The sequence below is a fragment of the Microtus pennsylvanicus genome, chromosome 12, assembly GCF_037038515.1.
Source record: "Microtus pennsylvanicus isolate mMicPen1 chromosome 12, mMicPen1.hap1, whole genome shotgun sequence".
NCBI lineage: Eukaryota > Metazoa > Chordata > Mammalia > Rodentia > Cricetidae > Microtus > Microtus pennsylvanicus.
The window spans coordinates 5,057,553-5,109,532 of record NC_134590.1 but is presented as its reverse complement, the minus strand read 5'-3'; the positions used below and the strand labels follow the sequence as shown (position 1 = coordinate 5,109,532).

General features: G+C 46.0%; 2 protein-coding genes across 2 annotated transcripts; both read right to left on the bottom strand.

Annotated features, from left to right (window-relative positions):
• Positions 1-5,545: 5,545 nt before the first annotated feature.
• Positions 5,546-26,570, bottom strand: Slc10a6 (solute carrier family 10 member 6). Its single transcript, XM_075943330.1, has 6 exons — positions 25,932-26,570; positions 17,098-17,216; positions 16,431-16,519; positions 12,110-12,282; positions 8,474-8,631; positions 5,546-6,870 (listed from the first exon to the last, which is right to left on the bottom strand). The coding sequence occupies exons 1-6, from the start codon at positions 26,306-26,308 to the stop codon at positions 6,695-6,697; spliced, it is 1,092 nt and encodes a 363-aa protein (XP_075799445.1). The 5' UTR covers positions 26,309-26,570; the 3' UTR covers positions 5,546-6,694.
• Positions 26,571-44,420: 17,850 nt separating this feature from the next.
• On the bottom strand, positions 44,421-50,157 carry C12H4orf36 (chromosome 12 C4orf36 homolog). Its single transcript, XM_075942993.1, has 4 exons — positions 50,035-50,157; positions 49,446-49,573; positions 45,587-45,741; positions 44,421-45,320 (listed from the first exon to the last, which is right to left on the bottom strand). Exons 2-4 carry the CDS (start codon positions 49,508-49,510, stop codon positions 45,187-45,189), a joined length of 354 nt encoding a protein of 117 aa, XP_075799108.1. The 5' UTR covers positions 49,511-49,573; positions 50,035-50,157; the 3' UTR covers positions 44,421-45,186.
• Positions 50,158-51,980: the final 1,823 nt, after the last annotated feature.

Genomic DNA, 51,980 nt, shown 5'->3' with positions numbered 1-51,980 from the left:
CCAGGGTTTGCCGCTGCTCTGCGAGCCCGCCAGGGACTCGCTACCACTCCCTGCCTCTAGCTACTTGGGGAACCCCCTGGGGAATAGGAACAGTTTTTTTCTTCTTTCTGCCTTTTTACAAGCGTAAATCTTACCTGCTCAGACCCAGCTCTCCAAGCAGATTCTATACTGCAGTTATACCTAATAGACAGCCCTCAACTGCTCAGAGATCTGGGGAATGTGATATTTAAACATTTAATTATTAAAAAAACTTTTCATAACAAAAGAGACAGGTTGGCTCCTAGCAGCAGACTCTTACTTCCTCCGAAGAAGACAGAAGACAAATTGACACACAGAACAACATTCTTCTGCAGTTCACTTCGACTGCCCAGCGCTGGCCATTGGGCAAAACTGCCTTTCGTCTAAACTAAAGACCCCTAGACGTGGATGGAATTGCTGGAATCGACAGCCTAGCTGCTCAAGTCAAGGTAGGCCTGTCTTCCTACAGATTTCTAGGTTTTTTCCTGTTGGCAGAGTTTGGCCACCTTCCAAATAACCACATGGAGACTTCTTATTAATTATAAATGCTCAAACGTAGCTTAGGCTTGATGTTAGCTACCTCATAACTTTTAACCCATTTTTATTCACCTGTGCTATCCCAAGGCTCGCTTACCTCATGTCTGTATTTCCCATCCTGCTCACTCTGCATCTCCTGGCGTCTCCTCAGACTCCTCAGACTTTGCCCTTTTCCTTCTCAGAGTCCTCCTACTCTGGCTCTCCCGCCCAGTCTCTTTCTGACCAGCTACTGGCCAATCCGCTCTTATTAAACCAATAAGAAGGTGCCTTGGCAAAGACACATCTTCACAGTGCACTAAATATTATCCCATAACAGTTTCCAGGTCCTGGCTATTACAAATAAAGCTGCTATGAACTCATTGAACAAGTGTCCTGGCTCTACGGTGGAATGTCCTTTAGGTATATACCTAGGAGTGGTATAGCTGGGTCTTACGGTAGATCGATTCTCAAATTTATAAGAAACCACCATATTGATTTCCAAAGTGGCTACAAGTTTGCGTTCCCAGCAGCAATGTAGGAGTGTTCCCTTTGCTTCACATCCACTGCAGTGTGGGCTGTCACTTGTGTTTTGGATCTTAACGATTCTGGCAGGTATAAGATGGAATCTCAGAGTTGTTTTGATTGTGTTTCCCTGATGGCTAAGGATGGTGAACATTTTATATTCCTCTCTTAAGAATTCTATTTAGATGTTTGTTTTGAGATTTCTATGTTGCCAATTCTGTTTAGATCTTGCTGTAGGTCCCCATAAAATTATCAGTGCCCCAATCAGCAGGAAGTAGCCAGGAAAACTATGCCCACATTCCAAAAAAATGGATTATGGATATTTATCTTTGTTTAGAGTGTTGGTTACAAGTTGTTATAGATAATGGTCTGGGAAAAAAAGCTAAACAAAGCACATTAAGTTCCGAGTTCTTGCTTTGAAGAAAAGGTGGGGAGAATTGCTATAGGACAATGGTCTTGTGTTGTTTTAATAAAACACTGATTGGCTAATAGCCAGGCAGGAAGTATAGGTGGGGTGACCAGGCAGGAAGTGGAGGCGAGGCGATGAGAACAGGAGAATTCTGGGAAGAGGAAAGACTCTTTCTGCAGTCATCACCCAGACACAGAGGAATCAAGATCAGAATGCCTGGCTGATAAAAAATACCAAGCCCTCCTCTCTCTCTCATTTCCTGCCCTCTCGCTTCCTGCCCCTCGCTTCCTGCTCCCCTCAACCAAGGGCACTCCAGTAAAGCGTGATCTGAGAAGAAAAAAAAAAAAAATACCAAGCCCATGGCTAACACAGACAAAAATTATGGGCTAATTAAAGATGTAAGAATTAGTTAATAAGAAGCCTGAGCTAATAGGCCAGTCAGTTTATAATTAGCGTAAACCTCTGGATATTTCTTTGGGACTAAATGGCTGCGGGACTGAACAGGACAGAAACCTCAGCCAACAAGACCTTGTTTTTTGAGAAATGGTTTCTCTGTATGACCATGGCTATCGTGAAACTCACTTTGTAGACTAGGCTGGCCTCCAACTCAGAGATCTGCCTGCCTCTGCCTCCCAAGTGCTAGGATTAAATGCATGAGCTACCACTGACCAGCTTCAAGGTACCTTCTTATGATTGAGATATTTTTGACAAACTACTTGTTAACCTGCAGAAAATTTGAAGACCAATTAAGTTTTAATGTACCAGTTTCAGCTTGTATTTGAATACAGGTAATGAAAAAGCACCTGACTGTGCTGGCCCATATGGGACATCTGTTTTCTTCCCTTAAGAAAAAAAGTTCAAATGTGAAGGTGATTGCTATGCAATAATCCTTTTGTACACTGAAGATTTTTCCATTGGATTGATTCAATAAAAAGCTGGCCAGTAGACAGGCAGGACAACCAAACTAGGAGAATGATGGGAAGTAGAGCAGGGTCAGAAGAGATGCCAGATAGTCACTGAGGAAGCAGGATGTGCAGAAAATGAGGTAACAAGTCATAAGTCACATGGCAAAGCATAAATATAAATATGGGTTAAGTGTCAGAACTAGCTAATAAGAAGCCTGAGCTCTTGACCAAGCATTAATAAATAATATTTAGTCTCTGTGTGGTCATTTGGAAGCAGCTTCCAGGATGGGAAGCAAGTGGTCAGGACAGGAAAACTGCACTCTACAGGTGATCTGTGACATGTCACCCATGGGCCATGGGGGCGAATTTGGCTGATTTAGCTGACTAGACACATGTCCCCTTCCTCCCTTGCTGCTCCATCTATGTCCCTTTGGAAGCTGTCTGCTTGGTTGGTCAAAGAGAATGACCTCACTGATAGAGGCCAAGCATGTATGGGGAGATGAGGCCAAGCATGTATGGGGAGATGAGAATCTCCAACAGGCTCTCATAGGCCTCTCTAGGATTGTCTCTATAGCTTCATAATTACCATAGCCGCTTTCATGGTCTGGAAATCCCGGCTCACAGTATCCTCCATCTGCATGGGAAACCACCACTGCTGGGCAAGCCATGTTCTTCCCACCCGCTGCCTGGACCATGCAGTGCCGCATCCACACCGTGCAGCATTAGCCTACCAGCCCCACTTCTGAAGAGAGTCGTGTGAGGGCCAGCTTTTAATAGCTTGTAATTCATTGCATCACCTATAATGCAATGCATTTAGTTAAGCTTTTTTTTTCTTTTGTCTTTTTGTTTGTTTGTTTGTTTTGAGACAGATTTTTTTGTGTAATAATCCTGGCTGTCCTGGAACTTACTTTGTAGACAAGACTGGCTTTGAACTCACAGAGATTCTCCTGCCTCTGCCTCACAAATGCTGGGATTAAAGGTGTGAGCTACCACCGCCTGACTTAGTCACACTTTTGAAGGGTCATTTGTTTTCTGTTGCCGTGAAAAAGACCATGACCAAAAGCAACTTGGGGAAAGGGCTGATTTGGCTTACATGTAACCAGGTCACACTCCATCACTGAGGAAAGCCGGGGCAGGAACTGAAGCAGAGACCATGGAGGAACACTGCTTACTACCTGCTCCCCGTTGTCTACGCAGTTTGCTTCAATACAACTCTGGCACAGCCCCCAGAGTCAGCTAGGCCCTCTCATATCAATTACTGAATCAAGAAAACACCGCCCCACACACAGACTTGCCTGCTAGACAGTCTAAGGAAGTAATTTTCTCAGCGGTTCTTTCCTCTTCCCAAATGACTCTTATTTCAAGTTGGAAAGTCAAAGCTGAGCAGTCCACTAGGCTTTATGCTCTGTTCTAGGAACCCTGACCGTCCCTGCAAGCAGGCTGCCGTGGCTCAGAGTCAGCAGCAGTGACAGTGTTTCTGTCCTTACAAAACAGCCTTTCACCACAGGTCCCCTTCCTGGGAATGCCCTAAGGGGCTAATTCTGACCCTATTGCTAACTCAGAGCCGAGTACTTTTTCCATCCTTGCTCACATAGAGAAACATCCAGAAACGTCTTTCTTCCACACCTCTCAGTGATGCTCCTTTTGGGTCTTAACTCACGTTCTCCCACTCATGTCCCTCGGTGGTCTGTCTACTTCCTCTAGACTATCGACTCCCAAGGGAAAGAATCCTTTCTACTCTGATTTGCTTGTCCTATGAGGCCAAGTGTGGTGTAAACTAGCTTCCCTTTATCAAGTGGAGAAGCCGTCCAAAGAAACCAAAACCTTAGCCTATCAAAACTGCACTGGTATAACTGCTGCCTGCTTGTTTTTGCATACTCTTCATGTTTGGGGCCTTCCTCAGCATTTCTCAGACCCTTACAGTATAATATTGTGGAGATGGATGGCTCAGTGGTTAGAAGCATTTGTTGCTTTTCCAGTGGACCCCAAATAAAAAAAAAAAAACTAGAATCAGGACTGTAGAGATGGCTCAGTGGTTAGGAGTGTTTGACTTGCTGCTCTTGCAAGGGACCTGGGTTTGGTTCCCAGCACTCATCTGGAGGTTTACAGTGATCCACAGCTTCAGTTCCAGAGAATTCCACTCCCTCTTCTGACCTCTGCAAGCACAGACATACATATGGGGCACATATATTCATACAAGGCAAAACACTCATGCTTGTGAGGTAAATAAAATCTAAAAACAAATATTTAAATAAAATTCTTGGGCTGGACCGATGGCTCAGTGAGTAAAGCGCTTTCCTCGCTAGCCTGAATGTGTGTGCAGAACCCACATACAACTAGATGCCAGAGTGAGTACATCTATAATCTCAGGCTCCTGGGTGAGATGGGCAGAGACAGAGTCCCCAGAGGCACACCAGACAGCTAGCCGGGCACGTAGTGACTAGCATGAACCTCATCTCCTACCAGGCAGAAGACAAGGACCAACGCCTGAAGCTGTCCTCTGACCCCCACGTGGCATGCCGGGCCATGCGTTGCCCCTCACATACATGCACAAAACAAAAGTAAATAGGGACATATTTTAAAACAGAATTTTAACACCCTGCACTGAGAATAAGGGATAGGCAAGTATTACACCCAGAGAGGCAATAGAAAAGTGTATAGGAAAATATTTTCAATAATGTCAGGGTAGGGAGGTGTGGACTTTACTCGTGGCCAGGCACCACCTACTGTGTGAGCAAATGCCCTCTGCAGAGAGCAGATAAACAACTGAACGGCGCCACATGCATTCTCCACGGGGGACATACGATAGCTCATCATCTACATAAAAGGCTAACATTCCAACTTCTGGCCTCTACAGCAATTTTAAGAAACTGATAAAGCTAAAATGTAAGTCTCTGCAACAACAGACATCATAAGGAACAAAAGCTAAGCCCTTGGCCACACACAGGACAAATGCACAGCCGCCTGTCCTTTGGTAAGACTAGCAGGCACGGAGGCTCACACTGCAATTTCGAGCACTCAAGAGGCTGAGGCAGGAGGGTTTTTGGAGGCTGAACACTACCCTGGGCAGACACCATGTGAAGTTCTGTCTTCAAAAAAAGGCAAAAAAAAATATCACGGGGATAAAAGCTGGTCAAACACACAGGAAGGAAATGAGTATAAAAATGTCCTAGTTCATGTTTTGATGTCATAATTTAATGAGATGTTTTCACAAATCAAAGCAATGGAAAAATCATTTCTTAAACTCGTGAGACCGAACAGCAGAGCCCTTCCAAGACAGAGCAGTCGAACCTTCTGAGGAGCAGTGGCCCTGCCCCCCAGACTGCAGGAAGGGTCCTACAAGGACATGGGCACGAGGGCCAGGGGCTCACAGCCACTCCACACTGGGAGGCATCTGAATACCGGCTAATCCAGAAGAGCTAAATAAATTACTGTCCTATATGACACACACTTGGACGTAGCACTTTTTTTTTTCGAGACAGGGTTTCTCTGTGGTTTTGGAGCCTGTCCTGGAACTAGCTCTGTAGACCAGGCTGGTCTCGAACTCACAGAGATCCGCCTGCCTCTGCCTCCCAAGTGCTGGGATTAAAGGTGTGCGCCACCACTGCCCGGCTGACATAGCACTTTTTTAAAGAATGAGGTAGGTAACACAGACAGATGTATACAGATGTTCTGAGATCATTGCCAGCCTATGTCAGAGTACAAACTGGACATTTTAGGCCACTTTGCACACAGGATACCCAAGGTTTGCACATGAATCTCTGTTGTTTTGGAGATTCAGGGCAAGTGCCACATGTCTGTTTTGGAGGTTCCAGGCACATGTCTGTTCCTCTTTGGAGAAAGAACTAACTCAGATATTCACTTTTTAGATTCTTCCCATGTTTCCTTTAGAGTGTCTCCAAGCTTGAATCACACACGTATCAAAATTACAAGATGCTTGATCCCCTAAAACTCATGTCCTTGAAGCTTATTTTCTCTGAGTGTCTCTTCCCTAAGCACTCCAGAGCACCTGCTCACAGCCAAGAAATCAGTGGATCTGGACTGGCTCCGTCCTGCAGTGTGAGTCTCCGCTACACCGGTGTTCTCTCTCTTCCGTTAAAATCCACATCGGAGGCCAGCTTCGCCAGGAGATGCCTGCTGACTGCCAGCCACCACTTGCTGTCCCACAGGAGACAGACAGGGACGGAAGAACCTAAGAAGTCAATCGTTTGCTGTTTGTTCTCACAGTCCCTCCAGCGACGTTCACACATCACATGGTCTTTACTGGTCATGAAGGAAGATGGAGGGCCAAGCTGGCCCTATTCCCCTGAAGGAATGTGGCTGATTACTCAGCAGCCCTATGCTGCTGCTCTGGTCCCAGTGGCCCCAGAGTTACAGTGACTTCATCACCTTCCTCCAAGAAAACACTGGTCTCTCTGGGCTTCTCGTAGCTGACCTCTGGGCAACCAGGGTGCTGCCTCCTGAGCTTGCTCTTCTGCCTCCTTTTGTATGCCTGATATGCTGGGTGGAGAAACAGAGTATTAGAGTATTAAAAACCCCTTTAGCAAAGAGCCTAGTTGGGAGGGGGGCCTGCATACTCAAAGGTTCTTTGGGAGAGTTGCTTGGTCAGCATGATGCATGTGTGGAAACATGGGGGAAGGGGTGAGAAAGGAACACTGTGGAACCGAAGGGTTGGGGATCAGAATGGTTCTTTCTCTCCAGAATTGGGGTTCATTTGTCAGGTCTCTCAGAGCTCATTCACTCAGTCAACCAACAAACCCTTAGGGGTGCTGGCTGAGCATCAGGCCCTATGCCCAAGTGCTAGGATAGAGCTAGACAGAAGCTCAACATGCTTCTCGAAAATTCTGGGTTTCAGAACCAGCAGTTTGTTCTAATAGAAGCATTTCCATCTTCCATGGGAACCTCCTGATCCCCAAGTGTTCCTTACATCAATGTTATCATGCCAATAGCATATAATAACCAGTATGTGTACTGGTTAGCATAAGAACATGCCCCAAGGGCTCATGGATTTCAATGCTTGGTCCCCAGTCTGGGTATTGTAAAATCTTAGGAGACAGAGCAGAGCCTTGCTGGAGTTCGCCCCACTGGGGACAGAGCTTGAGGGTCCTTAGAGCTTGGCTCTGCTTTCTGTGCTCTTTCTGCTTCCTGACTGGCCAGCCTCCTGCCGCCCTGCCTCCCTGCTGTTATTGTTACGCAGACACTCCCTCTCCCCCACACCTCCAGCCACTTCACTGTAAGCCAACCTGAAGAGCTCTCTTTTATAATCTGTTTGTGGGGAAGCGTTTCATCAGAGCAACAGCGAGTGTACAGTCGATTTTCTCAGTCACCACTAACCTTACTAGAGCCTATTCCAGGGACCAAGAGCAAAATAAATACATGTATGTGTACATATGTGTACTCACAAAATAAAGACATATATGTGTACTCACAAAATAAAGACATGTATGTGTACATATGTGTACTCACAAAATAAAGACATGTATGTGTACATATGTGTACTCACAAAATAAAGACGTGTATGTGTACATATGTGTACTCACAAAATAAAGACATGTATGTGTACATATGTGTATTCACAAAATAAAGACATGTATGTGTACATATGTGTATTCACAAAATAAAGACATGTATGTATACATATGTGTACTCACACCTTGCAGTTTACCTTCAGTGCTTAAAGATTTACCCCCAAAGTAATGCGTATTTGGCTGAGCAGGTCGGAGAATAAATAGCATGTGTAGGTACATGTGTGCATAAAATCCCACTGTGTCTACACTGGCATACATGTGTAGTTCATATCTGAAAAGTCCTTCGAGCCACTGAGCCCAGAAGTAGCTGAGCATTTGGGAAAACTCAAGGCTCTGAGGGAGACAGAACGTAAAAGCTAGGGGGCTGGTTTTATACAACGCCGTTATAAGATCTCACTCAAATGGCTTCTTAAGTATTTCCTGGGAAACACCCACTGCATCAGAGTAGCCTGGCTTTATACTTCCTAGTCCCCAAAAGTGTCAGGCTAAAATTAGATCACAAGAGCAAGACATGCAGAGCTGGCTTTGAGGATGTGAATAAGTTGGCGGCCGATGTGTGGAGGGAAATCATCCACCTGCAACAATGAGGAGCCCCAGCAGCACTTGGAAGAGTCCGTAGGCCAAGGCAAAGTTAAACAGCTGGGCCAGGTGCTCGGCAGCGAAGGACAGCTGGAGCATGGCGATGCACAGCTGGATGTTCTGCGCTCCGGTCTCTATGGAAATCGTCCTGCACCTGTCAGTGAACAGATTCAAGAGTTGTGAACCCACAAGAAGAACCACAGCCAGGGCTGTTACACAGAGAAACCCTGTCTCAAAAAAACAAAACAAAAAAAAAAAACCTGCCCTTTTCCCTTTGAGCAATGACAAGTATAAGCTATGGGCTCAGGCAACTAAAAGAATATATTCATGAACAGTTATTACTGGGATCCTCTTCTGTATATGGCAAGGATGTCCAGTGGAGTAGAACCTCAAAAACCCTGGCCCAGGAATCAGAGTAGAAGTACAAGATAGACAGCAGAAACTATGCATGAACAATTTGCAACAATGACCAGGGCCAGGAGATTCTGCAGAAACTCAGGGAACAATGACCAGGAGATGCAGTGAAACTCAGGGAACAATGACCAGGAGATGCTGTAGAAACTCAGAGAACAGTGACCAGGAGACGCTGTAGAAACTCAGGGAACAATGACCAGGAGATGCTGTAGAAACTCAGGGAACAATGACCAGGAGATGCTGTAGAAACTCAGGGAACAATGACCAGGAGATGCTGTAGAACTCAGCAAAGTAGCAGCAGTGGCTCCAGAAAGCTTTAAAGTGGTGAAGCCACAGAACCTGAAGAGGTGATGAGTATCAGGGGAGTGGCAGCAAGAAAAGCCGCAGACCCAGGTGTGAGCATGGCTTCTTCAGGAAGCCCCATGTACCACAAGCCAGTCAGCATGCAGAGGAGGACTGGAGGAGACGGGAATGGGAAACTGAGTCAGAGGTGTGAAACTAAACAAATTAAAAAGCATGCCAAAGCTCTAGATGAAAAATGAGTGTTGGGAAAGGTTGCTTTCGGTGAAAGATGCAATGATAACGTTCTCTCGTTTCCTTTTACATTTGTTGGTTTTCTGATCACAGAAAATGGGATAAGCCTTACTTGAAAATGAAAAGTGAGAGAAAAAGGAAGCAATGGCAGGAAGCAAACTTGGAGGGTGGATTGAGCCGTTACTTTTGTCTCCAGCTTGCGAGGAGCCTGCAGCCTTCGTATATGAGGGGAAGGTTACGAGTACTTCAGGGAGCCAGGACTCCAGGTAGACGCAGCAAGGGTGTGACATGGGGCAGGAATATTTTTTAGTGGCGAGTTCTGTGACACACTGTATTGCTCCTACCTTCATGCAAAGCGCACTTCCCTCAAACTTCCTAGCTCGACGTCATAAAACTCAAAAGCTGCAACTCACCGGGACCAGACTGTTCACAGTGCAAATGCAGTTATCTCTGGCCTCATCTTTGTCAGGCCAGGGGAGACAAGAAAGACTAGATAGCTGACGGCGCATGGCCATAAGAGTTCTTCATCTGTCCTCAGATTCAGCTGCCAGTCTCCTTCCCTCAGTAGTCAATGCTCCTGACTATTGACCTTGGAAGCAAACCCGATCACTCAGTAGTCTATGCTCCTGACTATTGACCTTGGAAGCAAACCCGGGTTCGAATCCCAACTGTACTTTCTGGCTATAGGAACTCGATTACATTCCTAATCTTCTCTGAAGAGCTTGCTCATCAGTGGGATAATCATAGCTCCCTGCTGTCAGGTTGCAACAAGAAGAAAGCAGGGTTTGACGAGGTGGGGCCTCACCCAGTGCGTGTGCAGGGCTCAGCAGTGTTCCCTGGTAGAGCGGGAGCAGCTTAAGACCCACCTGAGCCTTCCCCACCCAGCCTCTCGAATCCAGCCACTTTCCTGTAATTGCTCTCCTGACTTAAAAATGAATCCACTTACTGAAAAAGAGGAAATATTCCCAGGAGAACTAAAATCACCCTTAACTTTCCTGCTCTAAACTGCCTTTTCTTCCAGTATTTTTCCATATTCTTTTTGCCTTTTTTCCCACAAAGTAGAAATCAAAATTCTAAACTTAGGTTTAACCCTGGAGCATTGCAATTGATGCCTATCACATGCACACATAAATAAACATGACCCTATTGTTAGATACTTAAATTGCTTCCATTTTTACCTATAGAAAGGGTACAGCAATTAACATCTTATTATATCAATATTCATGTGTATATCTGATAGCGCTAACTCTAGAACAAATTCCCGCTGATTGTGGTGATGCACACCTTTAATCTCATCACTCAAGACGCTGAGACCAGAAAACACAGAGTTCAAGATCAGCCAGGTCTACATAGCAAGACCCTATTCTCAACCAGAGTAAAAGTATTGGGTTAATATCCATAAGCATACATGAGGCTGCTAGTGCAGCAGTTGCCTTTCAGAAAGTGTATGCCCCTGGAGAGATGGCTCAGAGGTTATGAACGCTGGTTGTTCTTCCAGAGGTCCTGAGTTCAATTCCCAGCAACCACATGGTGGCTCACCACCATCTTTAGTGAGATCTGACGCCCTCTCCTGGCCTGCAGGCATACGTGCAGACAGAACACTGTGTACAGAAAGCCTATGCCACTTTCTGTCACCATTCCCCCTCATTATTAAATCACCCATTCATCATGACATGCGTGCCAACATGGAGTATGATCATTTAAAAAAATTTTACAATATTTATAAATGTATACTCCAATCCAAATGATAATATTTCAGACAAATTCCTAAACATACTATTCACAACTAGTAATTCTTTTAAAATCTGGTATGATGAACAATGATTTAATCTCTTAATATTTACTCATGCCCTGCTATGATCTCTGTGTTGAACGAAACAAGTTCACTCCTGCTTCTGATCCATAGGATTCACACATCACCCTGTTCGGTTCGTAACTGAGACAGGGCCTTTCGATGCAGTCCTGGCTGGACTTGAACTGTTCAGACATCAGCAAGCTATACTAAAGCCCTAATCTGAAGTTTACAAACTAGAACCTGTGCTGACTAGTCTACGTCCACTTGACACATGTTAGAGCTGTCTAAAGGGCGGGAACCTCGATTGAGAAAATGCCTCCAGAAGATCTGGCTGTAGGGCAGTTTCTTAATTAGTGATTGATGAGGGAGGGCCCGGCTCCCTCTGGAGAGATCATCTGAGCAAGTGGTTCTGGGTTCTGTTAGCAAGCAGGCTGAACAAGCCATGGGAAGCAAGCCAGTAAGCAGCTCCCCTTGCTGGCCTCGGCCCCAGCTCCTGCCTCCAGGTCCCTGTCCTGCTCTGACTTCGTTCAGTGAGACTACAGTGTACAAGTGTAAGCTGAATTAACTCTTTCCTCCCTGGGTGGCTTTTGGTAAAGGTGTTTCATTGGTACAATAGTAACCCTGAGCGGACAAACCCCATCCTTGTGGCTTTTGTCTACATAAAGAATTATGAGCTTCCTGACCACAAACAAAGTAAAACTTTTCCTGTTTCCTGGCACAACCAGCAAAGCCTGCCATGGTGTATGTTTGATGCATGGGCTTCAGAAAAGCTTACAGAGCCTGGCATGAATCAAAGAGGTAACGTTGTGCCTGGTCTCATAGGTCTGGCCTTCTGAGTCTCACACACACACACACACACACACACACCTTATAGGACAGGTAACTATACCTTTGCCAAGACTGGTGGGTGAGGAATGCCAGCAGGAAGCCCGTGACGTGGCCGACCAAGGGAAAAATGAAGCTGATGAGCAGAAGAGTGACGTCCATATTCCATCCCTTGGCCAGGACCACACCAATGACTGCCACCGCCAGAAGGAGGATGCCACTCGCAATGGCCCCAACCTGCAACAAAGCAACAGGTGAGTGCTTGGCAGTCACACCTGAGGCTCTGTTCTGCTAAGCCATGCCCAGTGTAAAAGTTCAAGCTTTAGAAGTTTTAGAAGACCTCGGAGGCTGTCACATCCAATTTTCGGTTAAAGTCACCTTCCTTCCCTTAAGCATGGGGTGTGCTCCCCAGTGCCCAGTGAACAGGGGTGAATGCTGGAGCCCATATAAGACACGGGCAGATGCTTTCTCTTCCCTGGCGCAGCTATGATGAAGGAGATGTACAACTGAGAGTAAGGTTTCTGATGGCTTGTCTCTGATCAGAAACAGTGTGTAACGGTACAGAAGATACTCAGGCATAGTACATGTAAATACTAAATAGGAGATAACAGAAATAATGTAAGGAGCCCAGGTTAGCTAACGTTGGTGCCTCCTAGTTTCCTCTCTCTTACTGGGATCAAACATTCTGACCAAAAACAACTAAGAGGAGAAAACAGTTATTTGCATTATGTCTCCAGGTCTCAGTCCAATACTGACAAATTCAGGGCAAGAACTCAAGGCAGGAATCACAGAGAAACGCTGCATTCTCAGCCTAATGTTTAGTTAGCTTTCTTTCTTTTTTAGAAATATTTTTAAATGATATTATATATACATTATTTATGTATTATATAAATATATAATCTTTCGTGGGTACATGTTGAAGACTTTAAAATACATTTAAACTAATATTTTTATTTTGGGGAATTTCATACATGCATACAATGGACTTTAATCAATCCACCCACATTTCCTCCTCCTCCATTTTCCCTATCTCACTACCACCACTCCCTCCCACTTCCACGTGTTCTCTTCTTAACCCACAAGGTTCAGTCGCAGATGCCAGTGTGCAGGTAGGGAGAAGGAAGGCCATTCGCAGGTGCCAGTGCAGGTAGGGAGAAGGAAGGCCGTCCACAGATGCCAGTGTGCAGATAGGGGGCAAGAAGGCCATTCGCAGGTGCCAGTGCAGGTAGGGGGCAAGAAGGCCGTCCACAGATGCCAGTGTGCAGGTAGGGGGCAGAAAGGCCGTCCACAGATGCCAGTGTGCAGGTAGGGGGCAGGAAGGCCGTCCACAGATGCCAGTGTGCAGGTAGGGGGCAGGCCATCTGCAGGAGCATTCGTAGCCTCTGGGGGCTGAATCCCTGAAGCTCCCTCTCTCAGATCCCTTTCTCACAGAGCCCAGGACTATCTGCCTAGGGATGGTGCTGCCCACAGTGGTCTGGGCCTGCCTGCATCAATTAATAAGATAAACTCTTCAGACATGCCCTAGAGCCAATCTGGTCCAGGAAATTTCTCAATTGAGGCTTTCTTCTCAGATAACAGAGAGCTGTGTTAAGCTGACAATTAAAGCTAAGTAGATGCTAAGGATAACCACTGTTTGCGGATCTTCTGGTCTAGGAAGGGCTCTGCTGCACGGGGGGCCGTGATAATGGTTTCGTAGATGTCTTTAGACGTCACACCATCACAACCTTTACCGGTTGAGGTGCCAGATAAAGAACCCTAGCTACACATGGCTCCTCCCTACCACTTCCTGTCAGCTAGTTGCTGACTCAGCCTCCTGACTCTGGGTTAATTTTATTTAATCAAACAAATGTAACACGTCTTTGCATCATTAAACAAATATCCCACAGCATTAATGAATGTAACACATCTTAAATTAATATTTCACCACACTGTGTCCTCTCTTTCAAAAAAGAAAGAAAGAAAGAAAAAGGCAATAAATCCAAAACTTTCTAACATGTGAGTTTAATTCCCAGGAGACTGAGAGCGATTTAGATCTTAGCAGGCTCTCATCAGTTTCATGGGATAGCAGACTCTGTAGAAGAGGACTTAGTTAAAATCCTGTCAATCTTGACTTGAAATGATTCAGAACTGAAGGAGCCCCTGGAGTACTAAAGAAAACAGAAACTAATTCTTATGGTTTGAACAGGAAATGCCCCCTGCATGTTCTTATGTATGGTGGTTTGAGTCAGAATGGCCCCCATAGAGGCATATTAGGAGGTGTGGCCTTGTTGGAGGAAGTGGGTCACTGTGGGGGCGGGCTTTGAGGTCTCTCTTTTTTTTTTAATTTTTTTTAAATTTATTTATTTATTAAAGATTTCTGTCTCTTCCCTGCCACAGCCTCCCATTTCCCTCCCCCTCCCCCAATTAAGTCCCCCCCCCAGCCCGAAAAGCAATCAGGGTTCCCTGTCCTGTGGGAAGTCCAAGGAACCCCCACCTCCATCCAGGTCTAGTAAGTTGAGCATCCAAACTGCCTAGGCTCCCACAAAGCCAGTGCGCGCAGTAGGATCAAAAACCCATTGCCATTGTTCTTGAGTTGTCAGTAGTTTTGAGGTTTCTTTTACTCAAGCTGTGCCCAGTGTGCTACACAGTCTCCTGTTGCCTGCCACCAAGATGTAGAACTAACTTCAGCTCCATGTCTGCCTAAACACGGCCATGCTTCCTGTCATGACGATAATGGATTAACCTCTAAAATTAAATGTTCTCCTTCCTTTAATAGAGTTGCCATGGTCATGGTGTCTCTTCACAGCAATAGAAACCCTAGCTAAGACAATGTATTAAAGCCTATTCGCACTATTTTGAAAGATCCTGAAAACTTAAGGAAACAGGATTAGCTAAATAGATCCCTGGGGAACAGGTTCCTTCTGGGCAGGTGCCTGGGGGAGGGGCAGGTCCCTGGGATTGTTTTGTTCTAGGCCCTTACCAGTGTCCTCTTTGTTCTAGGAAGTGACCAGCTCTCCTCCATCACACACTCGTGCCTCAGTGATGTTCCGCCTCAAGTTCAAAGGCTGTGCCAATAGGCCTGACACAATGTATCGTCTCCTCTTTGTGAAGCTGAGGCAGCGGAACTATGACCGTAGCCAGCCTGTGCTACTCAGGGAAATGCTGCTTCAAAATCTTAAAAAGACTAAAATAGTGATAGAACTGTGGGCTCTAGTTTATGCATATTATTTGACATATTTTAACATAAATCCCATACAATTGCTGAAGAGGTTTGTTTAGCGGGGAGAGGACAATAGAGTCTCACGTGGCCCAGGCTGGGCTTCTGCTTGTTATGTAGCACAGATGACTTTGAACTTCCCATCCTCCTGCCTCCACGCCATGTGCCACCATGCCTGACTCCAAGACCACAAGCGCACAGAAAGGCTATACTGGGGTATTTTCAATTGTTGCTGCCGCTTAATGCCTCTTTGGGAAAAATAATTAATGACAAAGTACTTGAAAGTTTCCATGATTACACTGTCCTCTTGTTCTGTAAACATTTCCCACGGGGAATGCTCTCCTTTTAAAGGGACAGTGAGGAGCATGGGAAGGAAGGGGCCTTATCCCGTGAGTACAGCCCAGGGCTCCATGCTCGCACAGGCCTCCCCCACCTGTCCTCTCTTGCTCTCACTGGAGGAACAATGCACACTGTCCTCCTGGGAAAGCAGCCCCTGCAGGCAGAGTGAGTGTGGACTGAACCAAACCAGAAACTCCAAGCTGAAATAAACAGACATTTTTTGCCGAACTTCTAATTAACCCCCAAACACTCATTTCTTTGTAAATCTAAAATACAGCTGAGATTCTATTTCAGTTTTGAAGAAGCGTGAACTTGTGTCTTCTGGGTGGTTTGTCAAATGACAAAGGGCAGCACTGCACAGCAAGGGAAGGAAGGATCTCTAGGTTCCCACCATTCCTTGGCCACCCCTCAGCACTCTCGGGATGATGTCGTTCACACCAGGTACCTGATGAGGTCAGTGGCCTTTGCTTCTGTATACCAGTTACAACTCCAGTGGTGTGTGCCTGGGAGTGCTTCGGCAAGACAGCCCTTCAGCCTGTCCTAAGAAGTCCTCCATGTTCCCACACACTGAGGCTCCATTGTGTACGGCACAGGGAGGAGCTTCACCTTGCTGGTGCCTGTGGGAAGCCCAGGAAAGGGACAGGTCCTGGCTGTCTCAGGCCTGTGTGTTTCTGTCACTAAGAGCATCTTGTTTTCCATGGTGTCACAAATGTGTGTGGGCCAATGGGAGTGACGCGGCAAGGCTCCCGGTCAAAGGGCGGGAAACGACTGTACTGGGACAGCTCATTGGTTCAGCCTTTCGTCTCTGTGTCAGGTGGTGGGCTGTGGGGGGAGGGCGGGGGATGCTGACCTTAAGAATGACTTTCGCTTGCTTTGGCCACCTATAATTCACAAAGACACCAAAAGCCACTGGAACAATCAGAGACCCGAGGGTAATTCCTAAAAAGAAAGAAAATCTGTCAGACAGTGTCCCTTCTCACCCTAATGCCCCACTCTTTCCCAGCAATTTCTATTTCAATTAGTTCACAGCTTTGAAAGACAATTTGTGAAGAGTGTGTGCTACCAATAAATTCCATCACACCTGGGCCACCGTGATCCTCACAACCAACCACGGGAATTTCTGAGACAACAGAAGTACAATGTTTAAGTCTCTTTAATTCCCAGTCACAGAGCAGGGCTCATAAGAACATGGACCGTGGTGTGTGGACACCTAGCCACTGTGAGACACATTGTGAGCTCAGTAAACCTCTCTTCCTCACAAACGTTCTCCCTCGGGTATCTCACTCCACCACCAAACACGAGCACACAGGGGTCTGGATACTGGAGGCAGAGTCCTGAGTTAGGATCTCAGTTCCAGGCTGCATGATCTTCATCAAGTTCCCGAATGAACCTCACTAACCCTGAACGTAATAGGATTGGTTTAGACGATGCTAAGCCACACAGAGGGAATTGTAATTATCTGCTACCTGTATGATCGCCATTGCTCTTTCTAACCATCACACAAACCCCATACAGACCTATGCTCTGGTATGGAATGGTGAGATTCTGCTTTAGGTCCCAGGACCAGGTGTAGAGGTAGAGGCAGAGGGGCATCATCCCCAGGGCGGCCACTGTGGAGCAGGTCGTCATGCTGATGCTACAAGCGGAATGAAGATGGTTAGGAGGGAGAGCCAGAAGCTGAGACGTGGTCCTTACTTACGTTAGTATGCGGTGTTGGGCCCGATGTGGTGGTTCATGCCGTTAATCCCGGGAATGGATACAAAGAAGCAGGTGGATCTCTGAGTTCAAGGCCAGTCTGGTCTACATTGTGAGACCCCCCCATCTCAAAAACTTTAATTAAAAATGTAATCTTTACCAAAAACCATACCTAGAACCCACTTTTTCAAAGCAACCACAAGACCCACTTTCCTAATAATTACATGGGATTGTGGGTGACTACTCAGAGCTCACTGCTCTCGGGTCTAAAGGACGCAAGCCAGAATTTCTTAACCCCCTTTGGGACTTGAATAGGACAAGTTAAAATACCAAAGAGGTAACTAAACACCTATTTGGTGCAGAGTACTATTAAACATTAAGAAGCCGTTGAAAGACTTGTGTGAGATTCCCCACAGAAGAGCCTGTGGTCTCTCGCTCCTGATGGGGAACACTGGAAAGCATGAAGCAAGGTAGGGAATCTGAGATAAAGATTCCGTGAGAGATTGTGGACTGGATACAAATTCTCCTTCTGATTCAGAACATGAAGCAAGGTATGGAATCTGAGACAGGGATTCCGTGAGAGATTGTGGACTGGATACAAATTTTCCTTCTGACTCAGAACATGAAGCAAGGTATGGAATCTGAGACAGGGATTCCGTGAGAAATTGTGGACTGGATACAAATTCTCCTTCCAACTAGAAACAGGAATTGACATGAAATGACTCCTTCTTCTGTAGCGGGGCACCCCCAAAGCGAATGTTCTATTTGTTAGATAGAAAGCCTGCGTTGGCAGAGCAGACTGCTCAAGATGTGGCCAGGCCCTTTGACATCTCCTGAGAGCAGGCAGATCTCACTGTAAGCTTATTATTACACTTACTTCTCCAAGGCCCACCCTCTTTCAGACTTCCAGCCTCTTCTCACCCTCCTCCCTGCACAGTCTGCCTTTTCCTCTTACCTAGAGGGAGCTCTTTGACAATCAGGGTACATAGGATTATGTATGATTCAAACCTTTTCGATAAATTTACTCTTCATCTTTGGCTTTGCTCATGATATTCGTCATAATGAATATTTTATATAACTAAAGCTGTTGTGTATTTTTGCCAGGTATGGTGGCACACCCCTTTAATCCCAGCACTCAGGAGGCAGAGGCAGGTGGATCTTTAGGCGTTTGAGGCCAGCCTGGTCTACAGAGTGAGTTCCAGGCCAGTCAATATTACATTGTGAGACCTTGTCTCAGAAAACAAACAAAACGACAGACAATCTCTAAGTTCTCATCCTTGTAAAGATATCCTCCATTCCTGGGGCCTTCAGACATCACCCCTACATTTTCTTCTTTGTACCTGACAGTCTGTGTTTATCTATTTAACTCATTTTAAGTTTCTCTTTTATAAGATATGAAGCTATTTTGTCTTGAGAGCAAGTGTGTACATAAACTTTTCTCACTAAGCCGAAGTGCCTTCTTCAGCATATGCTGATTAAATGCCCAAGTCTATTCACAAATGTTTCGGAAACTCTAATCTAGCCCACTGGTAAGTAATTTTGTTTTTTCCTAAACAAATTCCAGACTTTCTTGACTATATTGTTTCCATAAAATATAGGGTTGTTGGGCAATAGTGGCACATGCCTTTAATACTAGCACTTGGGAGGGAGAGGCAGGTGGATCTCTGTGAGTTTGAAGCCAACCTGGTCTATAGAGTGAGTTCCAGGTTAGCCAGGGATATACAATGAAACTCTGTCTTGAAAAAGAAATATACAGGGTCAGTATTTCTATGTAAATTTTCCTTTTCAAATTTTTTTCTTCTAAAAAAAATCCTGCATACTTTGCACTCTACATAAAGCCTAAAAATATTTTATTCTGTTCAGAGTAGTCTCTGAGGCTAATCCCAAACACCCAAAACAAAACAAAGGTGTCTTCTGCTAAGCTAGAGGAAGTTCAGCATTTTGACACAACTCTCAAGCCTGTTTCCATGGAGTTGGTACCCTGTTTCCATGGAGATGGTAGCTAGGGAAGTTTTCCAAATGCTTGACCTATGCTGTGTACCTTGGCTCTCCACTTACCAACTCCTGGAAAGAACCCTACCTTGCATCACTTCAATCTTGAACTGCGGAGTCTGGAATGCTCCACGCCACCCCCATATGGATTTAGCTCCAGCAACGAAAGGCTGAGATTCCTCGCTGTAAAAAGCTGTGGAACCTTGTGCCCAACCTCCATAGAATAATTTGATCTGTGATACATTTGATGGTGGCTCCAGAAAGACGAGAGAAGTTCTGGTGCCCTCCCGTTTCCTTGTAAATACCGACCATGCTGGAGAAGCACAGAAACTGCACCATGCCTAGTGGGAAGCCTTCCAGTTCCTGCCAAGAAATTCCATTGGGGCATCAACAGAGGATGTGGCTTGCTGAATCTCTCCACTGTTCACATGGTGGAAAAATCGCTGGCATTATCTGACCTCCACAGAACAAGATTCCACTCGCACCAGGAAGAATGGAGCCATCCGCAACTATTGCAGAGAATGAGACAGGTCCAGCAAGACTGGACAAACAGGTAAATCCTGAACCTCCCTTACAGCAAGGAAATGGCACAGCCACACATTCCACTAGAAGGCAGCAGTCAATACCATTCTGCAATTGGGACTTAAGTTATTCAAATGTTATTTCAATTCTAAGCCCCCAAAATCAAGAACTCCAATTCTCCAAACTAAAGGCATGCCTGTAATCACAGAATTCAGAGGGCGAAGAGCAAGGGGAGGCGGGCATGGAAATTCAAGGTCGTCCTTGGCCGTGTTTCAAGTTTGAAGCCAGCCTGGGCTATATGAGACCTGTCTCAAAATAAATAAATATAAAAAAAAATAAAATGGAAAGAAGCTCAAGAGAACTTCATGGATCAAAGTTGGCCACCGTGCTATACACACACCACCACTCAAGTTCAGAATCCTCTCTGTAACTAAGGATAGACACATACATCCTCCATAGATATCTAGAGGTTGTGTGAGCTGTCCTGAATCACATTAATAAACAGTGTTCGTTGGGGGGGCGGAGTTATTGTAACACTGGCAAAAGACACTGCCACCGTGTCTCTTACTCCCATGTATCAAGGCCGTGCCACCACCAGGCTGACACTGGGCATACAGGGAACTGAGAGACCTGGCAGGTATGACTAGCAAGTTGCACAGTGATAAGACCTTCCAACGGGTGACTAAAAAGTTACATATTTGGCAGAATGGGGACAATGGACAGGTGGCGCCATCAGATAGTTGGATAGGGCACTCAGGAGGCAGAGGCAAGCAAGCGGGTATTTATGAACTCAAGGCCAGCCTGCTCTACACAGTGAGCTTAGGGCAGTCAGAGCTACATAGTCAGACCATCTCATAAAAAAAAAGGAAGTGGGGGATAGAAGAGGCTTGGGTTTATCGTCCCTTCCTCGTGCCTTTCCTACGGGTCTTAAACTTTGATCTACTCCACTATACATCCACGCTGGAAAGCTGAAAGCAAGGGCACAAATGGTGTGCTGTTGGACACCCGTGTCACGTCACGTCATTTACAATAGTCAAAAGGTGGCGCACACAGGTAATGCCAACACTCAGGATGGCAGAGGAAGGAGGATCCAGGGCAATCTGATTGCCACACTGAGTTCCAGGTGATCCAGGACTACACAGTGAGACCTTGTCACAAACAGGAAATGAAAGGAAGAACCAACTCAGCACCTCCTGAGGAGTGAGCAGGCAAAGCAAGACATGCACAGTGGAGAGCGTTCAGCAGCAAACAGAAAGGAATTGTAACCAAACGCTCTGAGGAGGATGACCCCAGAGGGTATTCGGCTCGGCTAAGTAGCCAGACCCAGAAGACAGATCCATGAGTCACGTATGGAAGACATCCGGGGAGTCAAACATGTGACATAAAGGGAATGGGTGTGCAACGTGAATGTTCCTAATGTCACTTTAATATTGCTCAAATGCTACATTATATTGTGTGTATTGTATAATGATCTAAAGATAAAAGAGAACCTCAGAGAATCCTCTACCAGTATAAGAATTGAGAGCCAGGCTCAGAGGCCCAAGGCTGTGATTCTAGCAACTGGGAGGCAGAAGTGGGAGGATTAGGAATTTAAAGACATCTTTAGCTATGAATGGAATTTGAGGTCAGCCTGGGCTATGTGACCCTATCTTATAACAAATCCAAACAAATATGGAAGCCAAGGGGCAGTGAGATCAATGGCCCCGTGGTGCTCGGCACCTTGAGCAGACACAGTGCTCTGTTGCAGTTTCTTTCTAGACCAATTAGGGAGACTCATACTATGACTGGAGCAGACAGATCAGGCCCCCTAACCCAGAGGGTATCCGAAGAGCATGGGCAGGTGGAGATGGGCAAACCAGAGTGTGTTTAGTGAACAATGAGCAGTTTCATCGGGACTGGAGGCCACTTGCATCTAAGGCGTTCCTGGGAATACACCTGGAGAGCTGGTAACCTGGCCAGTTCAGTAAGCACCACGAACACACGGCATGATGCCATGATGGAAGTGTTATCGTTCCCAGTTCCAAGAATGGAGGCTGGGTGCTCTGCCTTCTCTTTCCAGGGAGAGCCACATCCCGTGTAGTGCCAGTCCCAACCGAGACACATGGTAAAGGTCAGAGGGAAGTGATTTGACCGTATCGGGCTCCTGGACACCAGAGCTACCTTCACCAGGGGGAAGTGGATATTGTTACCATCAGTGACCCTTCTGTTGACTTCAACTACAGGGTCTAGGTATTTTAGTGTGATTCCACACACAGTAAGGTCCTCAGCACAGTCAAGTCTAAGAAAACAAACCTTGTTGTCAATGAGAAGGCCATCTCCATCTTCCAGGAGTGAAGCCTTCCAATATCAAATGGAGTAATTCTGGTGCCAAGTACATTGTGGGATCCATGGGTGTCTTTACCACTGTGGAGAAGACTGGGTCCCCCTTGAAAGGTAGAGCCAGACTAATCATCCTTGTCCCTTGAGATGATGCCCCCATGTTAGTGCTGGGTGTCAGCAGGCCCCCTGGCCAAACTTCCATGACAACTTGGGCATCGTCCTCAACAGCCACTTTTGTCAAACTCGTTTCCTAGCGTGACATCAGACTAACTTCCTGGTATGACAGTGAAGTTGGCAACAGCGACTGGGTGGTGCCCCTCATAGTCCTCACTGCCTCCAAGCAGTAAGAATCCCTGAGCAACCCAACTCCAGCAAGAACATGAGAGGAAGAGAAAGGCCCTCAGCTGGGGGGGAGTCCCTGTCCCATTCAGTCCCCAGTACATTGAGCATCTCCCCTCCTGGTTTCTATCCCAGACCCTCAAAAGAAGGGGAGGGGCTTAGGGAACTCTACTTTCTCAAGTACTGAATACCATCAACAAAGTTCACTGTACAAAAGAGAGAGAGGAACAGAAAGAGGCTCACAGTTGACAACTGCTTTATCTATTTACAACGAAACAATAACAGAGAGCCTGAGTGTGAGGAGAACACTGTGAAGGTGTAGCTGTTGGCCACGGAAGAATTCACTAGGGCCTGACCCCAGGAAGCAGAAGTGGAGGATGGCAGGGAGCCAGAGTTGTGAACAGCTCAGCTAAAGGGTGGGCCTGGTAGAGGGAAGAGAGGACCAAGCAAGAGGAGCAGAAGACTAAGGCGAGAAGCCCAGGGCCCTGGGAAGAAGCACAGTGGGCCCCGGGCCTGCTGTGTACTTGACTCCGTGCCCGGTACCTGGCCTTGTCATACCCAGTGTGTGGACACCCGCTCAAGTCCGAAACACCCGGTCAAGGTATGCGGGTGGAAAACCACATGTGGGCTGAATGAAGCGGAGTGAAGCAACAGAACTGTACTTGGGATCATCTCTAAGAGCTTTGCCTCAGTTTCCCCATCTGTGAAATAAAGATGTGGGATGAAGCATCCAGAATGACCGTCACTGCCTGCCCGCTGAGTTTTCCTCCATGTGATTTTATGTTGGTAATCAGTTGTGAAGCAATGTGCCAAACACGGACATTATTCCGCTCATCAACACAGAATATTCTGTTTCTTGAGATTTAAGCATTTTTTAGTGCTAGATCCATAAGCTTCTGAAATCTAACTTTTAGTGCCCACTTTAAAATTCCTACTCTGGGAGAATCAGCCTTGGCTACAGATTGAGTTTGAAGCCAGCCTGGGCTGTACATTGAAATTGAGGTCAGCCTGAGCAACACAGCAAGACCCTATCTCAAAAATACAAAAGGAAGTAACTATTATTTCATTTTTATAATTTATTCTGTATTGTTTGTGTCTGTGAAGCTCAAAATCGAACTTCAGAAACAGGAAAAGCACAGGGTGGGGCAGTCAGAGGTGAAATGCTTGCCAAGGAAGAAAGGAGGAAAACAGCTAACATTTACTGCACGCCTACTGTGTACCTGACTCATGTAACATTTACTGCGCACCTACTGTGCACCTGGCTCTGTCTCACATGTATGTGCGTGTGTTCTCAGACAAGTTGCTACAATCAGCATGTAAACACTAGGGCTGGGAGATGGCTCAGTGGTTAAAGCTCTGGCTGTTCTTCCAGAGGACCCGGGTTTGATTCCCAGCACCCACATGGCAGCTCACCGCCATCTATCACTCCAGTTCCAAGGGATCCAGTGCCCTCTTCTGGCCTCATCTGGCCCCGGACATGCACATGATGTGATACATAGACACACATGCAAGCAAAACACTCACACACATTAAAATAAATAAATCCCTTTTTTCAGTTTAGTTTAAAAGTTGATTAATCCAAAAGTGATGGCGTGTGCCTTTAATTCCAGCATTTGGGAGACAGAGGCAGGCACATCTCTGAGTTCAAGACCAGCCTGGCCTACAAAGGAAGTTCCTGCACCGCCAGAGCTACACAAAAGCAACAACAATAATAACAACAAAGCTGATTGAGGACAGAGTTGGTGCCAGACACGCTGGCGTGTGCCCGTAATCCTAGCTGTAGGGAACTGAAGGCAGAAAGGATCAGGAACTCAAAGCTGGGCTATGTGAGACCTGGTCTCTATAAAACAATAAATAAAACAATAAATAAAACAATAAATAAATAAATAAATAAATAAATAAATAAATAAATAAGAAAGAAAGAAAGAAAGAAAGATAGGGTTGGTAACAAGAAACAAAACGCACTCTGTCTTCCACACACATTCTGTCCACTGGTGTTGCTATGACAATGCCGATGAGCCAAGGATGTTGGCAATAAATATTCCCTTTCCCAGAACAGAAGTGTTTCAAAACCCTGCTAAAGACTTCGGCTCAGACTCCAAACAGACAATGTGGTTGTGTTGCCAAATGTCATGGAAAAAAACTGCCTAAGTTACAAACTGATGTGAACCAGATGTGAGCTCTGCTCCAGCGTGAACTCTGCTCCACTCCTATTGTTGAGCTACTTCTTCAACTTGAACCGTTTTTCCAGAATAATAAAAGGTCACTGACAAGGTGACTCTGAGAAGCTGGGAGATAAGACGAAGCCCAGGCTTCCCGGTCCCTACAAACACCAGCTTCCTTTCTTTCCAGAAACCCCGGGACCCAGACTTCTTCGCTGACGTGTGAGCACTAATGGACAGCTTCACTGAGCTTCAAGTCGTGGCATCTGAGTGGAGATACTAAACTATCAGGAATTTTTAAGTCTCTCTCTCATTGCCATAAAGTTAATTTCTTGTCTGTAATTAAAATGTAGAGGTGACATCTGTTCAATACACTAAATATTCAGTATATGCAAGAGAATTTGAAATGAGACCTGAAGCCGACTCACTAAGCTCAGCTCCCAGTTCAGCCGTCAATTCTGACTCACTCATTCATTCATTCACTCATTCATTCATTCATCATAGAGTCAGCCTCAATTAAGTGGCATACACATGCAAAGATTTAAATTTGTATGGGTCATTTTCCCTAGGCAGGATGTAAATGTGTGTATATAAGCAAAAAAAAAAAATAAAACCAGATAACTCTGTTTTCCCCAATACTGAGTCATCAATTCTTTCTTCAAATGTTCTTCTACTTCTCGCCAAAACATTTGACTCCAAGATTGTGTGATTCGCTCACCATCGTTACAGTGTGGATAATTGATAAAGCTTCATTTCCCCTGGAGTGTTTATCTGCCCCATATGTAGACAGGAACTCTGGCTTAAACCCAAAGGAGGAAAGGAAACAAGAGAGTTGTCATCCTCAGAGCTCCACGCCGCTCTCTAAATCAGTCTGTCAACCGCCCAGAGTCCTCGGCACTCGTTTAAAATGTGGCTTCACAAGAAGGGTTTTCTGGAGACACTGCTGAGAGCAATGTGGCCAAAAGAGACAAATGAACAGACCAGAACCACGTGGGCTTCATCCTGACGGTTTAGCTTGCTACCATCACCAGCACTATCATCAGCTATATGGTGTTATTGGTGATGTCCAGGGAATGCCAATGGGCATAGAAGGAGAACATGCTTGGGAAATATCGTTGCTGCATATGAACCAAGTCCCTTGCGTGACTCAGGATAGAAAAGGCTGCCAAGAAAGCAGAAACTGATTGCAGCAGGACAAGCTCGGAAACGGGAAGGGCTGCCCAAGTCTCTTCCCACTTAGAACCACCCAGACATCTCAAAGGTGTCCCTGACTGGCAGGCATAGACAGGGGCACCCTGCCCAGCTTCCCTGCTGTGTCTTACCTGAGATCCATATCTCCATCAACCCAGAAGGTCAGAACATTCGAGATGGTGCCCCCAGGGCAGCACCCCATGATGAGGACAGCAATAGCTTGGGAGGGTTTCAGAGAGAAGCTGAGGGCTAGCAGATACGCCGTCAGAGGCATGAGCCCAAACTGGCAAATCAGCCCCACCGCAATGCCCCAGGGTCTTCTGAAGTGTGACCACAGCTTCCGAATCTCCACCGAGCATCCAAAGGAGAACATGACCAGGCCCACCATCAGGGCTGACGCCACTGTGAAAACAAGCTTCAGGGTCCTGTGGCCCTCCATCTGCACCGGCAGCTCGTCCTCCATGCTGTGGGCAGGGCAGCTAGCATTGCTCGAACAGTCCATGCTCATCTTGTCTCGTGAATTAGACAGCAGAGACAAAGAGGAACGTCAGCCCTGAGCATGCACGGGGCAGGTCTATCCGGATGCATTTCCTAATCATGCAACAAGTGACGCTGGAGAGTCCTTCCGATTGCTATTGGCCAACCCCGTGATTCGGCCTAATCTGATCAAGTTATTCACAAGTGACATTATAAAAGTCATGTAGTCAGGCAGGAAACACAGCAAGGATGGCAAGCGTGCCTTTCCATTCTAGTCTCACTGACCACGGAATGTTCAAGTGCTGGGAAGGAGACAGACAAAGTGGAAAGACTGGCCCCTGTTGACAACATCACATCATGTTCTAGGGAAATAGGCCAGATGCCAAGACACAATTTCTCCAAATTCAGTAGGGATTTCAAACAGCCAGAGTGCAGCGTTCTGTGGCCTGAACGACTAAGTCAGGAAAAAACAAAGACAGCTGTGCCAAAGCCACGCCTCACGGCACTCACAGGCATTTCAGAGAGATGAGCGAAACAAGGCCAGTCTGGAAAATGTCAAGGAGGCTGAGGATAATTTCGAGAGATTTTATACTAGCCTTTTCTTTTTCTTCTTCTTTTTCTCTCTGAGGACTTGTGTCTAAAGCCAATAATTAAACACCTGCAAGAACGAAATGGTATTAGGCACTTGGCTGCGTCCCGTAGAGCCTGCGGAGACTCGTCTCTCCCGGCATTATTCAAGAGAGCTGTCATTTTCTTTGGGAGACTCGAGTGTACTCTGAGACACACACCCTTGGGCCACCTGATGAAGTCTGGGAGCCTTGGAAATGCCTGGCATGACGCACGTCTTCTAAAAACACTCCTGAGGTGGTACAGTGGCCCTCTGTGCGTTCTAGCCAGGTCCAAGGGGACATCAGACAAGGACAATAGGACTCGGAGAAACAAAATTCCTAATTGTCAGCTGCCACCCTTTTCTCACTGGCAGCAGAGTTTTGTTTTGTTTTTTTTCCAGTGCGCAGAGTGGGAACAAGGCACACTTTGTCAACCCCTCCCCTGCCTTAAGAGAGATGCTCATTGCCCACTGCGGGCTTAGGCTAGCAAACCCATGACAAACCGCTCAGGGGCTGCTGGCTGCATTGTGTGCGCTGGTGGAGTGCAGGCGACATCCTAACAGTAGCTCTGGAATTCTCAGCATGGGGAAGGCAGAGGCAGGCAGCTCCTTGTGAGTTCAAGGCCAGCCTGGTCTATTAGTAAGTTCCAGAACAGGTAGGTATATGTAGAGAGATCCTGTTTTCCCATTCTACCCACCCCCAAAAGCAGAGGTAAACCTGTGGGAGGGAAATCTTGAAATTGGCAATCACAGAAAAGACAGGCTGCATAGGCATGACCCGGTATGAAAGGGCTAACTCAAGATCTTTTCAAAAGCTAAAGTTCAGAATCTGATACCTCACAGAAAAGAGACAAAATCCTAGAAAAGAAAATTTACCAGAACCAGGCCTGAGGAGCTAGCTCAGTGACACAGGTCTCCCTAGCCTGCCAGACCTGAGAGTCTAGCTCAGTGTCATGGAGCTCCCCTAATCTCACAAGTCCTAGCTTCCTTTTCCAAACTGAAACCACCTGCTTGTAGGAACTGAGGGAAGCAAGACATTCTCCTGTAGGTCACACATCAGGCTGACAGGTCATCCAATATTTCTGGAAGGGAAACATACATAGAAATGGACTTGTAAAGAAGTTCCCTAGTAAATAAGTTTAAATATTAACAAAGGCTAATTTGTTCTTCTTTGGGGCCAGACATTCTTACCCATGGAAGTCCTGTTACTTAGACACATATTCTTAATTATAATAACATGGTATTCATAAGGCAGAAACCTAAAAGCAAATGTCCAAACAGAGACTAAGGACTTTACGGCACAGCTAGCAGTGAGATATTATGGGCTGCTTAAGAGATAAACATTTTCACAAGGAAAAGTGTTATGATAGTTAAACAAGGGGAAAAATCAAGATAAAATGGTATGAATAGAATGTTCCCAGCTATCTTAAAATAATCAACAGAAGTGTTTATTATTGGAGGAGGTATAGCTCAGTGGTAGGGGACAAGGTTAGCCTGTTCAAGGCCCTGAGTTCGATTCCTACACACACACACACACACACCACACAATTGTTATCACTGTTTTTAAATAAACAGGAAGAAAGGTCAAGGTGATGACTTCTAGCTAAAGGAGACTGATTTTTATTCCCCTGTATTTTTTACTCCATTTGCCGTCTCTAAAAGGACAGTTGGTCACTGTTTCCAGAAGCAGAAAATTGGGAGGCTGAAGAAAGGAAGTTGAAGAAGCTGTGGTTAACTGCAGTCCTTCCCTAGAGAATGACCTGATGGCGTGTGGTCATGAGGAAAGAGACTGTCGCCCTGTTGCAGTTCCCATATGGGTTCTTAGCTTTGCAAGGATGGGGAGTAACAGATACCAAAGGCTTGCAGGTAAGGGACACTGCAGAAACGGAAGGAGGAAAGGTGACCTGCCAGGTCACAGTCAGCAGAGGGAGGAGAGCAGAATTGCTAGGTGCTTCCCCTGAACAGCCCAGGATCCACCTTCCTGGGCAGAAACAGCCGGGAGCAGAAAGTAAGCTCTGATGAGCCAAGTGCCCGCCCTGCGCCTGCGTCTGTACAGAATAGAGCTTCTATCCTCTTCCTAGATGTCTTTTCTGGCCTCAGTGTACCAGATCATATGTTATTTAGATTGTAACTATAAATTCCCAACCATTGTTTAAATGCTGGAGTTATGTGAGGGGGCAAATTTATCACAACTTGTAATAAAAGAAAGGAATCAGGTTTGTCAGCAGGAGAACAAATTCTAACACAGATGGTCCATGGAAACAGATACGTTAGTGTTCCAGTGCGCTGGGCCCTGTCGTGGGCTCTGAACATCTGTCACTCGGTCCTCCCAGCAACCTGCCCAGTAGACCACATCGGGACTCTCGTTGACCGTGATGGAAATGACCATCGAGGAGACTAAACAGCCTGCCTGGCTGAGATGGTGAATGAGGCAAGATGTGGAAGCCACTTGAAAGTCTACACTATGAAATAACTAGACACACATGGAACATGCTAGCCCACACCTTTTGTCCTAACACTCCTGAGGCAGAAGCAGGTGGTTTGAGGCCAGCCTGGTCTACAGAGTGAGTTCCAGGACAGCCAGGGCTGTTATATAGAGAAACTCTGTCTCAAAAAATAAAAAAACCCAAAAACATAAAATAAAAGACAAAAGCGTGAAGTTTTGTTGTATATCCCATTGTTACTGATACTCAAATTAGATGCCACACCCCATCACTATTAACCTTTGACTCTTGTATATACGAGTACTAAATGCAGGTGTGCAGTAAATAAACAAGCGGACACAAGAAGAGTGTGCTGGAAAGGGCAGCGCCCTAACTTGTTCTCTTTGTGAAGCGGTTACTTGGTTCAAACACTCATGATCCTAAGCACAAAGACTGTTTCCTAGCATGTATTATGGGTTCTACACTGCTTTACAGTAGCCTTGCTAAGACACATAAGCAATCTGGGCATGCTCGCTGACACCTATAATTCCTGCACTTGGGAGGCCGAGGCAGGAGGATTGTCATGAGCTCCAGGCCATGCTAGACTGCAAAAAAGCACCCTGTCTAAAAACATATGAACCGGCAAAACTATAGAAGCACAATAGGGAAGGGGAGACAGATCCAGCGGCAGACTGAACAACAAAGGAAGGTTCATCCTGGCCTTCTACACTTCATTCTTTTTAATGAGTTCAACATAACGATGAAGAGATTGGCTTGCTTTATAGGTGCTTCTTTTGTATTTTGCTTGACTGTTTCATATATTTAAATAATGAACTTTAACTATTTTCTCCACTATTTCCCTCTTTCATCCTGTCCTCCTCCTGGTGAAGCCCTTCTCACCAAGCCCCCCTCACACTCCCATGTTCTATTTGTGTGTGACCTGCTGAGTTTCTTAAGAGTTACCTGTCCAACAGGGACAAGACACAGGCGCAAGCCTCTCCTTTCACTGCAGGGAAAGCCAAAACCCAGGGGCTGCAGAGTGGTGTGGATCAAGGTCAAACGTCAATGGAAATTCCATGATGGCACCGTGAGGGCCAGTAAGTGTGTCATTGGGCTACAGATAGACACCAGCAAATGTTCCAGCCAATCTGCTCTGACTGCCTGTGGTACCAGATGGCGTCTTTATGACCCCAAGAATCACACCCTGGAATTCGCTGCTCCATCAGCTTCCCTGTGGGCACCAAGTGTGCCAGCCAGGTAGGCATGGTGGCTCCAAGGATCTAAGGACACATCTGTGATACTAAGTTGGGTCCCAATAAGCTCAATGCCTCTTCCATGCCCTTGCAGATGGGCCACACAGAGGGTGCGAGCCAGAGAAGCTCGGTGTTTGCTCTGGGAGACAGTGTGTAACTTCCTGACCACAGGACCAGGAAGCCAATGGGGATTCATCCACGGGGGCTTTCTGTGCTTTTGCTATGGTTTTTGTTTTGTTGTTTGAAGTTGAACCTCACTCTATAGCCCTCTCTGCCCTAGACTTCACCACAACCCTCACGCTTCAGCTTCCCGAGGGTGCCATGACAGGTCAGCACCGTTTGTGACTGGCTCTTCCCCCATCATGCCCTACTTCCCAGGGTTTGTGTGTTGTATGTGTGTGTTTGTGTGTGTGTGTATGTGTGTGTTTTGGTCTTCCCTGCCCCTGCTGGGGAAAGGGATCAGTGTAGGGAATGGGTGCCAAGCGGTGGGCCTAAGACCTTAAAATACTGAGGCATTTTAAGAGACTGCATCTGTTTCTCTTAAACCCTCAGACCTGACCCTCGCAGCAGCCCAGTGAAGGAAACTGAGGCTGGAATGGGGCGATGGAACTGAGAAGCAAAGGCAGACACACCCACACCTGGCTTTTCTGGGGTTTGAACTTCCTAGCTCTTCCTGCACCGGCTTGATTAATTGTCCTGGGTCCGTGCTGGCCCGGCAAGTGCCGAGTGTGACATTGCCCAGGCCCCTGAATCTGAGACACTTTTGTGTGGACTGAAAAGAATGTAAAAACCTCTGTTTTTAAGGGGAAAGAATCACTAGATTGAGCCTAAGGAGGAGGTTGCTTAGTAGAGCAAACACCACTGATGAAAATGACACTCTCTGCGCCAAAGCTATTCACTGCTAAAGTGGAAGGAGTGGGGTCTCGCCGGTCCCTCCTCCATCCATGAGGAATGTTGAGGGGCCCAGTCTTGTGCAGATAGCCATAGCTTCACTGAATTCATGAGTACACTGCTTATGCCATTTCTGGCGCAACCCCCAACCTCAGTTAGTACACTGTTTCTTCTGCCCTCCCAGCTTCTGTGATGTTCCCTGAGCACTGACGTGGCTGACCCACCGAGGACCAAGCTGCCCCCGTCACTTATTCTTGAAGGGGGTGATGCGTCTGGCTCACCAAGGACCAGCTGCCCCCACCACTTCCTCTTCACACTTTTGTTAGTAATGAACTTCAGCATAACTGCCACCCACTGCAATAAAAAGCTTCCCCGAGAAAGACTGGGCACGACATTCAGGTATGGGTGGAAACATGAGGGGTTTTTGCTTGCTTGCTTTTTTAGTGTTGTTGTTGTTGTTTTGTTTTCTAGACATGATCTGTGTAGCCCTGGCTGTCTGGAAACATACTCTTCAAACCAGATTGGCCTTGAACTCAGGCTTCCGCCTGCCTCTGCCTTCCATATTGGGTGCCAGATAAAGGTGTAAGTCACAAAACAATCGCACACCAGTTCAGAATTATGGATAATAAAAGGGTTATTTATTCAAGGGGAAAACTTACAGATCACTGTCCTAGACAACAGTCTTCTGAGCAAACAGGAATAGAGTGCAGCAGCCGGAAGCAGGAGCCAGAAGCAAGAGTGGGCACAGACTTAACAGCTGTTTTTTTTACAGTACCAGAAACCATACCCAAATGGGCTGTTATCTTAAAGGCTATTGGCTGAAGGAGCAGAGTGTGCTCCCACAGCACCTCCTCCTTTTGTTTAAATAAGAGGGTTTCAAACCCAATACAAAATTATATACACTAGGAACAGAGATCAAGTATAATTAGAATTACAACCAGCATAAACAATATTAAGCAAGGAACATATGCTAAATGTTTTAATAAACATTTTATCCTATGGAGTCTAAGTCTTGTATAGGAAATGTTTTGGCTAGATTGTAAGAGGACAGTAACTATGACTATCTAATCTTCAACCCCATCGAAGGCCTGAGAAGGGAGATAATATTACTTGAGCAGGCAGGAAGTACAATCGAGCAGCTTCCAAAGCGAGCAATATGTGACGGAGACAATGAGTGCCTCCTCTACCACCCAGCTGAAACAGTTTGACAATGCCGCCTTTTAGCAGAGCAATGAGAGTAGGCTTCCCCTGGGGCCTGAGGCCTCCACAGCCAGGATTACAGAATCAGGCATGAGTTCCCTCATGTGGAGCAGACTTCAGATCCAATCAGAAAACAGTTGGTTACTGTGCTGCCTAATTTTAGGTCATCTTGACACAGGCGAGAGTCATCCGAGAGGAGGGAATCTCAGCGGAGAAAATGTCTCCATAACATAGGGTTGTAAGCAAGTCTGTAGAGCATTTTCTTAATTAGTGATTGATGTGGAAGGGCTCAGCCCATTGTGGGCGGTGCCAGCTCTGGGCTGATGGTCCTGGGTTCTATAAGAAAGCAGACTGAGCAAGCTAAGGAGAACAAGCTGGTAAGCAGCGCCCCTCCGTGGCTTCTGCATCAGCTCCGTCTCTGAGTTCCTGTCCTGACTTCCGTCAGTACGGAACAGTGGTGTGAAAGCGGAAGTCAGGTAAACCCTTTGTTCCCAGCCTGCTTTCGGTCACGGTGTTTCATCGCGGCAATAGTGACCCTGACTGACACGGCTTAGTCCCAGGATTGTGGGGTGTTGCTGTGATAGAACTGCGCATGCTCATTTGGGAAGGAATGCAGGAGGACTATTGAACATTTGGGCTAGAAAAGACATTAGTGTTGAGTGCGTGGTGAACTTCCGGTAGGAGCTTGGAAGATGAGAACGAGAGAGCAGGGCAGACGAAGGAGGCCTGGCCTGTGACGTTTCAGAGGGAAGCAAAGACTCTGCTGGGCCATTTGTGTGAAGAATCTGTGGTTCTGGTCAGCTGGGGTTATGAAGAGACCAGCATCCCTGAGGTGAAGAAGTCTCCTGGGATGTGTTTCCTCAGGGTCAGCACACAGAGCTGGGTTCCAGAAGTGGCCAAAGTTGTACCTCCTTTTAGCGGCTGACCTTGGCGGTGTAAGCGTCACCCAGGTGGTACTGGTTTGGAAGACATGAAACGGTCCTGGAGAACACCTGAGGCTTGGCACCGGGAGAAGCCAGGAGAGGCTAGTGGGGAAGATGCAGCTTTAGTAGCAGGTGAAGCCCCAACATTGAACCGTCCTGCAGAGACGTTGAGGCCTGGCACAATGAGGAGAGGCTGTTGGCGAAAGGGCAGCCCAGTTACGGATTTCGGTGTCGACCAAGAACAGCAGCAGCAGAGGATAGAGCCCGCCCCAGCCTAGAGGACAAGCTGTGTGCGTGGCAGAGTGGAGAAGTGACCCAAGCCCTTTGGAGGAGCCCAGAAGATCGTGAGGGAATTCCAGAGAGTGAACATTGAATTATTTATACCGTTGGAGTTTGGTTTTGTCTTGCTCAGATTGTGTCTGTGCCCACATTATTCCCTCTTGAAGTAAGACAGTATTTATCTTATTTTAATTTTATTGGAGCCCACAGTTGACTCTGAATTTTTAAGAGAAATTTTAGATTTTAGGAGACTTTGGATTTTTACAGAGACTGAACTTTTTTCATTATTTTTTTTGTTTTAAGATTTATTTATTATTATTTTATTTTAGGTTTAAGATTTATTTATTATGTATACAGTGTTCTGCCTGCACTCTATAAGAGGGCACCAGATCTCATTATAGATGGTTGTGAGCCAGCATGTAGTTGGTAGGAATTGAACTCAGGACCTCTGGAAGAGCAGTCAGTCCAGCCCGAAACTGAACTTCTAAAGGGTTTGAATTGAAGACTGTGGGACTTTAAGATTGTAATATGTTTTATATTTGTGGTATTTATTAATCTAAGATCTTGGGGATGAACCGAAAAAGGAAAGAGTATGTCTTAGAAAGTATTATGTGTCCCGTTGACAAGGTCAGTTGTGTCATACTGACACGGGCTAGAGTCATCTGAAAGGAGGGAACACCCACTGAGAAACTGCTTCCATAAAGTAGGGGTGCAGGCAAACCTGTAGAGCATTTTCTTAATTAGTGACGAATAGGAGGGGCCGAGCCCATTGTGGGTGGTGCATTCCTGGGCTCGTGGTCCTGGGTTCTGTAAGGGAGCAAGATAAGCAAACCATGGCGGGGGATAGGTAGGAGCAGGGCAAGTCAGGAAGCAGACCCTTCATGGCCTCTGCGTCAGATCCTGCCTCCAGGTTCCTGCCCTGACTTCCTTCAGCGATGAACTGTGATGTGGAAGTGTAAACCAAGTAAAGCCTTTCCTCCCCAAGTTGCTTTGGTCATGGTGTTTCATCGCAGCAATAGAAACCCTGACTAAGACACGGTCAGCTTCTGAGTAGTCAACGCTACTGCACTAGACAGCACATCCTGCCTGGTAAGTCATTGCTGTTGCTTCAACACTTCACAGTTGGGTAAGCTTGCTGTTCACTTTTCTTCTCAGCAGACCACGAAGCCCCTTCAGACACGATGAAGGCTGGCTGATAGGAAGGAAGCTTCCAGCTCAGCTCCAGATGGATTTCTCTATGCCCTGTGACTAGAATGGGTTGTTTTCAGGAATCTGGTCTTACCATCAAGTTCTCCTGAGCAACCAGGAGCAATGGAAATAGCCAGTATTGTTTGTAGAAATGTTGGGGTCTCCTTGGCCAACAAGTTACAGGGAAGTGTCCCACACCTGACGTTGAAATTTCTTTGATAACCATGGCTTCTGGGAGGAGCATTATCTAGCCCATGGAAAATATCGCCATTTAAAATGGGTTTTTACTGTATTTTCAGTAAGCTTATAAAATAGACTTCCGTATGTGTTTTCATAAATCTGTAAATTTTATTACCCTCGGAGCATTATCTAGCCCACTTAAAATGGGTTATTGTATTTTCAGTAAGCTTATAAAATAGACTTCCGTATGTTTTCATAAATCTATAAATTTTATTACCCTCCTCTCCTCTTCTGTATCCTCCCCACTCCTCCATGATCAGCCTTTTCTACCTATATTTTATTAACCATCTGTGTTTTCTTTTGAGAATTCAAGTTCCACAGACAGAACAGGCTACTGGCTTTCTCGTTGCTGAGCTTTTCAGCTCTTCCAGTAGTCAGATGTGTTTGGGGAGGCTCTTCTCCGTCCATAGGCCACTCCGTTAGCTATTTATTTTCCCGAACAGCGTTCTGACTGTGGCTCACACTTGTCCTCCACTAGCCCTATGTCCTGTGCTGTCCTTCCAGCAAGACTTTAATCCCAGTGCTCAGAAGGCAGATACAGGCGAATCTCTGTGAGTTCAAGGCCAGCCTGGTTTACAGAGTGAGTTCCAGAACAGCAACAGAACTCTTACACAGAAAAACCCTGTCTCAAAAAACCAAAAAGAATCCCTCCTTTGTCCTCTAGTGGCTTCAGAAGCTCAGTTCTAACACATAGATCTTTGATCTATTTGGAATTTATTTGTGTGTAGAATAGATGAGGATCTGGTCCATTCTTCTACATGTAGATAGCCAGTTTCCCCAGCACCACTGTCTGAAGATGCTATCTTTTCTTCATTGTTACTGCTTTTTCAAATCAGGTGGCTGTAATTGTGTGAACTCCTGTCCGGGTCCTCTAGTCCGTTCCACAGACCTGTGTGTCTGTGCGCTGGTATCATATTGTTCTTATCGCTGTAGTTCTGTGATAGAACTCAATCAGATGTTTTGATGCTTCCAGCAGTTATTATTCACAGGATAATGAAGCTTTTGTGCTTCTATGTGCATTTTCAGATTTGTTTGATTACTGTAAAGAACTGAGATTGGGATTGCATTGAACTCGTAGATTGCTCTTTGTAGGATGGACATTTTTGCAGCATTGCTACCTGTCCATGAGCATAGGAGGCCTGTCCATCTCCCAGGTCTTTTTCAACTTCTTTCCCTGGTGATTTTTGTTCAGGCTTTTGTTGTGGGGATCTTTTCCTAGGGTTAATTTCAAAGGCATATCTTTTAGGCTGTTGCGAATGGGTTGTTTCCTTGATTACTTTCTCGGTATGTTTGCCATTGGTATATAAAAAGATGACTGGGTTTTAGAAGTTGATTTTGTAACCTGCCACTTTGCCCAACTTGTCCTTCAGGTCTGGGAGTTTCCCAGTGTTTACCTTAGATATATAATCACGTCATCTACAAATAAGGCTACGTTGGCTTCTTCCTCCCATGTTTGTATCTCTCTCGTTGATTTCTTTTATCTTACTGCTTTAGGCATGGCTTCTGGATAGGAGTGATGGCAGTGAGCACCCATGTCGTGTCCCTAAGATTAGTGGAGATGCTAATGTTAACGGAGTGTTTCTCCATGTAGAATAATCTTGACTACAGGTTTGTCGTAAGCAGCCTTTATTAGGATGGGAGGTGCTCCTTCCATTTCTAGTTTCTTGGGGACTTTATCATGAAGGGATATTAGATTTTGTTATAGTGTTTTCTGTATTTATTGAGACACTCATGTGATCTGTCATTCAGATGGATTTTTGTTTACATGACAGTTATATCTATTGAGTACTTATGTTGAATCACCACTGTGTGCCTGAAATAACACTAACTTGACCATGGTGAAAGAATTTTTGGATGTGTTGAATTTAGTTTGCAGCAAGTATCTTATTGAGAATTTTATGTTCATTGGGGAGACTGGTCTATAATTTTTGTTTTGTTTTTGTCTAGTTTCAGAATAAGGGTGACATTATTTTATGGAGAATTTGGAAGTATATCCTTCCTTTTCTATTGTGTGGCATAACTTGGGGAGTCTTGCATGCCTCGTAAAATCCTTGTTGCTTCCATCTGAACCTGAGCACTATTTCATCTGGGAGACTTTAAATTACGGCTTCCCTCTTGCATTCCTAGATCTTTTGTGTTATTTCAACTGTGTTAACTGTGGCAGGTCATATTTGTTCAGATTTTCCAGCTTAGAGCCATGTAAATCAGTATGTGGCCCCTGATTTTCTGGATTTCATTGGTACCTGCTGAAATGTCCTCCTTTTTATCTCTAATGTTATTAATGTGTCTCTTCTCCCTCTTTATCTTGGTTAGTCTGGGTGAGGGCTTGTCAACTACGTGCTAAATGTTGTCCTCTGCCTCTTGCCCCGTGGCATGCGCACTCCTCAAAACATCATGAGCCAAGGACAAGCGTAAGTGAGTAGTAGACACTAAAAAGAAACCATGCTCACCGTGGGCCAATGACCCACCTCAGCAGATACAGGGGCTTGCTGAGACATCCTACAGTCTGAGTGCAATCCCTACGACCAGAATGGTAAAAAGAGCCAACTCCTGCAAGCTGTCCTCTGGTCTCAATATGTGGGCCATGACACATACTTGAACACAGATTACATCATAAATACATATAAATATGCATACAGTAATAAGTGGGTCTTTTTTGAAGAGAAATCCCAGAACTCGCTAGTGTCTTCCACATATGGCAACACAGTAAGAGGAGGTGGTGTCTGTGAAGGAGGAAGAGGCCCTCACGCGAGGCTGAATCATCTTTATCTGAGAAAAAATTGTTTCTACGCCAGCTTATGAGATTTTTATCACAGCAGCCCAAATAGAGCAGTAGTGTTGACGCAACAGAGATCATAATACAGTCTAACGAGATTTCGAGGGAGATAGAAAGGTCGCTTTTGAGCTGAGGCTGGGGCAAAAAGAAACTACCTATTTTTTTCTACTTTTAAGTCAATATATTGATTCCCCCCCAAAGAAAAACCTCAACATCGCAGCAATATCATTGTGTTGGTTGGTCACATGACAACACATAGCAAAAGATTGGTATCCGTCTCCGGGCTGAGAACTAGAAGGGGGAGAGGGAGCTGCTATTCTTTAGAAACAAATTTCTCCTTGACCCTTTAAATTTATGTTTGATCTTAAATTTTAGGCTAACCTACAGAGTAGTGAATGTCAACAGGACATCATTGACATGAGCCATTATAGTTTGGACTTAAAATACATGTATAACTGGTTGTTTTGCAGGAAAAAAATATACTGATTTCTGTTAAATTCAGATTTTTTTTCAAGAAAGCACAACTAATTGGAAGGAGCGACTAGAAGCCAGATACATAAACTAAAAGCCAAGACATCTTTATTGCTGTCTTACTTAAGTCTGGTTTTCAAAGTATGAAAGCTAACAATTGTGCCAGTTATATTGCTCAGTAGATTTGTGGAGTTTGGCAACATCGTTTCCAAGGAAACTACTAGAGGAACTAACTGTGGGACTCATGGACCGAAAGGGCGCCCATACACTCCACAACCAGGCTGAGCTACAGAATTAGCAGGTGACATTCATGTCATCACAGCACAAAACAACTTCACGCATCTTAAAGGCATCGAGATTTTTTTATTCGTGTGTGTGTGTGTCCTGATATGTTTCACTATTTCCTTGCAGGAACATTAATGAGGGCTTATTCAGAGAAGTGTGGGCACCTTCCCAAATGTTTCCCCTTTGTTTACAGCTTCCCCTGAAAACATAGAAGATTTTCCCCTTGGAGAAAACAATTGGAAATTCTTCCCTGGTGTCACTGGGGCATGGCATCAATAGGGTGGGGCTGAGAAGCTGCTGCCCTGCGGCAAGAATCGTGTCTGTAACTCTTGTCTTTGTACAACATCTTTTTATGTTCACTGGTTTGTTTTTATCACTGGTGCTACTTACTCAATAACTGGGCTTGGACTCACAATGATCATCTTACTAAGTACCAGGATGAGCAGGTTCGTAATGCCTGTCTTAGTTGATAACTGGGATGAGCAGATTCGTAATGTCTGTCTTAGCTGATACCGGGATGAACAGATTCATAATGCCTGTTTTTCCTAGATACCAAGATGAGTAGGTTCATAAATGCCTGTCTTAGCTGATACTGGAATGAGCAGGTTCATAAATGCCTGTCTTAGCTGATACTAGAATGAACAGGTTCATAAATGCCTGTCTTATTTGCTAGCTGGGATGAGTGGATCATAATGCCCATCTTACTTGATACCAGGATGAGTAGGTCCATAATGCATATCTTACACATTATCTTAATATCCTAGAGTGGATGTCAATACATCAAGCATTGTTCAAAACAAAAACAAAATGCCCGGCCTGTTGGCAGTATATACATGCCTTTAATCCCAGCACTGTGGAGATTGAAGCAGGTGGATCTTTATGAATTACAGGCGGGCCTACACAGTGGATTCAAGAACAGCCAGAGCCATGTGTGTGCTGGAAATCAAACCTGGCTCATGTGCAAGAGCAGCAAGGGCTCTTACCTCCTAGCCCTCTCTCTAGCACTTAGGTTTGGGTCTCAAAGGAGTGATAGTTTGGATGCAAGGCTAGAGGCTACCGAGAAAACAAGTAAACAGAACAGTTCATTCCCGCAGCAGGGACTGGCTCATTTTACAAATGGCTGCATTTCAAGAGAAAGTTATAAGGCATGCAAAGAGTAAAGAAAATATGGTCCAATCAAAAGAAAATAGTAAACTCCTGAAATTAAGTCTAAAGTATAGCAGACCTATCAATAATCACTGTGGTGGTGTTTAGTGAGTTAAAAGGAACACGAATAATCAAGACAAAATTCAGAAACTAGGATCTGAGGATGTAGCTCAGTTGATAAAATGATTGTCTATTCGGTGTGCAGCTCTGGGTTCCATCCCCGGCATCGCACAGACTGGTCATGGTGGTACAGTGTGCACAGAGCCCTGGGTTCCATCCCCAGCATCACACAGACTGAGCATGGTGGTACAGTGTGCACTGAGCCCTGGGTTCCATCCCCAGCATCACACAGACTGAGCATGGTGGTACAGTGTGCACTGAGCCCTGGGTTCCATCCCCGGCATCACACAGACTGAGCATGGTGGTACAGTGTGCACTGAGCCCTGGGTTCCATCCCCGGCATCACACAGACTGAGCATGGTGGTACAGTGTGCATGGAGTCCTGGGTTCCATCCCCGGCATCACACAGACTGAGCATGGTGGTACAGTGTGCATGGAGTCCTGGGTTCCATCCCCAGCCTCGCACAGACTGAGCATGGTGGTACAGTGTGCACAGAGCCCTGGGTTCCATCCCCAGCCTCGCACAGACTGAGCATGGTGGTACAGTGTGCATGGAGCCCTGGGTTCCATCCCCAGCCTCGCACAGACTGGGCTTGGTGGTATGTACCCATAATCCGACCACTCAGGAGGCAGAGGAAAGATGATCAAGAGTCCAAGATCATTCTCAGAAATGTCATGAATGCAAGGCCAGCCCGGAATACAAGAAACCCTATCCAAATAAAAGCATAAATACGTAAGTAAATGGTCAGGCATGGTAGCACACACCTTTAATCTAGCACTCTAGAGGTAGACAGAGTTCAAGGCCGACCTGGTCTACAGAAACCTTGTCAAAAGAATGGAAGGAAGGCAGGAAGGCAGGAAGAAAAAGAAAGAGGGAGAGAGAGAGAGAGAGAGAGAGAGAGAGAGAGAGAGAGAGAGAGAGAGAAGGGGAGAGAGGGAGGGAGACAAGAGGGAGGAAGGAAAGGGGAAAGAGAAAGGAGAGAGGGGAGAATGATGTCCTATCTCCAAACATAGTTTATTATCAAATTCTCGTGGGTACCCCAAGAGTGATGGCAATAGGGGTTCTAGGCCCTCCTAACAGACAACTCAGCTGTGGGTGGTCAAATAATTGCACACTGGGCTTTCTGTTTGATAAGCTTTGGGAGGACCATTACTCCTGTGTATAGAGTAACTCCAATTCATTTTTTAATATAGAGAGAGTTCAAGAAATACTAGGTTTCCATATTGCTTTTTCAAACATCATTAGTGTTATTTATTTTCCCTCCACCTCTCCTCTGCCTTACTCTCCTATCTCCCTTCCTTAATAATCCCCCCATTATTTCCCTCCCCCCTATTATTCTACCTGGAAAGATATGTCTATTAGTGCAATGGTGGCGTGGCTATTATAGGTGTAGCCAACTGCTCCACAGGCGGGGGGAACTCACATCTGGTACTGTAAACCTGACCCCATGGCTGGAGGGGTCATAGGCCCTTCTGAAGGCTTTCCTCATACTCATCAGAGAAGTTTCTCTGTATAGAGACAACCAAGGAAAGAGAGGGGAATGTATGAGACTATGGAGCCCTAAGTCCTGAACTTGACATCTATATCACACCCCTTACCCTCCCTCAAGGCTCAAGGAACATCCAAGAGGAGGGGCAGGAAGACTACAAGAAGCGGAGCCAAGCTGCTGTGACTGTACCATGACTGTACCCATGAACTCAGCTGCTGCCATTGCTGACACAAGATCTGCACAGGATCAAGCCAATCAGGACTCCGCCCCCTGCACCGAGGAGATAACGCCCTTAAGGGCTGACTGCTCCAGGCCAGAGAGTGTTTTCTTCAGTAGCCTACAGTCATTGCCCCATGCTCCAGGAATACATCCATGAGCGTCTGGGTGGCTCTGAGACTCAGCGGGCTTCTGTTGTTGTTTGGTTGATTTCTGGCAGAAAGTGTGTGGGGGGACAGCCTGCAAGGAGTCAGAGCAGAGAATATTGTTGTATATGATCTAACTACATTGTATGCACATATAAAATTATCAAAGAATAAATCTTAAAATATGGCTTTAAAACCTTTGCTCATGAGCTGGAGAGTTGAATCAGGAGTCAGGGAGCATGGGTTACTCTAGCAGAAGACGAGGGTTCAATTCCCAGCACCCACATACTGTCTATAATTTCACTCGCAGAGGATATGATGCCCTCTTCTGGCTTCCTGAGGCTCCAGGTACACAAGTGCCGCACACACACACACACACACACACACACACACACACACACACATTTATAAACTAGAACCTTCACTCGGGTTACTTTGCAGCGCTGTCTTTATTTTCCTACAAGCAGTTTTAAGAGAGTCAAAACACGTGCCTGAAGATATTGTGTAATCAGAAGACTCTTCCAGCAGCAGAAGGCACTTTTCCCTCAAACTAGTGAGGAACTGCACTATCTTCGAATCCTGCCTTTTCTCAAGACAGCATTATATGCTCTGTGCCAGAAAGCATTTGGTAAAAAGCAAATAAAAAGTTGCCTGTTCATTAACTTTCACAGCGGCACCAAAGAATAGAACCCTAACAGAACCTATGTCTGAGGGAAGATGAGACCCCTCTAACAGTCCCTAGAAGGTCCTGAGAGCCGCACACAAGCAACCGGTAACCTCCATGTGTTTACCGTGTGCAGGGGGTGGGCCGTTTAGCTGGTCGCAGAAGCAGGTCTCTGAAGGCAGCAACCTTGAGCAGAAAACAAATGTGCGGAGGAAAGTGCAGTTAATTTAACATTTTGTACACACTGATCAATAGTCCACAAGCATGTGTACTTGGGCCAGAGGAAGAAGAAGGATTTGCCAATTTCCCTTGGGTCTGTGGCCTTGGTCCTTGTCATGGCGATGCTCACATCAATCATGTGCATTCACTCGGGACATAGTCATGTGTGTCTGTCTGTCTGTCTCTCCACCCCCCACCCCATGTGTGCATTAAAAGATCCTATCCTATAGCTTCTTAAGTAGGAAGGAAAATAAAACAGCTTCAAGAAGTCCCTGAAACTGACTAGATTCACTAGGTTTCTCCCTACCAGAGTAAACAAGTCAAGAGGCAAAGAAGGCGAAGACCAGACTAGCTGCCTGGAAGAGGTTTAGACCAGCTGAGTCACATGGGAAGAACACTCTCCAAACTGTTGAGCTGCTTGCAGGCTGTGCAGTGTGCACCAGGTTCACAGCTTTTGTAAGCTGTCACCCATGAAGGGGTGGGTTTTAGTATGCAGCTGTCTGTCAGTCATTTCTGCTCCTTCACCCATATTCCTGTAACTAACCCAATAAAACTCATGGATCACCAAGTTGGACTTGATTGGTTCTGTACTTTGGTGTGCTGTGGGCTCCCCATGTGTGGTGAGTAGACGTGTGTTGAGTCGCCCTCGCAAAAAATTTGTCTGCTGGGCAGTGGTGCACACCTTTAATCCCAGCACTCAGGAGGCAGAGGCAGGTGGATCTCTGCGAATTCAAGACCAGCCTGGTCTATAGAGCGAGTTCCAGGACAGCCAAAGATACACAGAGGAGCCCTATCTTGAAAAACCAAAAAAAAAGTTTTGTCACACATTAGTGTGCGTGTGTGTGTGTGTGTGTATGGGCATGTGCATGCCATGATAAATGTATGGAGGTCAAAGGACAGCTTGCAAGAATCAATTCTCATCTGTCCTCATGCGAGTCCCAGGGAACGGATGAAGGCCATCAGGCTTGGCAGCAAGAACCTTTACCAACTGACCCCCCTCGCTGGTCTCGTACCATGCTTTGAATATAAAAAATCAGGTAGTTCCAGAACAGGCTCCAAAGCTACACACAGAAACCTTGTCTCAAAAAAATAAATAAATAAATAAAATAAAATAAACAAATAATCAGGTTTCATGGCCTAACACACACAGAACTCACAAGATCTTACTCTGTACCCCAGGCTGGCCTCAAATTCACAATCGCCTTGCCTCATCCTCCAGCCTCCTGCATGTTGGAACAGCATATGTACATACCACACCTGATTTCAAAACATATTTTCTGAAAAATTCAATAGTTCTGGTTTTCACAAACCACGACAGCACTATGAACAAGTTGCCATTGTTTCGCACAGATTTTTATGTGCCGCTTTGCACACAGACTTGGAGAAGAGGTCACCCCACCCACATCACACTACTATAAGTAATTAGAGAAAAGCAAGTGTAGAGTCTGTGTTCTTTTTCTGTTTCTCCATGCTGGAGACCCAAGCCTCGCATACTCTGCACAGCTGTGACACACACCGCTGCCCCACAGGATCTTCTCTGAAGCTAGGAGATGAGATGGTCCTAGCATCTCTGTTGAACCACCTTTTAAAAAACAGGGCTTAAATATGCCATTAGTATCCAAATATGCTTTATTGTATGCAAATTCTAGAAAACTTGGTTCATACAAAGGCAGTTCTTTCCAGTTAATTCCTCATTCCCCAGCCACTCTGGGAATACGAGATTTCCTCACAACAAGGCCATCTTTGTCCCTTCACGTCCCTTTCCGCCACATAGCTGCACCTGCTCCAGGTTCATTGTGGAAAGAACATTAGCGAGAAGGAAAGTGGCTTGACAATTTTTTTTTTCAGGAGAACAAGAATAGAATAAGTCTTTCTTTAAAGTACTACATAATAAGAAGTTAAAAAATAAAGTGCCACATTAGAAGAATAAGTGATACTTTACCAGAAATCAATAACCATAGAGGCACTGAAATGAAACCTAGCTGCTTCTTAACCAGATGAAAGTGTGCGGATTCTCGCTGTGAAGAGAGGAGCTTCTCTCTCACCGTCTTTCTGAGAACTCTCCCTGGGATCTCAAGGACGCATGTCCAGACGTTTCTTCAGCATGCAGCCTCTCACAAGGACCGTCATCTTCCCCACGCCATCTTACAAGCATGAAATGACCGACACAGAATGACTCAACCCCAGGTGGTCTTTCATCTACTTACAGGGAGGGCTGCCGTATGCGCACAGAGAACAAGAGTGTGACAGGAACCCACCACGCCATGTCACCCACAGGCACCACCGTGTCTGCCCGACACCATGAGAGAATCAGAGGCCTCCATCCATCCCCGTGGATGCCGGAAGCAGGTTCAGATCAACAGCACACCGGCTCACTTGGATTGAAGCGGTCTCCGCAAGCCGACTCTCTGCTGCCTTAGTAATTCCTGCATTTCCTTGCGCGCGCTCTCCTGACACTTCAGCTTTGCTAGGCGCTTTCTTTCATACTCACTTTCGAGTTTGATGCCTGAAAGATAAAGCAAATGCAGCAAATCTGAGTGGCGTTTTCACCATCTCAAAGCACAGAGCAGGTGGACATTGTAGAAGAACAACTTGACTAAGGACAGACAGAAAGGAAGCATGGGTGTGTGTGGATGATAAACTTAAAAGTTCTGTGATCACTAATTTATTAAAGTAGCTCTTGAAAGAAAGAGAGGGAGGGAAGGAAGGAAGGAAGGAAGGAAGGAAGGAAGGAAGGAAGGAAAAGAAAGAAAAGAAAGAAAGCTAGCTTACATTGTGCTGAAGGGAGCAGGCCATCCTTGATGGTTTTGCATGGCGTGAGCTTCACAGGACTACCAAAAGCAATTTCTCCCAAGAACGGCAACCTGATGTTCACTAATTTTGTGTACCAGGTCTTTGTGAGCTTTGCAAGGTCCCATGGTTCCTGTCTGAGGCGAAATTTCATGAACTTATTCGATGAGTTTTTACTGGGCATGCTCTGTGAAATACAGACATCTTGCTACCTTTCCCTCAAGTTTGGTTTCTGGAGGATTTTCCAGAGTTACCACCCTAACTAGCAATAAAAGCCTGCTAATTGGCAGAGATCTTGATAAAAGACCCAAAACTAAGACAGGGTTTGCTCACAGTGCAGCACCCTACAGTTCCAGCCAATCCACTGAAGAGATTATACATGGGAACCGTAAGCTAAATGTCTCTTTTTATTTTTATTTTGACACAGGGTCTCACTGTCACACCCTGGCTAGCCTTGACTACTATGTAGACCAGGCTGGCCTCAAATTCACAGAGATCTGCCTGCTTCTGCCTCCCAAGTGCTGGGTTTAAATGTGTGCACCACCACGCCTATCTACAGTGTCTTTTGTGGATCAAATAACATGAGCTGGATATGGCAGGGCATATCCAGCAATCCTGAGAGCAGTGTACACAACTATAATCTTAGTCCTTAGGAGGCAGAGGCAGGAGGATGGTGAGGTTGAGGGCAGCCTAGAATGTATTATAAGCACCAAAGCGGCCTGGTGCACATGGTAGGACCCTGCTTTAAAGAGCAACAAAGGAATGGGGCTGGAAAGATGACTCAGCAGTTAAGAGGACCAGGGTTCGGTTCCTAGAACCCACAGGGTGGCTCTCAACCATCAGTAAAGTCAGTTCCAGGGAATCTAGCACCCTCTTCTGACCTCTGAGGGCACTGCATACACAAGGTGCACAGAGACATACTGGCAAAATACTCATGCAAAACATAAAGCTAAAGGTCGTACACAAAGCCGCACACATTGAGCGGGTATGTAGCACATACCAAGGCTTTTCATATCCATCCTGGAGAAACAAATGAGACACCAACTAAGGTTTGCTTAATTCTGAAGGACAAGCGTCAGCTACGCGGTTCTCATCTGCGGTTCACATTCCTTCCACCTGGTTTAAAGGTGGGAAATGGTTCGTGACACCTGCTGCCCTTCGATTTTTCTCCTCCAGTTTCGTTGATACTTCAGCATACAATGTTAGGGAGTGAATTAACAGGGTAAAAATCATAGAAGCAGTTTCAAAATCACCCGGATGTATTTATAAAAATGCTCACCCTGCTTTAAAGTGCAGACTCTGAGATGGTTTGGCGGGGAAGAGTGCTTGCCAACAAGGTGGGTGACCCAGATTGGTCCCTGGAGAGAACCAGCTCCCACAAGCTGTCCTATGGCTCCCCATGTGTGTGGATTATCTGATTGCTTGGTTGGTTTTTTTGTGGATTTGATGTGTTTTGTGTTGTAATTATTATTTTTTCTTTGTTGTTGTTTCCCTAAATTGCTCAGGCAGGTCTTTAATTTATAATCCTCCTGCCTCAGTTACTCAAGTGGCTGGAATTACAGGCCCATGCCCCCTGACTTAGCTAAAATTGCACTTGTAATAATATTTACTTGAATGGTGCTTTATGTAACCCAAGGTCTAAACACACACAACCGACAGAAGTAAGCTGAAGGTAACGAATGGCAACTCCCCTGCCGCTCTAGATATGTCACCCTGTGAGGAACCACACTGACATCGTAGAACGCTATTCTAAAAAGAAAACCTTGCTTGACTCACACATAATGGTAAATGTCATCAACCAAAGCAGAGAAGTTAAAACATAAAAGCCAAGCATTGGTTGTGCATTCCTTTGAATCAAGGCGCCTGGAAAGCAGATGCAGAAGCTGACGCTGGCCTGATCTGCACAAACAGCTCGTTCAGACCAGCTAAGGTCACCTAGTAAGGCCGGCTCAAAAAACCTTGTGAAACAAATCCAGTTCTCTAAGGCTAATAGCTCAAAATCACAGAGCGAGACTACTGTGTGGTGCTGGCAATGCGTGTTCATGATGTGTTCTCTGTATCCCGGGCAACCAGCAGGTCTCACACAGGCATTGGCTCATTTGCCAGCCCCACCACAATAGATAAGTGAGCACTGCGTTACAGATGTGGGAGATAAGGCTAAGACGCTGTGTGCAGAGGGAGCCCGGCTTGGAGCGCAGGACTGCAGACTAAAAAGTCCATGTTGCCACACGCTGCCTGCCAGAGAGGCTGGAAAGCTAAACTGACCAGCGCTCTTACACAGGTGTTATTTGTATCCGCTAAAGGTGTGTTTTAGGATGGGAGCAGTACAGGTGTTTTTGAATGACTGAAACCAAAGAAAAAACCCAGACCTACAAATAAAGACATACATAGAAACCCATGTTAACCTAAAAATCACTTTTAAAATGTTTTTTTAAAAAGCTGGGCAATGGTGGCGCACACCTTTAATCCTAGCACTCGGGTGGCAGAGGCAGGTGAATCCCTGTGAGTTCAAGGCCAGCCTGGTGTACAAGAGCTAGTTCCAGGACAGCTAGGACTGTTACACAGAGAAACCGGTCTTGAAAAAAAAAATGTGTTTAAATAAGGTGACACAGCCTCCCGCGGAATATCATAAGCACACGACTGTGGGTTTGATCAACCTAGACCTCTGTTTTCTCATTTCACAGTCTGTCTTTGGTGTGAAGACTGAATAGAATTGTGTCTCAGTTTAACTGGCCACTTGAGGCCACTTAGAACAACCTAAGAAGGGAGTCTCAGTTGAGGGATTTCCCAGATCACAAGGCCTCATCTGTGGGGACTTGTTTTCCCTGTTAACTGCATAGGAGGGCCCATCTCACAGTGGGCTGCACCACTCCAGGGTTGGGGGCAGGTGGTCTGGGGTGTATAAGCCGAGTTAAGCACAAGCCTATGAGCCAGACAGCAAGCTGTATTCCTCCAAGGCTCCCTCAGTGATGAACTGATGTGAACGTGCCCAGAAACAAGGCCAGATACCTCCTTCCCTCCCCTGTATGCATATTCTGATTTTTCAGATTATTTTATTTTGTGGAGGTGTTTTGTTTGCATACATGCACGTGTCTTCAAGCGTGCTTTATGCCCACTGAGTCCAGAAGAGGGTGACAGATCCCCTGGCACTGGAGTTAGAGACCGTGTGAGCGGCCGCGTGGGTGCCAGGAGCTAAGCCCCAATCCTCAGGAAAGCAGCGGGTGCTCTTAACCCATGAGACACCTCTCTACACCCATTTGTATATTTTTATAAAAAGTAGTATTTGGGAAGCTGGAAAGATGGATCATCTACTAAGAGCATAAACTGCTTTTTTTTTTTTTTTTTTTTTTTTTTTTTTTTTTTTTTGGTTTTTCGAGACAGGGTTTCTCTGTGGCTTTGGAGCCTGTCCTGGAACTAGCTCTTGTAGACCAGGCTGGTCTCGAACTCACAGAGATCCGCCTGCCTCTGCCTCCCGAGTGCTGGGATTAAAGGCGTGCGCCACCACCGCCCGGCCCTAAACTGCTTTTTCAAAGGACTCAGGTTTGGTTCCCAGCGTCTGCCTGGGGCAGCTCACAAGAAGCATCTGTAACTCCAGTTCCAGGGGAGGTCTTCTGACCCCCATAGACACTTCCTTAAACATAATGCACACAGGAAGAGGCACGTACAACATAAAAATAATTTTTCAAGTAGTCTTTTAGAAACAAAATTCAGACACTTTAAAATGCTTTCTTATATTCCATCAACTTGCTGCGAAGCGTGCCCAGCCAGTCACAAACCCCAACCACACTATTGTAATTTGTGTAGAGGTATGTGTGTGTATGGTATGTGTGTGTGTACTTACATTTTGTAACAACTGCCCTTCAAAATGGTTTGCACTGTGTTCTTTCTTGGCAAGCCATACGCCATGGTGAATGGTCACGGTCTTTCTCTTACATAGGAGCCTGATGTACTGTCTCCGGTGCTCTTGTCCTGGAAGAACAGCAACAGCTCTCGTTTGAATATTTTTATAGCCAAAAAACCAAAAGGTCATGACAAAACATGGAGGGATGTCAGGAAGCACATTCGTAAACATTAGCTGGATCTGGACCCTGGACATAAAAATAAATAAGTAAATAAAATTTTTTTAAAAAAGCTAGTTCTGTTTGTTTCCAGGAAGTCGCTCTATCAGGCAACTAAAAGGTTGCAGTTGGCAGGCAGCCTTGCGCCCTGGCACCATAGGCGCCTGTGCCGGGATGCAGAGTCTCACAGCTGCGTGCCCTTATGGCTGTGATAAGGACAAGGACCCTGCAGCTCTACTCCCGGCATCACCAAGCTTGCACTGGTTGCCGCGGCCCTTTCCAGGGTGCAGTTCCAGCCAGAACCGACTGGTGCGGGGCAGCGAGCGCCATCCTCGCCCTCCCACGCCCGAGCCACTTCCCGCCCCTCTGTACCCGGCTGAAGATCCGTGGGCCTCAGCCGCGCCACCCAGGGCAGCAAGCGCTAGGCGTACATGGCCGCGCACTCGCAGCCGCCCCGCCGCGGAACGCGCCTTCCTGCTTGCTCGTGCGCCCGCTTGCTCCTGAGTGTGCCTGCTTGCTTGCTCTTGCGCCCCTGCTTGCCCCGTGCCCGCCCTGCGTCACCAGCTGCCTCAACAAAGGGCTTTGTGTGCGCGCGCCCACTGGGCGCTCAGACTCAACCCCTCACTGTGAGGTTCTGGCGTCAGTTTCTACAAAAAGCAGATGAAATTGTGGGTATAGTCACACAACAGTGACCATGAGGATCCATAACTTCTTAGAGTCCCAGGCAAATGGTGTCACTATGCGGGAGGGTTTTGCTAGAGCTGTGCCTTGCTAAGGCCAGGACCTTTCCAGTGTCCCTCCACCGAGCCTAAATGACTTCCTAAGTCAAAGAGAATATTGTATGTGTAGATTTCGTGGGTAGTACGGATTAAAGCTAATGCTTGCGAGTCTCTGAAGCACAGAAGGACCAGATTATATCAGTGTGAGTTCAGTGACGACTCTATGAAAGATACAAAATGTTCCGATTGAGAGGGGAATGGGCCTTCAGTACTTAGCGAGTTCCAGGGCCAGCTTTTAAGGTCAAACACACTAATCTCTTTACCTGCCACACTTCTTTCCTGCGTTGTTTTGTTGAGAAGTTCAGAATGGTCTAGAACCACTAGGCAACCCAGGCTGGCTTCAAACTCGCAGAGCATCAGACTTGACAGCAAACCTTTATCCCTTAGCTGTCTTGCCAGTCCAGCCTATTTTTATAATTAAGACTAATACCAAATACTTAGCTGGCAGGGGAGATCATCCCGAAGGTGGTTTTCCCGGGGTGAGCACCCTGGACATGCTGACCCCTGCAAGTCCCCCAAATGTGAGAAACTCTACTGCATAATTTCTGGTAATGGGAGGAGGAGAAGGAGAAAATCTAAATTAACAGTGTACAGAAAGTACATTTTTTACAGACATGTGCCCTGCGATCTAGGAAACGCTCATCCAGAGCCACTTACAATGCTTAAATATTATCAACGAAGAGCATAAACACCCCCACAACCCCACTGACACAGGAGAAATAAACAAAATATCCAAGAAGGTGGAAGAAGGCTGTCCAATAAAGATCCTCAAACAAAGACTATTTTCTGAATTTTCTTTAGAAATACCAAATTAGGGCTGGAGAAACATCTCACTGGTGAAGAAGAGCACCTGCCGCTCTTCAGAAGACCCAGATTCGGGTTCCAGCACCCACATGGCACTAACAACCATCTGAAACTCCCGGTCCAGAGCATCTGACATCCTCTCTGGCCACTGAGAGCATTGCGCATACATGGTGAGCTGGCATACATGCAGAAAAATACCCTAGCATACAAAGTAAAAATAAATCTTAAGGGCTGCAAATATGGCTCCGTAGTTAAGCGCTCTGGCTACTTTCCCAAAGGACTCAGATTCCAATTCCCAGCACCCACATGGCCACTCACAGCCCTATGTAACTGCAGTCCCAAGAGATGATGCCCCTCCAGACACTACATACTTGCAAGGGGGGAAAACTATACACGTAAAAAAAATGTTTTTAAAAGAAGAAGGAAAGGAAATACCAAGTTCTAGCAAGAAGGGACACAGGAGTGGAGAGAAAAGATAATGAGCTAGAACCAAGTGCAAGGATACTTATGAAGATCCTGGGATGACACCGCTATGTTGTACGCTAATAAAAATAAATTACCAAATTCTACCTCTCCTTTTCCCCCTCTCTCCCCTCCTCTTTCTGTGCCTCTTGTTATGCCCATCTTCCCCTCCATCTCTGTCTCAGTCTCTCCCCATCTTGCTGGTACCTCTCCTTTATCTTCCAGTTAGCATTCCTCCTTATAATTGTTTAAGTGAGAGCTGCTGCCACCTAG

What these genes read in the sequence shown, in the direction of transcription:
- Slc10a6 (XM_075943330.1), bottom strand. Translation starts at nt 26,308, where the DNA reads ATGAGCATGGACTGTTCGAGCAATGCTAGCTGCCCTGCCCACAGCATG. An exon ending in AAGCGAAAGTCATTCTTAAG is followed by an intron (nt 12,283 to 16,430) that starts GTCAGCATCCCC and finishes GCTTTGTTGCAG; the next exon opens with GTTGGGGCCATTGCGAGTGG. An exon ending in GGGGCTCCTCATTGTTGCAG is followed by an intron (nt 6,871 to 8,473) that starts GTGGATGATTTC and finishes TTCTCCACCCAG; the next exon opens with CATATCAGGCATACAAAAGG.
- C12H4orf36 (XM_075942993.1), bottom strand. Translation starts at nt 49,510, where the DNA reads ATGGCGTATGGCTTGCCAAGAAAGAACACAGTGCAAACCATTTTGAAG. An exon ending in AAGGGCAGTTGTTACAAAAT is followed by an intron (nt 45,742 to 49,445) that starts GTAAGTACACAC and finishes ATTTCGCCTCAG; the next exon opens with ACAGGAACCATGGGACCTTG. An exon ending in CCTGCTCCCTTCAGCACAAT is followed by an intron (nt 45,321 to 45,586) that starts GTAAGCTAGCTT and finishes TTTATCTTTCAG; the next exon opens with GCATCAAACTCGAAAGTGAG.